Source organism: Schistocerca gregaria, chromosome 3 (assembly GCF_023897955.1).
Source record: "Schistocerca gregaria isolate iqSchGreg1 chromosome 3, iqSchGreg1.2, whole genome shotgun sequence".
NCBI classification, from domain to species: domain Eukaryota; kingdom Metazoa; phylum Arthropoda; class Insecta; order Orthoptera; family Acrididae; genus Schistocerca; species Schistocerca gregaria.
Genome location: NC_064922.1, coordinates 625,226,692 through 625,298,780, shown reverse-complemented (window position 1 = coordinate 625,298,780; position 72,089 = coordinate 625,226,692).

Genomic DNA, 72,089 nt, shown 5'->3' with positions numbered 1-72,089 from the left:
AAATATTAGAGAGTTCCAGAAGTGAGTAGTTTCAGCCATAGGAGGTGTTCTCGGACGAAATATCAAATAGAAGTTCCCTGTAAAGGAAACTGAAGGAGGAAGGGGAAGATGTCATCTGTGTTGTCGTGAAAGCCAGTCAAAATCTGTGAAGTAAATAAAGTGAATAACGCAACAACTGTAAGATATGCACATGCAGCAGACAGAGCAAGAAGTCTGTTATATGTTCCAAGTGTGAAGACAATCTGAAGAAAGTGATGAATAAGTAATCCCAGAAACAATGTAATGTAAACTGCTGTTTTTAAACTAAAATATCTGTAATATTTTTGAATTATAATGAACTCTGTAATAAACTTTGTAATGACTTTTAATACAAAAGAAAATAAATAGTGCTAATAAAATAATACTAAGTAAACTGAAATGACGAGAAAAGTGGCTGACCTCAGTGGCCGAGCGGTTCTTGTCGCTACAGTCAGGAACCGCGCGTTCGCTACGGTCGTAGGTTCGAATGCTGCCTAGGGCATGGATTTGCGTGATGTCCTTAGGTTAGTTAGGTTTAAGTAGTTCTGAGTTCTAGGGGATCTATGCCCACAGAAGTTAAGTCTCATAGTGCTCAGAGCCATTTGAACCATTTTGAGAAAAGTGCAAAATACGAAGTGCATTTTTTTAGAGAGCGCTAAAAGAAATTTATAGTTTCTAGACCTTTATTACACATCAGTAGCTCTTTATACAATATTTTTCTTAATAAAAGTAAGAAAATTAAAGAAATTGGAACTATAAAAATTTTGTGGTGGACTCAAAGTACTCATCTTCTCCTCTTTGGTATTGTGCGTTATGAAAAATACGTTGTTACTGTAAGGGTTAAGTAACCCAAAGTTCTCTTAAATTCTGTTTCTAATACTGGATCCTATCTCTTCCCTTTCGACTTCTGTTTCTCCTTCTGTCACATCATCAGACAAGCCCTCCGTCTCATACAGACATTCAGTGTATTCTTTCCACCTACCCGCTGTCTCCTCTGCATTTAACAGTGGAATTCTCGATGCACTCATAATGTTACAGTTATTACTATTACTAGTAATTTCATCAAAGATTGTTTAGATTTTTCTGTATGCTAAATCAGTCCTTCCGACAATCATTTCGATTTCTTCAAATTTTTCGTGCAGCCGTTTATGCTTAGCTCCCCTGCAGTTCGTATTTATTTCATTTCTAAGTAACTTGCATTTGTTTTCCTGAATTTCACTTAACAAATATGTACTTCCTCCTTTCGTCGATCAGCTGAAATATTTCTACTGTTATCCATTGTTACTTTGTAGTTACCATTCTTGCACATAAGTTTTTCTTTATAGCTTCTCTGAATGCCCTTTTAAGGGATGCCGATTCCTCTTCCACTGAACTTCCTACTGAGCTATTCATTATTGTCACATCTGTTGTTTGCGAGAACTTCAAGAGTATCTATTGCTCCGTTAGCACTTCCTGTCCCACTCCTTTGTGCATTGATTCTTCCCGTCTAGACTATTAAGCTTCAGGCTACTTTTCATCGTTGTTAAATTGTGATCGTAGTCTGTATCTGATCCTGGGTATGCCTTAAAATCTAATATCTGATTTCGGAATCTGTACCTGCCCCTGATGTCATCTTCCCGTACCTCCCGGCATTTACAAGTATATCTCTTTCTCTTGTGGTCCTTGGTCAGAGTTCTCTTTGTTTCTAGCGGCAGTTCATTGCAGAACTGAATTAGTCTTTCTCCTCTTTCATTCCTAATACCAAGTTAATTCTCCTGCAACCCTCTCTTCTATTCCTTCCCCTACAACCGCATTCCAATCCGCCGTAACTATTAGAATCTCACCTCCCTTTACATACTAAATTAAGCGCTCAATATCATCATATAATTTCCCTTTCTCTTCATCTTCTGCTTGCGAAGTTGGCACATGTACATGGACTGTTGGTTTCGGTGTTGGTTTGCTGTCGATTGTGGTGAGAATAACACTATCACTGAACTGTTAACAGTAACTCATTCTCAGCCCTACTTTCCTATTCATAAGGAATCTTACTCCAGCTATACCATTTTTGCTCCTGTTAATATCACCCTATACTCGTCTGAGCAGAGATTCTTGTCCTCTTTCCATTTCACTTTACTGACCACCAGTATACCTAAAGTGAAAGTTAGCACTTCCCTTTTCGAGATTTTCTAGCTTCCCTACCACGTTCGGTCTTCTAACATTTCATATACCTATAAGGAGAGTATTACCCCTTCCTTGATTACTCAATCCTCTTATGTCATCTTCCCTTTGGCAGTCCCCTCCCAGAGATGTGTATGGGGGACGAGTCCGGAGTCTTTAGCCAGTGGATGACATTTTATCAATTACAGGCCACACGTCTTGTGCATACTCGTTAGGTGTCTTTAATGTAGTGGTTTCCATTGGATTCTGCATTCTCATGCCGTTGACCGTTGCTGAGTGCTTTGCCTTTTAGGGGCTGTTTCCCACTCCAAGGACAAGAGAGTGCTCTGAAGCTCTGTCCGCTCCTCCACCCTCTTTTACAAGGCCGTTGGAAAATAAATAAATACACTCAATCTCTCAGTGAATAGCGAGAGTGTGGGAAGGTGCCGATCCCGTGTTTAGGGCTGAGCAGTTTGTCGCTATGACGCGACAGCCATTGTTTCAAGAGCAGAGGAATATATATACGTCATGGCTCCGAAGTGAAAGGATTCGTAGCGCATAATATGTGGAGCGGCGCCAACGCTCTCGAGCGGACACCTCTCGTAATCATCAGTCATAAGAGCCTCTGAGGCTACACAATGTACATCCTTAGTCCACATCTAGGTAGCACCTGCATCTATGCAGTATGCATACATTTTCGATCTGAGCATCACAAGCTCCAGCATCTGGGAACTTCTCAATTTCTCGTTCATCAGGCCAGCAACTTACTATTTTGTGGTGTTATGTCAAAAGGTCTGACATTTTCCCTTGTTTTTACGAATATCAAATTTTCATTAACGTGCAAAATCCTTTTCAAAGCCACGGGTCTCGAGAGCACCCTGTTCGATGTTAAATCAAAATGCTTACCGAGCGAGATGGCGCAGTGGTTAGCACAATGGACTCGCATTCGGGAGGACGACGGTTCAATTCCGTGTCCTGCCATACTGATTTAGGTTTTCCGTGATTTCCCTGAATCACTCCATGCAAATGCCGGGATGGTTGCTTTGAAAGGGCACGGCCGACTTCCTTCCCCATCCTTCCCTAATCCGATGAGACCGATGACATCGCTGTCTGATCTCTTTCCCCAAACAATCCAACCCAATCAAAGTGCTCCTTCAGACAGCAAAGCTGCTGGAAGAAGACGCTTCGGGTGATACCAAAAAGCTCCATCCCCAACCTAAGAGATTGATGGGGGTTTCTGTTGTGCAGAATATAACACTGACTATTCGAAAGCGTTGTCAACAGCTTCGAGATCGAATTACTTCACGGGACTAGGCTCGCCGCACACAGAGGGAAGTTACCGTGCGCATCATGTAAATGGGTGGGATATGCCAACTCTATCTCCATGACATATCCCTCACCAGCACCAGCAGCCATTTCATGGAGTTTTTCCTTCAGTCTAACAATTATCACTTTGAACATTCATCGGAGTACTCCAAAGGGTAGACTTCGTGGCATGGCGTACCCATAAAGGTTGTTTACATCCAAGTACAGGATGTAACTTAAAACTTCTGATGATCTGTACCCGTTCTCACTCATTTGTGTGTTACCCACCGTGGCGCACCTGTGAGCATACTGGCAAAGTCCGCCACGAATCCCATGTTCGAAGATGAGCAGCGTTTTAATATCGATCAACAGTTCGATGCTGAAAAGCGTTCTTCTTAACGTTGCATCCCACCAAACCCCTGGCACATACAAACAGAAGGAAGAATACGTATAGCGTGTATCCATGCATACACTCTGGAATTTCTCGATAACGACCACTAGCAAGGGAACATCATGAGTGTGTATGCATAATCTTACATATTCTCCGAAATCAGTCGAACTCCGGCCAGACATTCACCGCATGCTCATCCTCTGCATCTTTTATCGCTGTGCCTGTAATTTTAGTGTAGGATGTGGTTATGTCGGGCAATGTGATTTCGTGGAGTCTCTCCATCGAACCAGATTTTCTTCGTTACAAGCTGCATCATCTGGATATGCGGTTCCGGTGGTATACATCATGCCCTCCTGACGAACATTCACAGCAAGTGAATATATATATATATATATATATATATATATATATATATATATATATACTTTTGAACGGTATCGGGAATGACATTGGCCTTATCATTCTGCAAAAAGAAATCACCCAAGCACTGAACGAGATAGTGGACATCACACACAAACAAACTGTGAAAGAAGACAGATATATGCTGCAACAGTTAATACTTCAAGTTGCATGCGTTATGAGCTGCGCCACGGAACGTCTCTGAGGAGAAGAATGTTTCACCTCCTCTGTCCAGCAGCAGCCTAGAACTATGAGAGTCAGATGCCTGTTCGTTTATGGCATCATTCTCCTGCGAGTCAGACATGGGAACGTTGTTGCGGTAATTCGTATCAAGTTCTCAAGCAAGGTTTTCAAGCTCGGCGAGCAAACCAAATAGTAGGTTTATTCAAGACATACGATTCGAATTTGTAGCGATTGGAGTCTTAGGATAAAACAAGTTGATATACTGCAGCATATGGAACTGTCGTTATATGAAGTGGCTATGGCAGGCAGGGGGATCAACTTCACCGTATTCCACAGCAGCTAGGAGGCATCTGAAGTCAACGTATATGACGAAGAGACATCACTTCTGGTGGTATGAGCTCTTAAACTCTGAGAACTTTTTATCCTCGGTAGGCATTTCTACACGTACCAGGTCCTGATTCGAGCAGTCAGTGAGATGCCTTTCAAAAACTATCTTTTGATGAAACGGTTGAGACATCTACGACAGAAATGTTTTGCACTGTGTTGTTCCTTGCCCTCGAAGAACAGCGATAAATCTACGTGTCTGGGACTGTGACGAACAAATTTTAGAAATAAAGTGGTCCAACTGCTTTATCCCTAAATTCTGTGTTCTGCGCAGTGTTCTCATGGTTACCTTCTTCTGGCTTGCTGTCATCAACATCCACGGTGTACACGTGGATTGAGTAATCAGGGATCTCTCTCGACTTCTGGTGAGCCCTGGAGTGTTAAGAGCAATGAAATGGCTCGGGAAATCTAATGCTCGCGGACATTAGATGTTTCTTATTTACTTGTACACTCTCAATCCATGGGATAATTTGTATAGCTACACAGAAATGACCATGCAAAGCCATATACATCCTTCTCATCCAGTTCCTGGACATTAATGCATGTCCAAAGTGCCAAATGAGAAACACCATCAGCCGGCTATATTCCCAGTTTTATTTTATTTTGCTACCAGTTTCGGGGTTACACTACGCCACCTTCAGGCCCCCTGAACAGCGTACAGTCACTGGTATCCGTAGACTTTCTTCTAACAACGCGAGCCCTTCTATCATCACTTGGCCCCCAAGTGTCATCAGCCCGAACCACTTTGATGATGACAGGCCGGGAGGCGGTAGTATCTGCAGGCAGGTCAAATACATCGTCAACGAACCGAGCTGGGTGGTGGAGTGGTGGTGGAGTAGTGGCATTGCAAGCCCGCGTCTGCATACGACCTGCATCACATCGGAAACGAAGGAAAAGAAACTGCTAAGTATCATGCTCAATTTAGAAAAGAGAAACTGTCACATGCAGGCGTCACCAGTAATTATACTGACTTTCTAAATTCGTGGTGTCCGAGTAAGTACACAAGCAACATACGACATCGTCATTTGCAGCAATGTCCTGCAATATCATATCCCGACGACCCGTCGCAATACTATCATCGATTGCGACTAGAAACGATGGTCCATGGTGACTCTCAGATGGTCCAGGGCGTAGCTGTGTTGGTAAACGAGTTAGCGTCATCACTCCGTCCATCAGCCCATACCACGGTGACGGAGAAGGACCGGTCTGTGGTACTGTTTGCAGGCACAGTGAACACAGCGTCAACGAACCGGTCTGGGGTTGCAATCGCATCATCTTCTTGTCAGAATAAAGAGTAGTTGTTGCATACACATCTTCGAGTCTGCACACATCCATTACTTCTGCAACAGAACAAGAAGAAATTAATCTTCAGAATGCTGCTAGAATGAGCACTCACACAAACACGGGGAAAAATAAAAATCATTTAAAATACATGTCTATAGGATCACTGCAGTCAAATGGTGGTCACTTGTTACCCTCTGATGAATCGTCATTTCCAATATGGCTTTTCGGCCCTGTTTATGTCGGCGCTGATGGTATTGGTGCTAGCAAGTCTCAGACTGGAATGAGTTCTAGCACCGAAATAACTCTAATTTATAGCCGAGAACTACATTCCTATGCTGAAGTTAACCAGTAGGAAATGAATAATTTTATCTCTAGTTACCTGGTTTTAGGCACGGTGGCACATGCTAATGGCTTTGTGCAGGCACCGCTGTGTCACAACAACATCCGCTGGTATTCTTATATAAAGGGTTATACGCTGTGACAAAAGTCGTGGGATACGCCCTAATATCGTGTCGGACCTTCTTTAGCCTGACGTAGTACAGCATATCGACGTGACATGGACTCAACAAGTCGTTGGATGGCTCATGCAAAGGTACTGAGCTGTGCGCTTCTATAACCATTCATAAAAGCGAAAGTTTTGCCGGTGCATTATTTTCTGGACAAACTGATCTCTCGATTACGCCCCTTAAATGTTCAATGAGATTCATATAGGGCGATCTCTGTGGCCAAATCATTCATTCGAATTATCTAGAATCCTCTTGAAACCAATCGCAAACAGTCGTAGCCCGGTAACATGCCATCCATAATAATTCCATCGTTTTTTGGGGACATGGCTGCCAGTGGTCTCCAACTGGCACAACATAACCATTTCCAACCAATGGTAGATTCAGCTTGACTAGAGTACCTAGTCCATCCCCTGTAAACACACCCCGCACCATTATGGAGCCACCACCAGCTTACACAGTGTCTTCTTCACAGCTTGGGTCTGTGGCTTCGAGGGGGCTGTGCCACAGTTGAACCCTACCATCAGGTCTAGCAAATTGAAATCTGGACTCATCTGGAAAGGCCACGGATTTCAGTCATGTAGGGTCCAGCCGACATGGTCACGAACACAGAAGAGGTGCTGTAGACGATGCCGTGCTATTAGCAAAGTTAAATGCAATACTCCATTACCCCACATTAAGCCGCACTGTCCTATCGGATACGTCTCACATTGGTTTTTCCTGTTGTTTCACGCAGTGTTGCTTACGCGTTAGCACTGACAACTCTACGCAAGCGCCGCTGCTCTCCATCGTTAAGTGAAGGACACCGGCCACTGCATTCACCATAGTGAGAGGTAAAGCCTGAAATTTGGTAGTCGTGGGACAGTATTGACACTGTGGATCTCGGAATACTGAATTCCCCAACGATTGCCGAAATGGAATGTCCCATGCATCTAGCTTCAACTACCATTCCAAGTTCAAAATCTGTTCAATCCCGTCGAGCGGCCTTAATGACAAGTGACCATTTCAGATGTATCACCTGAATACAAACGACAGCTCTGGCAATGCTCTGCCCATTTGAACCTTGTGTACCTTACTACCACCATTTGCATGCGTCCATATCGCTATCCCATGGCTTCTGCCACATCAGCGTGTCTCAGTGCACGTGTGTACCCTGGTACATCACAGGATCACGGTATCTGTTGTTCAAAGAGAAGAATTTACCGACACTTTGAGACCCACTGCGCACTGCGACGAGTATCTGCTGCACACTACCCACGCATCAGCCGTAGCTGTCACAGAGTGCCATGTATATTTTAGTATCGCGGCTTTTCCAGGCGTTCTCTAGCAAGAAAGCCACTGATGTTAACATAGGTAGCCGCTCAGAGTCGGTAGCTATCACACTGTGCAGCGTTTTCGCAGTAATAACAAAACGAACGGAAGGTAGTAAGGATGATTTTTTACTCGTAAAGTTATGCCTCACAAGATCCCTGCAGAACGTACAGTATCATTGGGAAGCCGTGTTACAGAAACCGCCTACGACCTGGCAAAAGATATCTGGAGGTGGAGTTGCATGGCTGAATCAAGATATTATTAGTCTCTTATGCTTGTTTTAAAAAAGTATGGTAGAAAATTAATTTTTTGCCAATAACAGTCTGCTAGGAGTGTTTATAAATGGTTCTGTGGGATTTTATATGAGCACGTTTGCGTAATCGATATTCACGTTGAATAGTAATATTATAGACAGATGAATAAAATTTGTATTAGATCCCCGTTTTCAAACACAGTTTGCTCGAGTATCCATATCAGTAGCATAACCAATGAGTAAATAGACTAGATGGCAGCACTCCCGGCCACATTCTCTAAGTGTGGACGTAATTACACTGTTTTGTGTGTGTGTGTGCGCGCACGTGCTGTGACGTGGATACCCCTTGGGTACGGGGTAGGGTAAATGTGCTTTATTTGGTATGTATAGTGTTACGCATGCTAATGGAGGAAAACCATTTTTAACAACGTCCAGATCCAGTTCACGGCAAGAGTGTGATTGCTTATTTAAATAATAATAATGTGTGATGGCATAGTACTAAACATTAAGACCATTGGATGACGACAGGAGATCACTGGCTGATGGGTAACGATACAGGACGGCCTTGAGACAGACATCGAATGGTAGATGTAACCATCCTCATCATAGAGAAGTATCTGTACTGATCGCCTCTTCGTCCATCTCCATCCGACACTCCATCGCTCTCCTCCAAAACAATTGCACACGTACCAATGGCAGTAAATTTGTCACAACTGATACTGCCGTAGAGAACAATCGAAAAATGTTTCTCCGACATCACTCTGGTCGAAGCAGCAGCAATACTCCTGCGTCCTCCATCACGGAACACCAAGCAGGTCGTGAAGCCGCATTGGGTCTCTGTGGCTGGTGACGCTTTTGGGAACAGGGTCTCGCATGCCCATAGTAATAACACCTATGTGGCCTGCCCAGATCCTACAACTTTTCTCGATGCCTGTCAAGGTGTTATGGAAGGGCCCCTACCAGAAATCATCAACGACCAGCGTGATCCTGCCATTAAACGAAACACAGGTCTATAATGTGAGCTCACGCACCCTTCAAAAGAGGGCAGAGATGCTGGTGAGGGGAAGAACATCGTCTAATTGTGGAAAGAACTAATGTGACAACGCGGGGAAATTCGATCGCAGAGCGGTTTGGAAATTTGGTCAGCAGTATCATACTCGCCCATTTTTCGAAATGAAGGAAAGACACTGAGACGTGTAGTCCATCCTGACATACGCTCACATGTTTACAGTGCACTTAATGGGGATGGGGAACAGTTTCATCTCTCTTCTTAAAGATACTGCCGCTAAACAGGCATGCATTTATGTCCTAATCTTACTTTGCAAAGTCACTTCTGGCTAGCAAAAGAAATTACTTTAAACTAACACAGTTTTCGAGGGGCGTTCAGTACGTAATACGAGGGTCACTCCAAAAGAAATGCACACTATTTTTGTAAAAATACATTCTTCATTCTGGATGTGTGAAAGTTTTACAGTGTGTAGATACATCCTCCCCGCTCGTTTTCAAACTTAGTTCTATCTGTTCCCGTGAGTGGCGCCGGCACAGCATGTCTTGAAAATGGCTGCTGCACTTGACGTTCGTCAGAAGCAACGTGCTGTTATAGAATTACTGTGCTGTGTAAACGAGACAGTGGGAAACATCCATAACAGGTTGAAAAAGGTGTATGGAGATGCTGCTGTCGATCGCAGTACAGTTAGTCGGTGGACAAGCAGGCTACGTGATGAAAGCGGGCACAGCAATATTGAGGACTGTCCTCGCAGCGGCAGGCCTCGTACTGGACACACTCCAGACAATGTGCAGAGAGTTAACGAATTGGTGACTGCTGACAGACGCATTACAGTGAACGAATTGTCACGCTACGTTGGGATAGGAGAAGGAAGTGTTTGAAGAATACTGAAAGTGTTGGCCTTAAAAAAGATTGTGCCAGGTGGGTTCCCAGGATGTTGACAGTGGCTTATAAAGAAACAAGAAAAACGGTATGCAGCGAACTTTTGGAACAGTATGAGAATGGTGAATATGAATTTCATGGAAGAATTGTGACAGGTGATGAAACATGGCTCCATAATTTTTCACCAGAGACGAAGAGGCAATCAGTGGAGTGGCGTCATGCAAATTCACCCAAGAAAAATAAATTCAAAACCACACCTTCTACTGGAAGAGTTATGGCTACGGTGATTTTCGATTCCGAAGGACTCTTGCTTGTGGATATCATGCCAAGTGGAACCACCAGAAATTCTGATGCATGTGTGATGACACTGAAGAAACTTCAAGCTCGACTAAGTCGTGTTCGACCACATTGGCAAAAGCAGGATGTTTTTCTGCTGCACGGCAATGCACGGCCGCATGTCGGGCTAAATACCTTGAAAGCGATCACAAAACTCGCATGGACAACACTGAAACACCTACCTTACAGTCCTGACCTGGCTCCATGTGACTATCATCTCTCTGGGAAACTGAAAGACTCTGGGAAACTGAAAGACTCTCTTCGTCGAACAAGGTTTGAAGATGATGACTCCCTTGTGCACGCTGCCAAACAGTGGCTCCAACAGGTTGGTCCAGAATTTTACCGTGCGGGTATACAGACGCTGGTTCCAACATGGCGTATGGCAGTTGAGAGGGATGGAAATTATGTGGAGAAATGAAAGTATTGTTCCTAAAGGATGCATCTACACACTGTAAAACTTTCAAACATGTAGAATAAAAGATGGACTTAAAAAAAATAGTGTGCATTTCTTTTGGAGTGACCCTCGTACAACACAGCCATGTACTGCTTCCCGTGGAGTGCATCTTTCATAGGCCCAAACGGAAGGAAATCGTAAGGTGCGAGATCCGGACTGTAGAGTGGATGAGGGAAAACGGTCCAATGAAGTTTTTGAGCTTCTCTCGGGCGCGCAGACTTGTGTGAGGCCTTGCGTTGTCGTGGAGGAGAAGTTCGTTCGCCTTTTTTACTGATTTCGTATCTTAGACGTCCTGAGTGTACCACGACACATTTCAGAGTTGATCGTTGCACCACAGGGTACGAATGTGCCAGCGCTAGCAGCACAGATGTCCAGATGTGCAGTGAGCTCTTTGATTATGATCCGCCCATCAGCTATAGTGAGAGTGTCAGCACGTTCCAATACTGTTGGAGTCACAGCTGTGTTTGGCCGTCCGGCACGCTGCAAATCGGACGGGTTTACACGACTGTCTGCTTATGATGACAAACGCCTCTACCTATGACTCGTCGTGCTTTTGTTCACTCCCAGGTCCCGTAGACATTCTGCAAGCGCCTATGAATATATGAGATGCTATGATTTTCCGCCAAAAGGAGCTGAAGGACAGCCCTCTAATCGGAACTCACCTTCGTTTCAGAGCACTTTTGAAGGCTGTGTATATCGCCGCTACGTATCAAAACTTCATGATGCTATACGGAGTGAAGCGGGAATATCCCAAGATGTCTCACATCCGCATTTTTTGAACCGAAATGTGTTGCCATGCTTACTGAATGTTCTTCGTACAAGTAAAGACGAAACATATGATAACCGTGAGCACTACAATCTTCAAGGTATCTTATACCCCAGGATCTAACAAAATTCGAGAGGCACAACCCTGATTATTCAATTAACGTATACACCCTGGATGTCGATAACATCAGGCCAGAAGATGACTGTGAGCACACTGTGCAGAACAAAGAATTTTAGGATAGAGTGGTTGGGCCGCTCTACTTTTAAAAATTTGTTGGTCAGCGCTCTAAACGCGCAGATTTGTTGCTATTCTCCCAGGGTAAGATGCAGCACTATTACTCCCAGTAGAGTAGAAAACACTGTACAACACATTTGCCTTGACATGTCTCAACTGTTTAACCGTGAGAGAGTGTCTCGAAAGGCACCTCATTGCCTGCTTGAACCAGGAACCGGTACGTGTGTAAATGCCTACCGAGGATAACAGTCCTTAAAGCTTAAGAATGCTCAGCAAGTAGGAGTGACATCCCTTTATCGTGTACGACGACGTAGAGTACCTCGCAGCTCCTGTGATGCCTTGTGATGGCAACCCCAGAGCCTTGCATACTACATTCGCATAACGACATCAGCCATGTGTGGCAGCGTATCACCTTCCTTGTGTTTGCTCCTACGACTCCAGTTGCAACAAATTCGAATGATATGTCGGGAATCATACTGCGAGATGATTGCTCTCTGAACTCAAAAAAAAAAAACTTGCGTGGGAAGTTAATACATTTATCACGCCAATGTTCCCGTGGCCGATTCGCAGGAAGGGAAGTAACATGGTGCAGTTCAGAAAGCATAAAACTTGAAATACCAAATGCCACGCCCCAAACCCATCTTATTTCACAATTTGGGTGGGTATGATACCCACTTCCTCGTGCAGTACTTGGGTAATATTGGTTTAAGGACGACAAGATCGGTCTTATTCCTAATACCGTTGAGAAGTACATTTCTTTTCCCAATCGAATTCCGGCAAAAATATCGCTCTGATTCCTGGATTTGCTTCACTTCACGCAAACGTCTGTTCTCCAGATTAATGAGACAATGCGTCAGGTGGACGCGTATATCACCAGAGACGCATATCCCAATGATGCAGAGTTTCAGCTTGTAACGAAGAATGGTGTCTCTTCTTGTGAACACTCGGATTGATGGAGAGACTTTACAAAACCACATTGCCTGATACAATCGCATTCTACTATAAACTAACAGGAACTGAAGAGTGTGAGCATACTGCTAATGTCTGGCAGGAATTCATCATCCGTGATTCAGGAGAGCATACAAATGGTTCAAATGGCTCTGAGTACTATGGGACTTAACATCTAAGGTCATCAGTCAACTAGAACTTAGAACAACTTAAACCTAACTAACCTAAGGACATCACACACATCCATGCCCGAGGCAGGATTCGAACCTGCGACCCTGGCGGTCGCGCGGTTCCGGACTGAAGCGCCTATAACATACAAGATTATACATGAACACTGATATACATGTGGATACGGAATGCAACGATATCTACAGCTTCGAGGTTTCCAATGGGAGACCAAAACGAAAATCGCCAGACTGAAGGAAAATCTCCATTATGTGGTCATGTATGCCAGCGAGGGGTGCATTCTGGAGGGGAGAGCTGACATTTCCTACCCACCTGCATGGAACACCGAACAGAGGGCTCTTCAAACGTGTGACTTCGTAAATGCTTCTTATAAGTTAATGAATAATTCGATTTTCAGAAAAAAGGGATAATGTTAAAGAATATTGCGAAAGGGTGATTTCATCTAAAATCATACAGGTCATGTCGACTCATGGTCACTCATGGTCATGACTTTTTCTGGAAAAAAATATATGTTAGGCCTCTGTATCATAAATGTTAAGAAATAAAGTATTTTCGTTTTCTCTTAATTTATGTGAATGGTACAGCCTTTTTGAAAAATATACATTGTGCCAATAACTCTTAAAACAGAAGAGAACAGAAATAATAAAAAAATACATCCAATAAACCTAAAGTATTGGAGACCTGGCTGATGTGTTACGTTAAAGCTCCCTCTCAGGTGTTGTAATTTAGTTGACAGCCGCACACTTAGGAACTTCTTTTAACTTACAAATTTAAGACAAAATACGAAATGTAAGATAATTTTCCTCTTAAAAATTTTTTCTAGTGTGGAAGGTATTATGCAAATATTTATTCCAAAAAAATGTAAAATAAATTGCATTTTTACGAGTTTTTACGAATTACTTACTAGAAATCCCCCTCCTAAATCTTTTGAGAATTACACAAAACATTGTTTGTGCAAACACAGTGGGTGGCATTTTTCTGTGTAAAGTTTTAAACATTTTTCAATATTTAACATATTTCGGTTCACTGAATTTCTAGTGTAAAATATGCATGTTGACAACATTGTTTCCAGCGCTCTTCCATTTATAAGAAACGAGTAAGAGCTTACACATAAATCATTCTGCATCGAGTTTTGTGTTTGGTTTGAACTTTTTGTTAGAAGCAATGTCTGTGACGAAATACAGTAGTGAGATAGTAAACTGTGTGGACTTTGAAAAGAAAAAAACATCACAACAAGGTGGTGTTTAAGAAAAGTGAAGAACACTTCACAGGTGTTGGAAATCTATCAGACGTATTGCTGAATTATCTTGGTCCTCAAGTAACGGTATTACATCACATCAGTTGTGCAGGAATTGCTACACTCACTAAAAGAAGAAATTTAGTGATATCCCTCCTGAGCGATCACTATCACCCGAATGTGATGCTGAAGAAGACAGTGCAAATGTTTATATTGCTGGGTATGAAGTTGTTGAAGCGTTGAATATGAGAATTTCTGCTGTAGCCCCTACTATATCCCTCATTAAACGTTCAGGGAAGGTAAGAAGCACAAGAAGAAAACAGTATGCAAAAAGAAAAATGGAAGAAATTGAAACACATTTTACACTAGCAACATCTTCAAAACTTTTTGAAGTGTATAGTGGAAATATACTATGTGCAGAACCAGTAGACAGTGATATGTGCTCGAAATGTGACGTGGTTTCAAAACTTAAATATTGCTATCTCAGCAGCCACCTGTTCTCAGAAGGTACAGTTAATGACAATGATACCAGGTAGCTACTCTTAGCAGCAGGTACAGAAATACATACCCACTTCCTCACATTATTTGATTTCAAAAACACGTAGAATAATGAATGAGGAAGGTATTTGGGCATGCCCAGATTGTTACTGTGAGCATCCGTTGCAAGATGACATGCTTACTGTTGCTCTAGAATATTACCTAAGTGATGACAACGATTGCAGCAGGCAAAGTCCGAATCAGGCTGATGTTATCACTGTTAGTGATAATGGTGAATAAGTTAAAAAGGTAAAAAGATACATGAAAATATCAATAAGAGAAACATGTCTCATACTGAAAAAGGAGAACCAAAGTTTAAAAATTGGTCACACAAAATTCTACTCCTTGCGACCAGAATGGGTAAAACTGCCAGCCAGTGAAGGAAGTATGCATATGTATTTACTGCATTAATATGAATCTTGGTTGTTTCGCCATAAGCAGTGTCGCAGGAAAGAAGTACACTGAGATGGACGTCATGCTTTTCTGTGTATGTCATGAGCCACAATGTGTCCTGGTGCTGAACTGATGACTATGGAAGGATTACACTCTCAGGATACTGACAATGACGTAACTATGCATTGTGAGAGGGAGGAGAGTAGGCACAGACAGAAAAGTTTGATACAGAGGTTAGGCATTGGGTCATGAAAGGAATAGCTCAACATCATATCCGGAGAATTCGGAGACAGGGCATAGCAGAAGTAAAATCGGCCGCATTCCAGAATACTGACACATTAGTTCTTCATTTCGGCTTTGCCGAGAACTGATCTGTTGCTTTCTAGAACGAAATTCGAAGTTACCACTGGCACACATCACAGGTATCAATATGCATATGTACTGCTCACTTACTTGGAACATCACACTGTTTTTCTACTGTCAGCGATGATTTCCTAAACAAGTTTATGCAACTGATGGTGCAGCATCTAGTTGTAAAAACCACTTCCAGGTTTACGAGTTTGGTCAATGCTGTATTACAAGACTTAAGACAAAAAAATGATATTTTCAGCAACAGTTCATGTAAAAAAATACAGGTGAGGATGAGGTGTCTGTAAACATCTTGCAACAAGGTTTAATGTCCAGCATGGAGCTGTTGATGCTACAAGAGATGCTACTGCATTTGTACACACCACATCAACAATAGTAAGAAATATTAAACTCTTAATTCCAAATTGAAGTACATTAAGGGAATTCTGTTTAAAAACGAGAGACGTGTGGTCTTCTATAAAGCCTGTGGTAAGATTCAATGAAATTACTACTGGGTTGCATCCCAGAGTGGCACAGACATTGCAAAAATGGTTCCCCACTAAGTGCAGCCTGCTACTGTGTGCTAAATGCAGAGACCACAGTATACATTAGAAGACTTTGTAGTGAGCCGCTTTATTTCTTGTCTGTATGAGAATCAGTGGTGGATGGGACTGATAAAAAGTGTCTCTGACAGACTGCATCTTCTTTATGACACGTCATAGTTCTGCTAATGCTTTCAAATGGCAACCATCAAAACATCAGTGTTCAATTCCCGTTTCCCAAGTACTGCTCTTGTTGGATAGTCGTTGCCCATGTGCCAATGAGAAGCAGATGAAACAAACAGATGGGCACTTTTCAACACTATAGTGTTGATTGTTACATTATAGGCAATTTTAGTTCACAGAATGTTATGACAGAAGACAAAAATAAGTTTTAAATAATATCACAAAAAGAAAAACTGGTATAAATTTTTCATATAACTCATTTTTGTTATAATATGCTTTCAAACAAACTTATGAACTGTTTTCCCACTCACTTATAAAGTTGTCAAGTAATTGTTTTGATTGAGGAATAACAGTTTTCATGAAATTTACTTAAATTAGAGATCAGTTTAAATATTTGAGTGTCCATGGTGTTTTGACCTTGACAGTAGAGTTAGGTGTACCTAAAAAATTTCTCGCGGTTTGTACAGGCAAGTATTGCCCACTCTGATTGTACATTCCCTAAGTACAATGACTAAATAGCATACTATGTAATTTTTAGAACATTTAGGACGGGAGTTAATTAGAAAAAATTTCTAAATAACCGAAAAATTTCAGTCTTTCATCTTTATGTACAAATATTTTGACAGTTTAAGAAGTTCATGCATTTATGTCACATCTAAGAATTAGTAGTCCTTCCACTTTACCGTTTCTCAAGACAGTTAACGTCCGATGACTATTCATATTTTCAAAATATAGTTTTGAAATTTGAAAAAAAATTAGAAATTTCCATAGCTTATTTTTCCAATAAAAAGAAAAAAGCTCAGAAGTGTGTTTCATAGTTTTGAGAAAAAATCATTTATTGAAAATATGGATCTCCACCACTTTTGGTTTCTTTATTACAATTTTTCAATTTTATCTTTCACTACAACATTTTCACAAATACTCTCATTTAGAGAGGTCTGTGGCGTTATAACAAATCATCAGGAAATCAAAATACTGTGGATTTGGAAAGAAACTTAAACACATATTTTTTTCCGGAAAACTTTGAAATAGTGATGTGACACATTCACTCTTGACCTGTATGATTTGAGATGAAATCAACCGAAATTCGTTTAGTTTACAAGTGGGATTGGCGTTATGGTATAAGAGACTACATCGATAGGTCTCATTGTAAACGTGCCGCCATCTTTGATGAAGAATTAGTCGCTGTGAAGATGGGAACTATGTGTGGAAAAGATGGATGAACCTCTTGTCTTAGTCAGGTTTGTTTGTGTGTGTGCGTGATTATGCACGTCACAGCTGGCGCCATGTGTGCATATACTGTAACCTTTGTATAAATTCCTCTGTGTGTGTGTGTGTGTGTGTGTGTGTTTGTGGGCGCACGAAAGCTCCATGACATAGAAAATTTTTGTGTATGAGAAAAAAGGCTTTGTAAAAGAACCACTGTGTCAATAACAAATAGACTCGTAAATAAGAGAAATGTTAATAAACAATAGATGATTGTAAATAAAATACATTATATGTATAACAACCAGCATTGTAACAAGAAAAATAAATTGCTAATAATCAATAAAATACTGCAAATACTGTTTTGTTAAATCTAGCTTAGCGTCCACTGGTTCGCTCTGCTTGTCTGTATGGTCTGCAGTGATTTTTTTATGTAATAGTTTATGTTGTTCACAAATTGTAACACCTTATAGGCTTTTCACGTTAATTAACACCATATAAGCATGACCTTTTTCGAATTTACTTCTGACCATAAATGATTGTGGCAGCCGGAGTTGTGGAGATATTTCCTGTAACTTTTCGTCACCTACCATATATTTGTTTACACCTAACCGAGAAACGAGATACAATTTTCATAAATTTAGTTTAAAAATTTTTTAATGTAACCAAATATTTTCTTAAAAATTTTCATCCCCAATTGCACTCCCTTAGGGGTTGAATTCATAGAAACACTGAACACGTATTTTTTTTTTTAATTTCTACCTGGGAATTCTAATACCAGTTGTCATAGATGCAGCCTTAAATAGCATTTAGTAGTTTTTTATTTATTTTGAAAAAAACTTTCACTCACATTTTTGCTTCTTAAACGACGCCTACAACTGATATCCGTAGCTGTTTGGGCAGGGCAATGATGAGTCAGTATATCAGTCTGACCCTATTTCACCCTTTTAGAAACTGAATTTCCAAAAAGAGTGAGACATATATCTTCTTTTCCTTTCTAACCAAGAAGCAAAACACCAGTTTCCAAATATAACCTTATTTCATTTCCTTAGGGATTGAATTTCCAAAAAAAAAGTGCTTATGCATGTTTTATTTCTAAAGCCAAATTAAATTTTTTATAGATATAGCTGCAAAAATGCTTCCACAATGAAATATTTCCATAAAAACTTTAATCCCCATTTCACCTTCACAAGTGTTGAATTCCCAAAAAGATTGGAGCGCGTATTTTTTTATTCCTAACTGAGAAGCCAAATTTAGATTTTTATGTATTTAGTTACAAAAATGTTTTAGTAGTAATATATTTTCATAATAAATTTCATCAGTACCTCACCCTTTTAGGAGTTCAGTTTCGAAAAACAATGAAAGATGCATTTTTATTTGTAACACAGAAGTCAAATACCAGTATTCATAGATGCAGTTTTAAATATACTTTAGTAGTTCTTAATATACACTCCTGGAAATTGAAATAAGAACACCGTGAATTCATTGTCCCAGGAAGGGGAAACTTTATTGACACATTCCTGGGGTCAGATACATCACATGGTCACACTGACAGAACCACAGGCACATAGACACAGGCAACAGAGCATGCACAATGTCGGCACTAGTACAGTGTATATCCACCTTTCGCAGCAATGCAGGCTGCTATTCTCCCATGGAGACGATCGTAGAGATGCTGGATGTAGTCCTGTGGAACGGCTTGCCATGCCATTTCCACCTGGCGCCTCAGTTGGACCAGCGTTCGTGCTGGACGTGCAGACCGCGTGAGACGACGCTTCATCCAGTCCCAAACATGCTCAATGGGGGACAGATCCGGAGATCTTGCTGGCCAGGGTAGTTAACTTACACCTTCTAGAGCACGTTGGATGGCACGGGATACATGCGGACGTGCATTGTCCTGTTGGAACAGCAAGTTCCCTTGCCGGTCTAGGAATGGTAGAACGATGGGTTCGATGACGGTTTGGATGTACCGTGCACTATTCAGTGTCCCCTCGACGATCACCAGAGGTGTACGGCCAGTGTAGGAGATCGCTCCCCACACCATGATGCCGGGTGTTGGCCCTGTGTACCTCGGTCGTATGCAGTCCTGATTGTGGCGCTCACCTGCACGGCGCCAAACACGCATACGACCATCATTGGCACCAAGGCAGAAGCGACTCTCACCGCTGAAGACGACACGTCTCCATTCGCCCCTCCATTCACGCCTGTCGCGACACCACTGGAGGCGGGCTGCACGATGTTGGGGCGTGAGCGGAAGACGGCCTAACGGTGTGCGGGACCGTAGCCCAGCTTCATGGAGACGGTTGCGAATGGTCCTCGCCGATACCCCAGGAGCAACAGTGTCCCTATTTTGCTGGGAAGTGGCGGTGCGGTCTCCTACGGCACTGCGTAGGATCCTACGGTCTTGGCGTGCATCCGTGCGTCGCTGCGGTCCGGTCCCAGGTCGACGGGCACGTGCACCTTCCGCCGACCACTGGCGACAACATCGATGTACTGTGGAGACCTCACGCCCCACGTGTTGAGCAATTCGGCGGTACGTCCACCCGGCCTCCCGCATGCCCACTATACGCCTTCGCTCAAAGTCCGTCAACTGCACATACGGTTCACGTCCACGCTGTCGCGGCATGCTACCAGTGTTAAAGACTGCGATGGAGCTCCGTATGCCACGGCAAACTGGCTGACACTGACAGCGGCGGTGCACAAATGCTGCGCAGCTAGCGCCATTCGACGGCCAACACCGCGGTTCCTGGTGTGTCCGTTGTGCCGTGCGTATTATCGTTGCTTGTACAGACCTCTCGCAGTGTCCGGAGCAAGTATGGTGGGTCTGACACACCGGTGTCAATATGTTCTTTTTTCCATTTCCAGGAGTGTAGATATATTTTCAGAAAAAGATTTCACCCACTATTTCATCGCCAAAGAATTAAATTTCTAAAAATGGTGAAGGAGGTATTTCTTTATTTGTTACCGAAAAACGAAATACCAATTTTCATTGGTCTAGCTTCAAAATTACCATAATATCGACAGTTTTCAAAAACGTTCTTCATCCCCTATTTCACCCCTTATTGTTAGCACTAAAAAAAAAAAATCCCTACTTACACGATGCCTACCATAGAAGATCCACACATTCTTCAAATCTTAAATTTTTCAGTTAGCCAGGACACTGCCTTTTATATGAGGAGGTATTTTTTTTATAACAAAACTGACCTCTCCCCTGTGACGAACAGACCTCGAATGAACGGGCTTACACAGTTCATTTAGTCACAGAGGATGAAAAGAGGGAGGGGTAGCTCAAATATTGTTGGTCCACGAGGTTTCCCGCCATTTTAATGTGCTCTCATCGGGTCAGGGTTTTCCCACCAATATTGTATCACATGACCATATCGAGTTACGACATGACCTTGAATATAATTAACTCTCTTGCCTTAATTGCATGGGCAGAACAGGGGTTCCCCTGGATGACACTGAAATAATCTGCACAACCTCCTAAGATGCGTGGGATTAACCAGGATCACCTTCATCAATGACCGCTGATTATCCAGGAGGAGGAGACTGAGCCGTGCGTAAGTCTCTCAAGCGAGAAACCTGACACTGGAAGTCCTTACAGTGGCCTTAAGATAAGACTGTTATCTCACCTGGAACCCACCGTGATAATCTAACGATAATCAGTGACAGCGTTATCATATCACGCAACTTGCGGATTGCCTATCTTCCTATCCACTGGTCTCGTATGAATAATGCTATACTACTAATGTAGCTCAAGGAGCAGGCCCTTACATAGACTTGATAAGGACTGGGCGAGATAATGTGATCGCACTTACTTAGAGGTATTCGATTAGTTGTTTTCTTGAGGAATAGAGAGGTAGACATATGAGAGGATCCCACGCTCAGGTTCCCGGGTTCGGTTCCCGGCGGGGTCAGGGATTTTCTCTGCCTCGTGATGGCTGGGTGTCGTGTGATGTCCTTAGGTTAGTTAGGTTTAAGTAGTTCTAAGTTCGAGGGGACTGATGACCATAGATGTTAAATCCCATAGTGCTCAGAGCCATTTGAACCATTTTGAAATGGGAGGACAGCTGGCTTTCACGAGTGTGTCATGGTATTCCAGTATTTTGAATGAGCCATAGCATTGTAGTTAGACAGATTTTATTTAGAATGGTGTCTTTCTTGAAGGTAATCTGTTTGTTGGACTGTAAGTAGTAGAAAATTTTGCTACCTCCTTTTGAATCAGGTGGATGGGACTTCGAGCATGGGTTATATGCAATGTCTAATACTCATATGACACTTCTTTACGCGTCAGTGAAGAATTCGCTAGACAGTTGCATTTTTTATCCATATACTAATTCAGCCACTGTACTGTTGGTATATTCTTTGGAAGCCACGTTCGGAGATCTAGTAATACAATAGAGTCCAATGCTCTGGTGCATGGTTGGTGAGCGAGGTCTTTTGCCTATGGAATCATTCCATTTGACGATTATCGCTGGGCGAAAGGCATCGGTTCGAATTTAGTTCATGGCATGCAGGGCTGAAAGCGCTATAACGAGGTAGGACTCAGACTACGTTTATGATCGGTAATGACATGGAGAAGAACGCCTCAGCACGCAATCCCCTCACGGCATTGTTGGAATACTTCTGGCGGCAGACGCACAACGACGTCAAAAAATACATGTTCAGATCGTTGTCTGAGTGAGAGCTAAACGTGCTTGACGAAACTGTTAACATGCCACGTTATTTTGTTATGCTGCAAACATGGCACTAGCGATCCGATACCTCGCAATCCTTCTAGATGTTTGGCCAAAGAACGTCTATTTCACTAGATGTCATAGGTAAAATAGGCTGTGGAGAAAGCAAGTAGTTGGCTGATAGGAATTTTTCGTAACGAGCTGTCGGGCTTGTGACGTTGATACGCTGCCGTACAGTGCTGCATTCGAACGTAGCACTTGAATACTTCGGAGTTCGAAGCCTAACAATGCTTGCAGGAGATACTTCAGCTTATCTTCTACCTTATCGTTGGAAATTCCAGTGACTTTACCAAGAGGTAATACAGCTGCTGGTCCATTTTGCAAATGAGTAGCATGTCCAATATTCATAATAAAAAAGGCTATGAAGTCTAAATGGCGTATCTGACGTCTTTATATCTTGTCTGGTATCACATTGAAGGCGAGCACAAATGGCCTGTGGTGTGTGATAAGGATGAAATGTCAACCTTCAAGCATGTGCCTACAGCTTTTCATTGAGATATTGGCTGCGTAGAGCTCACAGTCATACCTTGACCAGCTTGTCTGCGATTAAGATACATCTTAACCCAGAAAGGTAATGGCTGGCAGTACACGATTTTCTAGCCCACATCCATTGCAAGTGGATGATTCGTCCACCATAAATAAGAGAAGTACATCCTGAAGAGGATGAATTCATAATGTAGGGTTTGCAATAGTAGCTTTATGAGTTCTAGTAGCAGACGTGAAGCTTTTATCATTGACTTACAACGTTTTAGCAAATTCTGTTTTGATCGGATGTCCTAACAATTACTGGTATTTCAATGACTGCGCCGTATTTTCGAGGAAAGGCATTAATGTGAGATGACGACGTTATAAAACTATTCGTCTCCTTTTTTTAATTACAACATGACACAGTAAGATAAAACGAGGGACTTCTTTTCCCACTCCTTGTCAACGGAAAAGTTCAAGTGTCATCGTAGCGAGAATTCTTCGGGGATTAAATCGTAGGTGAGATGTGATGGACGCATGTGGGAGTACGATGACAAGGACGGCGGACCAAGGTCGCTGGAGGCACCAGGCAGCAGCAAGTAGCCGCGGGGAAGCCCGGCGCGAGATGATGGCGGGACAGACAGCTGCCGGCAGGGACGTGCTGCGACTGCCGAGGCCGCGCGATGCCTCCAGCGTGGGCTACAGCTTACGGCCTTCTGACGGAGCACTCCGTATGAGAGTTTTTGAAACTCTGTTCCAGGAAAAACAGCGATCTATTGATAACTTGTTTAATAAACACAGTCGTGATCGCACTGAAGTTACTACTTTTAATTTTTGAATGGCCAGCTCCTACCTTCTAAGAGATCATCATCAGATCTAGACTCCTTTACGACAGTAGGAATCACTGGCGTAGAGCAGGTACGTCTGTGCAGGTCTGCAGAACACTGCTCAGCAGAAAAACAGCTGTGAGTACAGAGCACAATAGTTACAAGTAAAATACATAAGACGTGTATAAAATGTTATCATGTTGTGTCCTTGTTGACATCTGATAGGAAGCTGTTGTGAGGTAATCAACGGAATGCATCGTGTTTTGAGGCGCCACTAGATGGCAGCAGTCTCTTACAACATATGATTACGTCTTTGACATACACAAATTAAAAAAATGTTTTGCGTCACCTCGGTTCCGAGAGTTCCGGAACCTGTACAGAAAATTGGAATAAAGATCAACATAAACATCATTTCCGTCCTTTTTATTGTTCATGAAAGCCACACATTGCATGTTGTGAGGTTGTGGTCCCGATTGCTGTACACACCGGTGAATCTACATCTGCATCTACATCCATATTCCGCAAGCCACCTGACGGTGTGTGGCGGAGGGTACCTTGAGTATCACTATCGGTTCTCCCTTCTATTCCAGTCTCGTATTGTTCCTGGGAAGAAAGAGTGTCGGTATGCCTCTGTGTGGGCTCTAATCCCTCTGATTTTATCCTCATGGTCTCCTCGCGAGATATACGTAGGAGGGAGCAATATACTGCTTGACTCCTCGGTGAAGGTATGTCCTCCAAACAACACTTTGTTAATACTGTTCTTAATGTTTGGTCTGTTTTAGAGTATCGTGTTTCTGAGGAACCTTTTGCTCAAGGCAATGCTACCCATTTGCACTGTTATTTAAAGTTGAAAAGTAAGATATTTTTAGAAGAAGTTCGTTCAGGATTGGAATTTATGTTTGGCAGCATTAATGGTGTTTTTGATGTTCAAAGTTGTAGAAGCAGGAAGTCTGCTTTAATGTACACTACTAGACATGATTCTGAGCCTTTGTCTAATTGCAATACCTAATAGCACGTCCTCTTGCATTGATGCATCTCGGCATTCGTCGTGGCATACTCTCCACAAGTTCATCAAGGCACTATTGGTCCATATTGTCCCACTCCACAACGGCGATTCGGCGTAGATCCTTCAGAGTGACTGGTCGGTCACGTCATCCATAAACAGCCCTTTTCAATCTATTCCAGGCATGTTCCATAGGGTGCATGTCTGGAGAACATGCTGGCCACTCTAGTCGAGCGCCGCGGTGGTCTCGCGGTTCTAGGCGCGCAGTCCGGAACCGTGCGACTGCTACGGTCGCAGGTTCGAATCCTGCCTCGGGCATGGATGTGTGTGATGTCCTTAGGTTAGTTAGGTTTAAGTAGTTCTAAGTTCTAGGGGACTGATGACCACAGCAGTTGAGTCCCATAGTTCTCAGAGCCATTTGAACCATTTTTCTAGTCGAGCGATGTCGGTATACTGTAGGAAGTCATTCACAAGATGTGCACGATGGGAGCGTGAATTGTCGTGCATGAAGACGAATGCCTCGCTAATATGCTGCCGATATGGTTGCACTATCAGTCGGACGATGGAACGCAGTATCGTACAGCCGTTACGGCGCCTTCCATGATCACCGTCGGCCCCACAGGATGCCACCCCAAAACAGCAGGGAATCTCCACCTTGCTGCACTCGCTTGACAGTGTGTCTAAGGCGTTCAGCCTGGCCGGGTTTCCTCCAAACGCGTCTCCGACGATTGTCTGGTTGAAGGTATATGCGACACTCATCGGTGAACAGAATGTGATGCCAATCCTGAGCAGTCCATTCGACACGTTGTTGGGCGCATCTGCTCCGCGCTGCCCGGTGTCGTGGTACAAAGATGGACGCCGCAAGTGATCTTGCGCATCATGCAGCCTACTGCGCACAGTTTCAGTCGTAACACGACGTCCTGTGGCTGCATTATTCGACGTGGTGGCGTTGCTGTCAGGAATCCTCCGAGCCACAATCCCTACGCAGCGGTGATCCACTATAGTAGTAGCCCTTGGGCGGCGTGAGTGAGGCATGTCATCGACAGTTCCTGGCTCTCTGTATCTTCTCCGTGGCCGAACATGTCTTTGGTTCACTCCGAGACGTCTGGACACTTCCCTTGTTGAGAGCCCTTCTGGCAAAAAGCAAGAATGCGGACGCGATCGAACCACGGTATTGATTGTCTAGGCATGGTTGAACTACAGACAACCCGAGCCGTGTACCTCCTTCTTTGCGGAATGACTGAAACTGATTGACTGTCGGCCCCCCTCGGTGTAATAGGCGCTGCTCATGCATGGTTGTTTACATCTTTGGTCGGGTTTAGTGACATCTCTGAACAGTCAAAGGGACTGTGTCTGATACAACATCCCCAGTCAACGGTTATCTTCAGGAGTTCTGGGAACCGAGGCGATGACAAAAAAATTTTCATGTGTGTACAATGCAAGGAATTGTATAATTTTATTATTTGTAACTACGGTGCATGCTTCTTACAGCTATTCTCGTATTGTATGACGAGAGACGATACTATGGAATGTCGGCAGAATAAGGTATGTTTCTTCGAATCTGTTTGCATTTTATGTTGGTTTGACATTAGAATTTTCCATAATTGTACTTTTCTGTACATTAAAATTGTATCCAGTTCATGTAAATTGGCGAAGAAAGGGATTGGCCACGTAAAAATGTTTTCTATACAAATATTCTGAACATGGCGATTTAATCACTCTGAAACTAGTAATCATTGAGTGTTTTAAGCGATCTGGGTGAATAAACTTCTGTAATAAGAAGAACAAGCGTGATTAGATTATGAGATCGCCTTCAATATAGCCTGCAGTGTCAGATAATCATTAAAATATGAATACGATTCCATGTATAGAGCAGAATGATACAAAAGTTTGATGTATCCACCGACGAAAATAGGCACTGGAAAAAACCTTATACAGTTCCTACAAAAGCCAAGAACCGCACATTTTGTTCTTCGCGTATCTGGTAATTTCAGAAAAAAATCAGTGTCTTAGTGTGTTATTTCTATTTTCTCTCCTTAATGTATTACGGCAAAACTGTGAGGTAACTCATCCATATGAAAGGAAGTATTGATTGCACAAAAGATAGATGTTAATGTTAAGTTACTCGCATTACACTGTACTGTACTTAAGCATTGTAGCAGGGTGTAACGAATGCCGACGACGTTTGTGGGAGGGTTTGTAAAGGCTGTAATCAGGAAGAAAACGATGGTAGGAACCCATGTCCAAAAAGTGTTTTGTATGGACCAACATCTATCCCTAAAGACAGCAAAATATTTGAGTATACGCTGGCACACCGCAAGCGGTGCCTCTCGCAATCAGCTTGTTTATTATTAATTGATTGCAACTGACAGACGAACTTCACTGGAAATGATGAAGATAAGTGCTCCGCAAGTAGACGTGGTCCCATGGAAATTCGACTTATAGACATTCGCTGGATGTCGGCTACATAATGGATTCCTATCGTCAGTCCAAAAGGTTTCTAGAGTGGACTAATAAAAACATAGAAAAATTAATATAATAGTTTTGGTGTTTCAGGTATTCTACGTAGTCTCCACCAACAGAACGTTCGTATAACCATTTGAAAGCGTCAGAAGAATCCTTCTTCGAAATGTTTTGCAATTCGCGTGCATCATTGGCCAGAATTTCAGTTATGTTGTCACAGCATTGACACTTCATGTGAATTTCTGCATTTTCTCGCTTTGCAGTAGGTTCGTACTGATAACACCAAGCCTCGTCAACCTGGCGACTTTTCCCAGAAAGAACTGCCTGCCATCTTAATTTTAATGCTGCCACGGCAGGTGTCCAAGCGTCGTAGTTTTATGTAGTTTGGGAGTCAACGTGTTGGGGACAAACTTTGAGCACGCTTTTCTCTTCTCCAAAACATTCTGGAGAATGTCTTGGACACTTGGTATAGAGATGGCGGTCCATAGCGTTCTGTGACACAACAACGTTGACACTAGGAACCCAAAATAGACCGGTTAGAACCTTTAACGATATTTTAATTCTGAATAACCTGTATTTTTTTTAATGCGTTTGGTCTTGTTTATAACAGGTTCTTCGTTTTTATACAGAATACCGAGCAAAACACCGGCATATTTATTAGCAATAGCGCAATGTAAAAGTTTTGGTTTTTAAATAACACTTCTTTAAAGGCGAGTAATGTTTGTTCCTAGAATTTACATTCTTTAGAAATATTGGGTTGTTACAGTAATTGAGAAGTGTTATCAGGACTATTTTAAAAACAACAGATACTGTTATAAATTACCCTGAATCGTAAAGAAACTTGTATAGGTATTCGTATTCAGATGCAGAGATATGTAAACAGGCAGAATACGGTGCTGCGGTCGGCAACGCCTATACAAGATAACAAATATCTGCTGCAGTTGTTAGATCGGTTACTGCTACTACAAAGACAGATTATCACGATTTAAGTGAGATTGAACGTGGTGTTATAGTCAGAGCACGATGGTGGTGGTGGTTAGTGTTTAACGTCCCGTCGACAACGAGGTCATTAGAGACGGAGCACAAGCTCGGGTTAGGGAAGGATGGGGAAGGAAATCGGCCATGCCCTTTCAAAAGAACCATCCTGGCATTAGCCTGAAACGATTTAGGGAAATCACGGAAAACCTAAATCAGGATGGTCGGAGACGGGATTGAACCGTCGTCTTCCCGAATGCGAGTCCAGTGTGCTAACCACTGCACCACCTCGCTCGGTCAGCGCACGCGCGATGGGACACGGCATCTATGAGGTAGCGATAAAGTGGAGATTTTCCCGTACCACCAGTTCACGAGTGTACCTTGAATATCAGGAACCCGGTGAAACATCATGTCTCCAACATCGCTGCGGCCGAAAAAAGATCCTGCAAGAACGGAACCAACGACGACTGAAGAGAATTGTTCAACGTGACAGAAGAGCAACCCTTCCTCAAACTGCTGCAGACTTCAATGCTGGGCCATAAACAAGTGTCAGCGTGCGAACCATTCAACGAAAAATCCATCGATATGGGCTTTCAGAGCCAAAGGCCCACTCGTGTACGTTTGGTGACTGCATGACACAAAGCCTTATGCCTCGCCTGGACCTATCAGAACCGACATCGGCCTTTTGATGACTGGAAACATATTGCCTGGTCGGACGAGTCTCGTTTCAAATTGTATTGAGTCGATGGTCGTGTACGGGTATGGGGACAACCTCGTGATCCATGGACACTGCATGTCAGCACGGGATAGCTCAAGCTGGAGGATCTGTAATGGTGTGGGGCGTGTTCAGTTGGAATGATATGGGACCGCTTGTACGTCTACATACGACTCTGACAGGTGACAGGTACGTAAGCATCCTGTCTGATCACTTGCACCCATTCAGGTCCATTGCGTATTCCGAAGGACTTGGGCACTTCCAGCAGGACAATGCAACCCTCTACACCTCCAGAATTGCTATAGAGTGGCTCAAGGAGCACTCTTCTCATTGTGAACACTTCCGCTGTCCACCAAACTTCCCATGTATGAATAATATTGAGCATATCTGGGATGCTTTGCAACGTGCTGTTCAGAAGAGATCTCTACCTCCTAGTACACTGATAGATTTATAGACAGCCCTGCAACATTCCTGGTGTCACTTCCCTCCAGCAGTACTTCAGACATTATTTGAGTCCATTTTACTTCTCTTTGTGGCACTTCTGCTTTATTCAGCCCGTACACGATATTAGGCTGGTGTACCAATTTCTTTGGCTCTTCAGTATAGCAACTAACGTATGGCGTAAGAAATGGTGCAGTATTGCAGTGACCATAACTTGGAGGGGACTTGCACAGCTTTAGACACTGCCCAGTATCGAACAAAGCGTGTTTCTCAAAAACTGTCACAAATGGCAGGGAGACGCACTCTTGTGCGAGAACGTCTTTGTCACTGAAAGTCACAATACGGTTCTCAACAGTTTTGCGCCAGTGCAGTCTGAGCAGTGAGTGGGAGATGTGTTTGTGGTCTAGTGGTGGCTTCTCGTTGTAAGGTTTCACCCTATGTTAAACAAGTCTACTTCAGTAGAATGTGTTCACTTATTTTTTGAGCAACATCACTTTCATTATTAATAGACCGAGTTAACTGAATACTAGTTTAAAACATTAGAACATTATGATAAATTTATATGCTGCCCTCACCTCATTCGCTCCTTACGCCTCATTGGCCCGTTGCCGGACAGACATCACTTGCTCATTACTGGAAACCATAGTATTAGTACGACTTTGAAGAGCACTAACACAGTTTCTTCGTTTTCAGATCATTCCGCGCCATGGGTAATGAGAAAAAATGTAGACTATTGCGAGAGGATAACATCAAGATTGCTACTGAGCAAGTGCTACACGAGAAAATAGGAACAAGACAGGCTAAGATTCATTTTTGTGTCCCAAAAAAGCACTTTGTCAAATAGAGCAAAACTTTTAAAACGTGGTGGGGATGTTGAAACAAAGCCTCAGAGTGTTCGTTTCAAGCAAACCTTTTGAGAAGAATTAGAATCAAACTTAATTGAGCATTTGTTAGACCTATATAATAGAATGATCCCAATGAGTGAAAAAGAATTTTTAAGATTTTGTTTTGATTTGGCAAAAATGTTTGTGGCCCAAGTGAGCCCACCAAAAGAAAATCCTACTCTTATAATTTTATATGGTCACATTTCACACAAGGAACTTGAAGTGATTTCGTATGCAAAAAACAACAATGTGCGTATGGCAAGCATTTCTGCTCATACTAATTCAGCTACTATCTGTAACTCAAAGGACGTTTCTACTTTGGTTGGAACTGCTTTGAACACTGTTTGCAGGATGGACCTTGCAACTTCTGGTTTTTCCTGCTCTGGGTTCCATCCACGAAAGAAAGACATCTTTACAGATTCAGTCTTCCAAACTGCAACTCACTCCTCTGAGGAAAGCCTGACAGTAGTCTCAAGACGGACCGTTTTTGGTGGCGTAGTCCGAAATGCTTCTTCAAAAGAACCAGGGGTATCATTGCAACTTCTTCTGTGTCAACGATTGAACCAGTGGCTCAGATGACATCTTGCTGTGTGTTTTGTCAACAAGTCTTTCCACAGTACATTCTCCTCCTTCTTCTCCTCCGAGCACTTCTGGGTACTTCGGTGGACGTGGAAGCTGCATTACTTCCTTACTCCAAACGGTCATAGACAAAATCTCTCCAGTATCAGAGAAAGCACGACAGAAATTTGTCAGTTGGAAGACAAGAACTGAAAAACTGAAAAATTGACTAACAGACCCTAGAAAGATAAGCTAGACAAGAAATTAAAAGGATCTGAACAGAAGCTTTAAGATCAGCCTTAAGAAAAGACAAGAAGATGCAAAAACAGATTCAGATGAATAAACAGAAAAAGAAACAAAAAAAGTGAAAATAAACCGAAAACTTCGCTTCTGCACAAATATTACACGAACGGAAGTTCTAAAGTTGACACTTAAGAAGACAGCGCTACAGAGTGTATTATTTGCAGGGAATCAACAAATGAAGATTGGGTTCGCTGCACATCATGCAAAGGGTGGGCTCGTGTGGCTTGCACGGACCAAGAAGATCTCCTTTACTATAAGTGTGACAGCTGCCGTGCATAAACATGCATATTTTAACATTTTGTTTGTTTAGACTGACTCATAAAGTAATGAGAAATATAATTGGTTGGGCAAAAAATGAATAAATATGTTTTTAATTTATGACTTTGTAAACTGTTTGATACTGGGCAATGATTTTTCACCCTAGCCATTTTTGAACACTTTTTATTTGTTGATTGGATGTGATAAAGCATAGAAGTTTGAAAAATTGCTACTTTTTGCTATAAATAAATGTTTAAATATTACAACTGTTTTACTTCCATTTCCTACATGTATTTAAAGAAGTTTTTGCGTAAAAGGAACCTAAAATGTCTGGTACCTTGCAAGTCTCCCATATAGGTTGCCATGTGGTGTGGCCTGCCAGACAGTTCAAGTGAATGTGCGAAGTTAAAGACTTGCCCCGCCTGACTGAACAAGTTGGTGCAGTGGTTATCACCCTACACTCGCATTTGAGAAGGCGACGGTTGGTATCTAAGTCCAGCCATCCAAATTCAGGTTTCCCGTGATTCTTTACCACGAATCCCAGAAACTGCACCACATGTATGTCCGGGTGGTTCCTTTGAAAGGACACTACCGATTCACTTTCAGCATCCTTAAACACCCGGTCCTTCGCAGTGTCTCTAAGGACCTCCATGTCGACAGGACTTTAAACCTTAATCTTCTTCCTGCCTTTTGTCCCCACCTGATCTGTACGGTACCTTCTTGCTACCGCCATCAGACTTTAGCTTGATTGAAGAACAGACCATCCCTAGTTTGAAAGTATTTTACGCAGTGCAGTTCGTAAAATACTCCATTTGCTTTAACAGAGTAAAGACTGGAGGAGGCACAGTGAACTTTCGACATCACACAATCAAGTGACAAGAGTCGTAGGATACCTACTAATGTCGTGTTGGACCTCCATTTCCCTGGCATACTACAGCAGCTCGACGTGGCGTGGACTCAAGTCCTTGGAAGTCCCCTCAGAAATGTTGATCCATACTGCCCCTACAGCCGTCCATAATTGTGAAAGTGTTGTCGGTGTAGGATTTTGTGTACAAACTGACCTCTGGATTATGTCCCATAAATGTTCGATGGGACTCGTGTCGGGTGATCTGGGTGGCCAGATTAGACGATCGAACTGTCAATAATGTTAGTCAAACCAGTTCTGAACAATTTTTCCCGAGCGACATGGCGCACTATAATCCAGAAAAAGTCCATCATCGTTTGAGAACATGAAATCCATGAACGGCTGCAAATGATTTCCTAGGACCCAAAAATAAGCATTTCCAGTGAATGATTGTTTCATTTGGACCAGAGGATCCAGTCCATTCCACGTAATGGAGCCACCACCAGCTTGCACAAATCCCTGTTGGCCTTTGTCAAGTCTGTGTCATATTCATAGCTCTTACCAACTAAAAATAGGACACATCTGGCCAGAGCACGGTTTTTCAGTCGTCTAGGGTCGAACCGATATCTTCACAGAGCCCAGCAGTGGCGCTGCATGTGGTGTTGTGCTTCAAAAGCACTCGCGTCAGTCGTCTGTTGCCACAGCCCATTAACGCCAAATTCCGTCACACTGTCCTAACAGAGACGTTCGTCATATGACCCACACTGATTTCTGTTGTTATTTCACGCAGTGTTGTTTGTCTCTTAGCACTGACAATTCTAAGCAAAATCAGCTGGTATCGGTCGTTGAGTGAAGGTCGTCGACCATCGCTTGGTCCGTGGTAAGAGGTTATGCCTGAAACATGCTATTCTCGGCACACTCTTGACTCTGGATCTCGGAATATTGGATTTTCTAACAATTTCCGAAATGGACTGTCCAATGCATCAAGCTCCAACTGCCAGTCTGTGTTCAAAGCTCGTTAATTCCCGTCGTGCGGCCATAAAAATCATCTTTGTACAAACGACAGCTCCGCCAATGGAATGCCGTTCTACACATTGTGTACATGATATTACTACTATATGTATGTGTGCCTATCGGTAACCCATGACTTTTGTCTCCTCAGAGTTAAAGGAGAAAACATGCACAGTGTACAACTTCATGGCAGATTAAAACTGTGTACCGGACCGAGACTCGAACTTTGCCAGCAAGATTCATATCGGCGCACACTGCGCTGCACAGTGAAACTCTCATTGTGGAAACATACCCCAGGTTGTCGCTAAGTCATGTCTACGCAATATCCTTTCTTTCAGGAGTGCTAGTTCTGCAAGGTTCGCAGGAGAGCTTCTGTGAAGTTTGAAAGGTAGGAGACGAGATATTGGCAGAAGTAAAGCTATGCGGACGGAGCATGAGTCTTGCTTGGGTAGCTCAGTTTGTAGAGCACTTGCCCGCGGAATGCAAAGATCCCGAGTTCAAGTCTCGGTCCGGCACACAGTTTTAATCTGCCAGGAAGTTTCATAACAGCGCACACTCCGCTGCAGAGTGAAAATCTCATTCTATGCACAATGTTCCTTGGAAGAGGCGGTAAATTTGATTGATATAGAACATCATGCTAAAAATTAATGTCTCCGAATCTTTTACGGGAAAACTCGGGGATTTTTGAATATAACAAAACGTTACGAAAATTCTACTTCTTTGGTTTTCGTGTTAACATATTTATTTCTCAACATAGTCACCGTGGCTACGAACGCATTTCTGCCCATGAAAGGCCAGTTTTTTGATACCGTCACTGTAGAAAGTTTTACTTTGCTGACGGAGCCACACCCTCACTCTGCTTGCACCCCTTCATGACTATCAAAGTAAAGTCCTCGAAGACGATCTTTAAGTTTTGGAATGAGATGAAAATCGTATGGAGGCAGTGAACTCAAGGCGTCGGTTTGTTGCAGATGCCGCAGCGCTCGTGTGTGACTTAGCATTTTCGTGCTGAAAGAGAGGGTGCGCCATGTGTGGAAGATCACTTCAAAATCAAAGCTCCATAGAGCACGTTGTTTCTCATGTACTGACATAGCTACGTTACACACCGCCATGTTACATGCTACAATTCGGAGCCCTCTACCAGCAGACGGCTGCAAACATCTAGACACGAAGAATTAAGATGTAAATTGTTAATAACATTCGTTTATTTTAAAAAAATTAAGAGTTCTCAGCACGCCCTCGTAGCTGTAATTTTATTATTACGCTATAAACTCAAGATAATAACTGAACCTTTAACCTTGTGGGTGAGAAATTGATACCATACAAAAGTAACGATCCCGGGAAGTCATTAACTTGTAACTCATTAACTTATAACCTTCGCTCTCGCCGTCGCCTCGCCCGCTCCTTCATCTTCGCAGTCTTTCCTGGTGACAATAAGATCAATTTCCGCCGCTGCCTCACCAACATATCGGCAGTGATATACTACTAGAACGTCACTATTCCTCCCTTCCTCGTTGCAACTGTCATAGACTCTGTCTCTCGTCATCACTGGCTCTCACCCAATTCCACTTTCTCCTTCACTTTACTTCTCTTCCAATGGCACTGTCTTCTTCACTCTCGTCCCAGCGCTGGTGTGTCACTGTCAACTACGTTGCACTGCCACTGCGTCCCCCTCTTTTACTCGCACTGCCATTGCGTCCTTCACTGTTTCTGTAACGCTACCACTGTCTGCTGCCTTCCAGTATTTATAACTTTTCCATCTCCTTCCCTCAGTCTCCTTCTCTCCCATCATAAAGAAGTGCGAATATGTTCGCCTGCCAATATTTTTGGGTAAATTATTAAATGAGCTGAGGAAGGCAGAACGAGGCAGCTGTTAAGCCACTTTTCAGTCATAGTCTTTTAATAAAGAGGAGAAAATTAGCTTTTGAGCTCCCATAGTACTATTTTTTCATGGTTCCCTTCTTTTCCCCGCTACATCATGGCATGTCACGAATATGGAAATAAATTGATGCCTCAGCAAAATTTTGATAGTTTACTTATGTGAAAATGAAATAACGCAAAGCTAATGTTACACATCAGATGGGATTTTACATGCTCAAAAATTATGCATGTGCTTCAGTACTAAAACGTGGAGTTCCAAGAACCTTTCTAATGGTAACGGAGACACTTCACATGATGTCTCTTCGTGCAACGTCACTTTATAGACTACATTTTCACCTCACACCAGATTCTACATCCGCATTTTAAGTGCACAAGTAGGGTAAATTTAAACCTTTGTGTCTGGGAAGGAGATGAAGACATCAAGAAATATTCAAGGTTGTTCGAGATCGGAATCTTCAAAATATATCGTAAAAATTTCGGCTATTTCATGTGTGTAGTGATCTTGGAATCTTTGATGGCCGGTGTGGCCGAGCGGTTCTAGGCGCTTCTGTCTGGAACCGCGCGACCGCTACGCTTGCAGGTTCGAATCCTGCCTCGGGCATGGATGTGTGTGATGTCCTTAGGTTAGTTAGGTTTAAGTAGTTCTAAGTTCTAGGGGACTGGTAACATCAGATGTTACGTCTCATAGTGCTTAGAGCCATTTGAACCATTGGGAATCTTTGGGTGAATTTTGCCCAGTGGTAACGGGGAAAATATACTAAACTAACATTTTCCGATAAACTGCCCTTGAACTAATGGTGCCTCCATAATTCCCATAAGGCCCATCATAGACCATACCAAATGTAAAAATGAAGCAACTGATTTGCTCCATTTGCCTAAGCAGAAGGAAGTGTTCAATATTCACACTTTGACCCTATGCTCCAGGACAATGAAACTAAGATGATCCTTATGTTGGATATACCAATTGCCCCTAGCTCAAGGGCTATTCAAGACGCTTGACAATACCTTTCTGTGGCCAATGCAACCGAGGTATGAGTATTGCAAAATCCCGTTTTCATGCGCTTCATTTTGGAACAATTTGGTAAGAATGCTGTTGCATCCATAAGGATATTGCAAATCAGTTCACTTTTCTGACTTATTTTAATGTTTGACGGTAGGATGCTTGGGAGTTTCAGCTGGTACTGTGGCTGGATCTGAACGGAAGCAGTAAGTGACCAATCTCGAAGACAGATAGTGAAACAATACCATCAATAGGTACAAATAATTACCCGACGTTTATTTATTCAGTGAAGTGAGGAGAGGAAACTTACAGGAGAACTATACGTCATTACTGCCACGTGGACAAACAGTTTCCGCAGGCACTAATGAGTCTACAGATACCGACCGAGCGCCGTGTCATCTTTTCCCAAAGGTATCATTGAATGCCGTATGGAGGGCCATGGGGTTAGCACACCGATCTCCTGATCGTTGTCAGTTTTCATGAACCGGAGCAGCTACTACACGCTCAGGTTACTCCTCATCTTGCACCACGAGGCTGAGTGTACTGCGTTCTAGTCCTCACACCAAGGCAAAATTCCTGGTTGTACAGGGAATCGAACCGAGATCCTCCACATGGCAGTAAGCCGGGCTGACCACTTTCAGCTACGGAGGCGGATACTTGCATATACAAGGTATTCGGAAATTCTCGTTACAAGCTTATAGCATTTGTGCAGGGGAGAGAGTACATAATATTTTGATTAGGAACCCATGCCCGGAAACGTACCGTTTCCACTCTACGACAGTTTCAGGTCGGAGGTGTAACGCGTTCATGTTTGCTAAGGGAAAGAGGAGGAGGAGGAGTAGATTAGAGTGTAACGTCCCGTCGACAACGAGGTCATTAGAGACGGAGCGCAAGCTCGGGTAAGGGAAGGATGGAGAAGGAAATCAGCCGTGCCCTTTCAAAGGAACCATCCCGGCATTTGCCTGGAGCGATTTAGGGAAATCACAGAAAACCTAAATCAGGATGGCTAAGGGAAAGGGAAAAGTCTCAGAGTTGCTTGTCCTGGTATGCAAAACGGCAGACAGGATGACTTGTACTAAGTCAGACGGTCACCTCGTGTCACTTAACGTGTCCACTAAAGAGACAGCTTACACTACACTCGTTCGTCCTCTGTTAGAATATTGCTGCGCGGTGTGGGATCCTTACCAGGTGGGATTGACGGAGGACATCGAAAGGGTGCAAAAAAGGGCAGCTCGTTTTGTATTATCACATTACAGGGGAGAGAGTGTGGCAGATATGATACACGAGTTGGGATGGAAGTCGTTACAGCATAGACGTTTTTCGTCGCGGCGAGACCTTTTTACGAAATTTCGGTCACCAACTTTCTCTTACGAATGCGAAAATATTTTGTTGAGCCCAACCTACAAAGGTAGGAATGATCATCAAAATAAAATAAGAGAAATCAGAGCTCGAACAGAAAGGTTTAGGTGTTCGTTTTTCCCGCTCGCTGTTCGGGAGTGGAATAGTGGAGAGATAGTATGATTGTGGTTCGATGAACCCTCTGCCAAGCACTTAAATGTGAATGGCTGTGTGTCTACGATAAAGACGGTTCGGTACACGTCTCTGGGATGAAAAGACATGCTTCTTGTGCATGGCGAAGCTCGAGGTAGGATAAGAGCTGTTAGTCGGCTGTATCGCGAACGTTTTCTGCAACGTAGCACACCATCGCAAAAGTTTTTTTTTTTTTTTTTTTTTTTTTTTTTTTTTTTTTTTTTTTGCCAAAGCTACGCATCGGCTGCGAGAAACAGGTACCTTCACCGTGACAAGTCAGGACTGCGGCGCTCCACGGCAACGCCGCATGCCCGAATTTGAAAAAGACGTACCGGATCGATTTGACGATAACATGTCAACGAATGATGGAAAACTTGAGCGTGCAATTGGTGTTGGTCACAGTACCGTCTTGGACATTCTGCTTGGGCAAGAATTACATCCGTATCACATACAAAGGGTCCAAGCTGTGGGTCCAAGTAATTTTCCACAACACGTTGCCTACTGTATGAGGTCTATGCATCGCTGCATCGTCTCATACCCATGTTTCCACGTCGCGGTCTGTTCAAAGACGAATGTAAGTTCACTACGGACAGTGCTCTGAATTTGCGAAAAGACGAAAACCCTCGTGCCATTCATGTTCGGTGATTTCAGCAACGGTTTGACATTAACGTGTGGGCGGGAATTCTGGATGGCTATGTGATTGGGCCATACTTACTTCCACTCAAGCTAACTGGTCCTGCCTACTCAATCATCCTACAAAACGTACTGGACCCTTCTTGGAAGGTGTACCACTGAACGTCCGTCAGGAAATGTGGTTTCACCACTTTCAAGTGTGGTTCGGAGACATCTCAACAGACGATACGTTGAAAGGTGGATAGGCCGGTGAAAGATGGATACACCGAAGAGGTCCAACCGTGTGCCCGTGCGGACGCCGGATTGAACTCCTAATGACTACTTCTTGAGGGGTCGTATGCAAAGTATTATTTATGAGGCTCCCGTAGAGACACAGGAAGACCTGCTGGCTGAAGAGACACCAGATTGGATGGAAGGTGTGTGCAGAACATGTTTCATAGGTACAATATCTGTGACAACGTTGGTGGTGGCTACATCGAGCCACTGTTGTTGTGCATCGGTACTGTTCTGTGCGTACAAAATGGCTCTGCGCACTATGGGACTTAACTTCTGAGGTCATCAGTCCTGTAGAACGTGGAACTACTTAAAACTAACTAACCTAAGGACATCACACACATCCATGCCCGAGGCAGGATTCGAACCTGCGACCGTAGCGGTCGCGAGGTTCCAGACTGTAGCGCCTAGAACCGCTCAATCACTCCGGCCGGCGTCTATGCGTACAGTATCCTGGGTTGTTATTGTTTTAGGATAATGTTAACACGTAATGTTTAAGTGTTAATAGAAACAAATATTCTTAGGTGATAAACGAATGTTTCGCTGGGTTTCCTTTCGAACTTTTACCTAATAGTCTGGAACCGCGCGACCGCTATGGTCGCAGGTTCAAATCCTGCCTCGGGCATGGATGTGTGTGATGTCCTTAGGTTAGTTAGGTTTAAGTAGTTCTAAGTTCTAAGGGATTGATGACCTCAGATGCTGAGTCCCATAGAGGTCTGCACGGATGCGGATATCAGCGGATATATCTGCGGATATCCGCGGTATTTGTTAATTGGTGGATAAAATCGTGACCGGCGTGGATATCCGCGGGTCATCTGCGGGTAATGAGCAAGGCATCTGCCCAGTACGTATGTTGCAATGTTAGTTGAAAACTTCAAGTCTGTTGACATTCTTGGAATCTTGCAGGTCCCGGGTAGAGCGTATGTCTGTTGTCCTCAGCCCCTGGCTACGACCGACGTAGCTATACCCAAGAGACCTGCGCCTAATCCGTTTCCGCGACCGTGTCTTTTGTGTGGCCTGTGAAGTGCTCTCTGGGTGGCAAACCTGCCCACTGTCTACCAGACAGGTGCCCGTTGCAATTTTCCGCTGCCTTCAATTAGCTCTTTGTAGTGACCGCGTGACAATGTGCATCGTAGCAAATATCAGTGAGAGTTCTTTCTTCAAATGAACACCATATCGATGGATACAATTTCGTGTAAGGTGAAAAAAGGTGAATTTACATAAGTGAAGAAAAACAAATTGAAATCGCCAATTTGGAAAAAAATCCGGATACGTATTTGATGGAAATGAAAAGATAAAAGATATAGTGGCTTGTTTCCATGTAAAAACGTATATTCCTACACTGGACACAAAAGTGGAACTACAAATTTAGTAAAACATTCGTGTGCGGCTGGACAAAGTAGCATAATTATTTATTTAAAAACCAAGAGAGACGTGAAAGTTCCTGAAGTTCCGCCAAAGTTGAAGACAGTCGCGACAAAAAAACTCATCAGTTTTGTCAGCAAAGACATTTTACCATTCGAAGTTGCTTGTGGATATGGGTTTCTCGAGACGGCACAGTTTCTTATTGATGTGGGGGCCAAGTACCGTGCAGTGAGTGCTAAGGAAATGCTACCTTATCCAACCACCATATCCAGAAATTTGAAGGAAATGGCCGATCGTCTGCGTGAAACTATCTCTGCAGAAGTGAAGAATATATTCAGAGATATAGGTGGAGCACTAACTGTCGATTTATGGACTGATTCGTACCGTAAAATAAACTATATGGGAGTGACTGCACACTATGTTAATTATGAAGAAGTGAAACTTGAGGATCGAGTGGTGTGCACCAGAAATTTTGAGAGTGAGATTAAAAAAAAGGAGAAAACATTAAACTTGAATTAATTAAGATACTACGGTCGTTCGATTTATTCAGTGCTGTGAATAATATCGTGTTCGTTACGGATAGAGGTACAAATATTGCGGCAGCACTTCGCCAATACAAGAGGCTCTCGTGCTCAGCAGACGTTCTTAATACTGTGCTGGAGCACACGACTCGAGGAGAAGCGAATGATGAAAAGAGTGACGTGCAGCGACTAATAAATTCCTGTCGAGCTATCACAACTTTCTTTAAAAGATCTGGTCTTCAGAATCGCCTTCAGAAGTCATTGAAAGGAGATATAGACACACTATGGAACAGTAAATTGGATATGTTTGAGTCTATTAATTCACAATGGTTGAAGTTCTGTCAATCTTGTCAGAGAAAAATCAACATAATTTGATTGATTCTATAGACAAGAGAGTGTTGGAAAATATAATAACCTTTCTGACACCATTTAAAATAGCTTCTTGTGATCTCGAGGCCTCCAAAATCCCTACGCTTTATTTATGTGTGTTGCAGAAGTTAAAACTTTTCTTCTTCCTTGAAAAAAATAAGGCGACAGCCCATTTCTGATATATTTAAAGAGTACAGCCAAATCAGCAAAAGGGGCATAACAGTAACCCATAAACTGGCAACGTTTTTGAATCCAAAATATAAAAACCTAAAATTTCTTAGCAGTGCCGAAAAAGATGAAGATGTAAAGGAAGCGAAAAATTATGTTGCGAGAAATTGTCCACAGTTAAAAGATAATGAGGAAACAACATCTGGAATTCCTGCAAAAAACAGAAGTCTGACGTACTTTTTAATGAATTTGAAGATTCCTCAGAAGATTAATCGACGAGAGATCTTGACTTTGTCTCTGATGAAATTCTCAGATATAAGAATGATAAAGTCCAATTTTCGGAAGGCATCGACCTGATAGCTTGGTGGCATGGACGTGAAAACGTCTATCCGCGTGTTTCCAAACTCGCATACTTCGTGCACTGCATTCCAGCTTCCAGCGCGCCATCTGAGAGAAGCTTCTCTACTGCGGGACAAATAATGCAGGACCGACGCACGTCTTTGAAGCCACAGACGATTGATGACATCATGTTCCTGCATAGTAATCTTCCAAAGTAAAAAGGTACTTGTACAGCTTATCTTACTTCAGAGTATTTCTTGGGCTTATCTGAATTAGTTACAATTTATTTCCATCTGATTCTTTCTTTTACAGAATTTGAATCAGAAGCAATTAGAAGATGAAAATATTTAATCTGAACCTGTGAGTTTTTATTGTAATATTTATAGCAAGGAATTTCCTCGACATATTGTTAAGGATTTTTACTATTCCCAATAAGAACATTTAAGTAGCATTAGGTAAAAGAAGGAAATATTTAACAAGCATTTTTTTGTTGTAATTTTCACATTAAAGAGCTCAATTTTAAGTTTTTACTCTTCGCAACAAGAACTTTCAACAGCTAACACGTCAATATTATTAAATTAGGTAATGATGATCTCATAAGTGCCTACCTAAATTTTAGCGTGCACTACAGTATCATTTGCAGCCGCCGAGCATTGTCGCTCTTTGTGAACAGTGAAACAGCTCGGCCAGAGCGGTGGCACGGCGGGCCTTGTAATTAATTACAAGTGGGACTTCAAACTACAGCTCACGGCCACCAACAAGCTGTGACTGTGACAGCCCGTAAAAGATTATTCTGATCACATTGAGACCTCGCAAAATATTCAAATCATCCAAAATAATAATGTGTCTTTTAATTTACCAGCCAATTAGTAAAGATAAAGGCTGAAATTCGTAACAAAATTGAACAGTTTAACCGTAACTCGGTATTGCTTAACAGGGAACAGTGCCTAACATTTGAAGTTATGGAACAGTGGTTTTTATGTAGACATCTTGAAATCGTTTGCAGTTCCATTAAACTCTCTATCGTTAGGTCTTAATTCGATAAATCAGCCAAAAGGTGAAGTTCGAGTTTTCAATCGTATTTTTAGCTAAAGCTAAATGGGCTTCTAATTCCTATTACCACTGATTGTGTTGTAACTCTTCGGAAGACGAGTTATTTCTTCCAGACAACGTCAATTATTGCTGGTAGTTTAACTTTTTCACAGGTGCGCCAGTGTTTTGCAGTGTAGGCCAAATACTGTAAATATTTTCACCTGGAAATGACGAGGACTGAACGCGTAAGCTATAATATAATCATGAGCTGACATGAATGGCTTCAAAAGTTGACACGTCCAAGCAGTGAGTACAAGTAAACTGTCGGTAAATGATGCAATGTGCTAGTAACAGTTTAAAACCATCGTCATTTTCAGCTGCGTTGGCACAAGAGCAGAGAAATATAATTGTTTCTATATACTTATTTTCATCATTTAATACTGTTACATTGAATTTTATTTTTTTAAATAGCGTTTCCAAACTCACGAGATCCGAGCCGCTACTGTGTATGCTCCGGAGCGCCAATGCTTTCCTGTTTGGAAAGGTCTGCTTTAGAGCAGGTATAGAGCATTTCCTGTGATGTAGGAAGTCAAAAGTAGTTACGTTGTCGCAGAAATGGCACCCTAACAATAACTATGTAATTACATACGATAATTCCAAGTACTACTGTCTATTACTATTAATTACTCATTCAAAAACTTAAATATATGTGGATAAGGAACTTGCGGATGGGGATTAATTACTGAGGATGCGGTTGCGGATGCAGATTGCACTTTTCTTATCCGCGCAGCCCTCTCATAGTACTCAGAGCCATTTGTTACCTAATAATTGCCAAGCTAATTGAATTCCTGAAGCAGGGGTGGATGATTTATACATCTGAAATGCAACTGTCGAGAACGGAAACAGTACGTTTCCGGATGTGTGCTCCTATTAATAATATTTACTCACTCCCCTGTACGTCCTAGAAGTCTGTTACGGGAATTTCCGATCACCCTGCACACTGAACTCATGCACGCGATAGATAAAAACCTCTCTCTCTCTCTGACTGCAAAATAAGTCGGTAGAAGTACTGCATCTGCATCGAATCTGTCAACAATGGGAACCTTGACGCAGTAGGTTTCCCCGGTGACACACGCAGAGGGCTGTGACCGTTTCTAGACTAGACACACTCTGAGCACAAACAGGTGCAGACGCCAAGTGAGGGACGTGGTTTCCAGGAGACGGCGGCGACAGCCCGCGATCGTATCGGCGCGATCTTGTCGCGGCGCTGCTGACTCACTGATGACGGCCGGGCGGGCGTCGGCGATTGCCGCCGTGGGAGCGGGCGGCGCAGCGCCCCGGCCGCCTGCCTGCACAGGTGCACAGCTGCGCGCCGCGCCGCGCCGTTGCAGCAACCCGGCCTTGCGCTAATCAGTCGCGGCTGGCGGCCGTTTATCCTCCGTCACACGCCCTACGTCACTCCACTGTTCCGCGACCTGTTTAGTCCAGGGCACAATTTATGTAAGCAGTCGCGTGACGTTCTGCGAAAGCTCGTCACGCTGCCCGACCATTCACACTACATCTACATCTACATTTATACTCCACGAGCCACCCAACGGTGTGTGACGGAGTGCACTTTACGTGTCCCTGTCATTACCTCCCTTTCCTGTTCCAGTCGCTTATGGTTCGCGGGAAGAATGACTGCCGGAAAGCCTCCGTGCGCGCTCGAATCTCTCTAATTTTACATCCGTGATCTCCTCGGGAGGTATAAGTAGCGGGAAGCAATATATTCGGCACCTCGTCCAGAAAAGCACCCTCTCGAAACCTGGACAGCAACCTACACCGCGACGCTGAGTGCCTCTCTTGCAGAGTCTGCCACTTGAGTTAGCTAAACATCTCCGTAACGCTATCACGCTTACCAAATAACCCTGTCAGGAAACGCGCCGCTCGCCTTTGGATCTTCTCTATCGCCTCTGTCATCCCGACCATGTACGGATCCCACACTGATCAGCAATACTCAAGTATAGGTCGAACGAGTGTTTTGTAAGCCACCTCCTTTGTTGAAAGACTACATTTTCTAAGGACTCTCCCAATGAATCTCAACCTGGTAATCGCCTTACCAACAATTAATTTTATATCATAATTCCACTTCAAATCGTTCCGCACGCATACTCCCAGATATTTTACATATAATCACACAATAAAGCATCCTTCTTTTTATGTATTCGCAATACATTACATTTGTCTATGTTAAGGGTCAGTTTCCACTCCCTGCACCAAGTGCCTATCCACTGCAGATCTTCCTGCATTTCACTCCAATTTTCTAATGCTGCAACTTCTCTGTATACTACAGCATCATCCGCGAAAAGCCGCATGGAACTTCCGAGACTATCTACTAGGTCATTTATATATATTGTGAAAAGCAATGGTCGCAAAAGACTCCCCTGTGGCACGCCAGAGGTTACTTTAAAGTCTGTAGACATCTCTCCATTGATAACAACGTGCTGTGCTCTGTTTGCTAAAGACTCTTCAATCCAGCCACACAGCTGGTCTGATATTCCGTAGGCTCTTACTTGGTTTATCAGGCGACAGTGCGGAACTGTATCGAACGCCTACCGGAAGTCAAAGAAAATGGCATCTACCTGCGGGCCCGTATCTAGTATTACCTGGGTCTCATGAACAAATAAAGTGACTTGGGTCTCACACGATCGCTGTTTCCGGAATCTATGTTGATTCCTACAGAGTAGATTCTGGGTTTCCAGGAGCGACATGATACGCGAGCAAAAGACATGTTCTATAATTCTACAACAGATTGACGTCTCAGTTACAGGTCTATTCACAGGTGGCAAGACCGATTAAGAGTGAATTTGCACCTCGAAGTTCACATCCATCGTGTGTTGAGAGCGGGCTGTTGGTAAACAAAACAAGTCCAAAGTGCACTTACAGTGTCGATGGCTCTTTCGTTGTGTGCAGATGTTGGCAAGTCGTTGGTGTTGGTCGTACCTAGTCGGGTGACAGTATACGGGGTAACACAGAGATTTTCCGGACACTTTACAGCACATCTCGAAGTTTCCATATTGGTTTAGCCCAGTCCCTACAAAGAGAGAGGTCAAATAAAATGTTGTTGTTGTTGTGGTCTTCAGTCCAGAGACTGGTTTGATGCAGCTCTCCACGCTACTGTATCCTGTGCAAGCTTCTTCATCTCCCAGTACCTATTCCAAACTACATGTTTCTGAATCTGCTCCGTGTATTCATCTCTTGATCTCCCTCTACTATTTTTACCCTCCACGCTGCCCTACAATACTAAATTGGTGATCTCTTGATGCCTCAGGACATGTCCTGCCAACCGAGCCTTTCGTCTAGTCAAGTTGTGCCACAAATTTCTCTTCTCCCCAATTCTATTCAATAACTCGTCATTAGTTCTGTGTTCTACCCATTTAACCTTCAGCATTCTTCTGTAGCACCACATTTCGAAAGCTTCTATTCTCTTCTTGTCTCAACTATTTATCATCCATGTTTCACACCCACACATGGCTACACACCACACAAATACTTTCAGGATCGACTTCCTGACACTTAAAACTATACTCGATATTAACAAATTTCTCTTCTTCAGAAAAGCTTTCCTCGCCATTGCCAGTCTACATTTTATATCCTCTCTACTTCGACCATCATCAGTTATTTTGCTCCCCAAATAGCAAAACTCATTTACTAGTTTAAGTGTCTCATTTCCTAATCTAATTCCCTCATCATCACCCGATTTAGTTTGACTACATTCCATTTATCCTCGTTCTGCTTTTCTTGATGTTCATCTTATATCCTCCTTTCAAGATACTGTCCATTTCGTTCAACTACTCTTCCAGGTCCTTTGCTGTCTCTGACAGAATTACAATGTCATCGGCTAACCTCAAAGTTTTTATTTCTTCTCCATGGATTTTAATTCCTACTCCAAATAAAATAAAAATAGCTATTGATTACAAAAATCCATACCAAGGCGACGGGGCGCGGAGGGACCCTGCCTCTCAGACAGCCAGACGCCTGGAACCACCCCAGTAACACCAACATGTGCGTGGGAAGGCGGAACTGCCCCGCGGCCCGCGTCTAAAGTCTAAGCGGCAGTCGGCAATTCCGACCGCCCCCCCCCCCCCCCCCCCCCCACAGACACACTTGTTGGCAGCAGGGAGTTTTTGCTCTCGGGGGGAGTATACAGAGAACGAGGACCCTGGTTTACAGGAAAAAAAATGGATCTGAGCACTATGGGACTTCGCTTCTGAGGTCATCAGTCTCCTAGAGCTTAGAACTACTTAAACCTAAGCAACCTAAGCACATCACACACATCCATACCCCAGGCAGGATTAGAACCTGCGACCGTAGCGGTCGAGCGGTTCCAGACTGTAGCGCCTAGAACCGCTCGGCCACTCACGACCGGCTTTACAGTAAGACTGACAGTCACCCTCTCGGCCTCTGTTCGTAGGCTCAGTTCCTGGCAGTACACCGTAAGCGTTATTTCGTAAACTCGATAGTACCCCCCATTTTGCTCTTCATGTATTCTTTCCGAGCGCCATGAAAGCAAGCAGCAGTTTTTATCCATTCATCGCGGTAGAACTGTGATAGCAAAGCCGACCGTGTTTAAGTTGCAAATATCCGGTTTATTTCGTGAGAGATCAGCCTGACGGTTTTATCAATGTTAATTCGGTAGCCTGTGTCGTTCTGTCCCTGTCCATGCACTCCCAAAGTGTTTCCACTTATGGCTCTTTACCTCAATTTGTGATTCGAATCGTGGAGTTCACGTTTGTTAAGCTGCATCAGAACTCTCTCTATGGACTGGAATAGTTATCGTGGTCTTTGTTCGCATGTTATTTTTTTCCTTATACGAGGACTATTCGGAAAGTAAGGAACGATAGGCGAAGAAATGGAAACCACAGTGAAAATCAAAACTGCCTTATTTGCAACATTTAGCTACAACTTCCAGCTACCTATCTCCATAGTCGCCGATCCGACTTAGACGTTTGTCGTAGCATTCTAACAGCTTTCCAGTTCCATCGTTATAGAAGGCAGCCGCCAGTGCTTTCCGCCAATTCTCTTCTAAACTGGCCTTCAACTCGTCTGTGCCAAAATGTGGTCTTCATAGCCAGCAGTTCATGTGAGCAGAGATGAAAATCAGAGGGAGACAATTACGGGCTGAATTGTGGGTAATCAAACATTTCCAACTGAAAACGATGCATGAGCATCTTCATTGACGGTGCAGAATGCGGCTGAGAATTGTCTTGAAGAAGAAAACGCACGACAGTTATGTAATGTTGGCTGCATAGCTTCAGGAGAAATTTCTCACCAGGTCCTCGTACTTGGCGGAAGACACTATTGTTGTAGGTAGCTTTATGTGCTCACTGTGTGCTCGGAACTAAAAAGAACGACGTAGTGCGAGCGACGGGCATACTAGAGACACTGCCCAACACACCTGTGCAAGACTTCATCGGATTTTCACTGTGGTTTTCATTTCGCGACAGATGGTTCCTTACTTTCCGAATAACCCTCTTATAAGCACACGGCAGGCCTGATGATCGCCTGTTTACTCCGAAATTGTGGACTGGCTGATTATCATCTTTTTGTATCGAGACTGTCTCTCATTTCGATGTTTTTGTGAGAATCTATCTGCCTTTCTTTTAGACTGGTGCTACTGGTCCCAGCGGTCTAAGGCGCTGCAGTCATGGACTGTGCAGTTGGTCCCGGCGGAAGTTCGAGTCCTCCTTCGGGCATGGGTGTGTGTGTTTGTCCTTAGGATAATTTAGGTTAAGTAGTGTGAAGCTTAGGGACTGATGACCTTAGCAGTTAAGTTCCATAGGATTTCACACACATTTGAACATTTTTGTTACTGGTCTGTAGTCTTTCCCTGTTCTCTTCATTGCCTTATTAATTTCAATCAGCAATCGAAATCCCTGCAGTACGCGAAGAAGACTCCGACGCCATCACGGGTCGGAGAGCAACATTTCATAACGTGAGTTTCTTCTTATCTGCTGGTAGTGAAGGCAGTGACAGGTAGAACTCATACGAAACCAAGAGAAATAAGCAAGCTAGTTACCGTAATCAGTGAGAATAGGTGAATGAAATCATTTTTTTTTCAGAAGGAGATACGAATTCGCGACATTCATTTCTCATGTGGAGAGCGAGAGAAGAACTTCTATCGGTCATGTTATTGTTAATTTTAAGGAGGTTTACTGATTTTTGAATTTTTGGTGACTGGAAAAACCCAGACGTGCTTATAGACTGACCTATGGCGTAGCCGGAGCCCTTGAGTTGGCTGGAAGGTGACAGTTTGGTAATAAGTTAGCGAAACTGGCTAGTTGTGGTGACAAACAATCTTTAGCGTAGCCCAACGATCATTACGAAAAGTTATAGCAATAATAAAATTAATTTATCTAACATTCGGCAATGATATAACATAATTGTGGGGGGACACGTAATCAGTGTAAAGACATTGCGAGGGCTCGTTATCAAGCAAGGCATTGCACTCTGATAGGAAAGACGTGCAACCTAAGTTATCTGGAAAAAAAATTATCAGCCGCCATTTCCCTAGAGCCTGGCCGTTCCGATAAACTGATCTTCATCTTTGTGGCTTTTGGCTGTGGGGCTATCTGAAAGATATTAGAACAAATAAGCCCTCGGTCACAAATATTATGTCAAAATTGGCCAGGTTTCGACTCTACTATGAGCGTCGTCTTCAGAATTAAACTAACTATTCTAAAACATATTAGGTATATAATACATTAATAAAATTAAACATCTAACCTAGTTTTTTGAGGAATTGGAGATTTTCAAACATGTCTCTCGTCATGATGGCCTCATTCTCAACAAACAGCTGCAGCAGCGAAGTAAAAACTTTTTCGACTGTATAAAGCCATTGCTTGATCTTTGATTCAGATTTCCTCATGCAGTTTACCGAAGTGTTGTTCTCCTGTTACATCTTTGCCGATTTCTTGTATGTCATAACTGACGGTTTTTTTACGTTCCAAAATGTATCTCTGTTTAAAGCAGATAAATATGCTACTTTATCCTATTACTATTAGTGCTTACGTTATGCCTGAATCAGCTGCATCACAATTTCATGTGTCTAATTTTGAATGTACAGTAGCCTAGTTTTTTGTGCGGCTACTAGATGGCGCTCGTAGCAACACCATGTTTACTTGCCCACACTTTCTAACGTGTGCACCTCAGACTTGTTGCAACCCCTGTTCACTCAAGTACGAGCAGCCCTTAGCGGCTCGTCATCTTATTCACAACTATTCATGACGTCGCCTTTCCTGCTTAGATTTTTAAAATGTGACTTGTAAGTACTGCATCTCTTTCCAGTCAGTACAAACATTAATATTATTAATGTATTATATACCTAATATGTTTTAGAACAGTTAGTTTAATTCTGAAGACGACGCTCATAGTAGAGTCGAAACCTGGTAAATTTTGACATAATATTTCTGACCGAGTGCTTATTTGTTCTAATATAATTATGACACGGTCACTGAACCTTGGCAGCTATGTTCAAAGTTTTATCTGAAAGATGTTGTGTTCAGTGTTCCGATTGGAAACTTAGCTGGACTGAAGGCATGCATTGCGCAACACATTCTGAACGTGACCCCGGAAACACTTCGATAAGTTGTGTAAGAACATGCTCTTTCTAGATTTCAACTTGTTGTAGAAAACGGTGGACAGTATATTGAACATGTTTTGCGCCAGTCACACGGAAATTAATAATCCGGTTTTATTTTGACTGATGCTTTGTACGCGGTTTTTGAATTCACGACAACTAAAAACCGATGTGATTGATGCTTTTTATGGGGTTTTTTGCCTCAGTACACTTAAAAACCGACTTTTCCCATCCCATCTGATATGACCTTGCCGTGGTGGATGGGCTTACGTAACTAACAGTATCACACTTGTGCAGCAATGCACAATGAGTGGTACAGTTTCTTTAACCGCAGATGTACACCCTAGGTATTGTTGTGTGATTCATTTGTCATTTTCAGATGACTACTATTAAATTAATATGCTTATAGCGCCATCTATTGCTACACTTTTAACTATTTACTTTTTTTCTGCCATCCGTTTTCCTCCTTCTACAATAATATTCCGTTACAGTTTGACGTCATGCTCAACAGTGGTGTTATTTCTATAGCGGTTTGAAAGTTTATAATTATAATCACCATGTACTTTCCTTACCGAGCCACATGCCCGTAATGTCAATCCGATCTTGATGTGGTAGTGGTCACAATTTTTTGGATTATCATCGTATATTGTAGGGCTAATGCCCGTAGTTGTGGATATTAATATGGAAACGATGCGTCACTACACTAACATGACAAGAGTCATGGGATACCTTGTAATATCGTGTCAGAGTTCCTTTTGGCTGCAACTTGATTTGATATGGAGTCAGCGTGTCACCGAAGGCCCCTGCAGAAATAATGAGCCATGCTGCCGCTGTGTCCGTCTGCATTTGCGGAAGTACTGACGGTGCATTATTTTGTGAAAGAACTGACCCTACCATCAACTCATACCAACTGAAATCGGGACTGATCTGATCAGGCCACGGTTTTTCAGTCGTCTAGGGTCGAACCGGTTTGGTCACGAGCCAAGGAGAGGTGCTGCTGGCGATATACTGTTAGCAAAGGCACTCGCGTCGGTCATCTGTTGCCATAACTAACCCATTAACGCAAATTTTCGCCGCACAGTCCTGACGTGTTCGTTCGTAGTACGTCCCACATTGATTTCTGCGGTTATTTCACGCAGTATTGCTTGTCTGTCAGCACCGACAGCGCTAAGCATATGCCGCTGCTCTCGGTCGTTAAGTGAAGGGCGTCTGCCACTGCGTTGTCTGTGTTCGTGATGAGAGGTAATGCCTGAAATTTGGTATTCTCGTCACGCACTGCGAACCTCGTAGTATTGAATATTCTAATGACTTCCGAACCTGAATGTCCCATGTGTCTAGCTGCAACTAACATTTCGCGCTCAAAGCCCGTTGATTTCCATCGTTCCACCTTGATCACGTCGGAAACGTTACCGCATGAATCACCTGAGTAGCTCCTCCAAAGAAGTGCTCTTTAATACCTTACGTACGTTGTACTGTTGCCATTTGCATAGGTCTATCGCTATACCATCATTTTTGTCACTTCATTTTATATTCCGCCGTAAATATTAAAAATGAACTGCACCGATAAGCAAGAAGGTCTCACACTTTCAAATCTGCTTAAAATGCAAACTTCCGAGACTGAGACTCCTAAAAGTTCTACCGCACTTGTTTCATCTAGCTCTGACAGCATTGCTATAAGCGACCAAGGACGGAATCGACTGGAGTGCAATGTAAATGCAGGTGAACTTCACTAACAAGGAAGCATCACCAACGCGACCTCGTATTTTGTAGAGACCAAAAGGACACTTGCAAGTTATCTTCCCTGGTAATCATTGTCGCTCGGAAATTACGGCCATAATTCTTCTGATAGAATGCAGTTATGACCTTCTGAGAATGCAGCATTTACACTTTCGCACACCATTTGTTTGTCACTCACTCCGCCCCATTGCGTACGATTAATGCTTGAGCGCGAAGTACTGCACAGTGGAGTGAGAAACAGGTTCGTGAAATACTGTTTTAACAGTCATAACATGCTTTGTCAATTATGTCGAAGTGCGCCATTTCCATCCCGTAGCTGGTGCCACAGATCTCTTTGTTCTGAACATCTTTATGTTACTATTCACGAATGCTATACAAATTAATAAAACGAATAAGTGTGTCATTGAATAAACGGTGTAGCGCTATTTTATTATTAACCTCACTGTTGTACGCTATTTTCTTTGGATTTTTAAGCTGGCACAGTTAACGTAAAGGAAATTTCTAGGAGGTGCGCTGTTCTCCAACTCAAATGATATGATTAAATTGTAAATGAAGAATCATTTACTTAATTCATAATAATCTTTATTTGCTTAGGCTCACTCATACTGCTTTTGCGGCATCTGTATAGCTGCAGAATATCAGTACGAAAATATTTAAAAACGTATGTGAAGTTAATATATTACCTACTGATATTACTTACTATATTTGACGAAGAATGATACGTTTTCTCTAACAGCATTTCGAAACACGCTGGCCAGATGTCGCCACCTACAGACTCCTCTTCCCTCGCCTTCGAAATCCCGCAAACAGGAGGGCCCTGGTTGTCATTCCCCTGTACATTATTTTGCGCTGGGGCATTGGTCAGCTGCAGTGGGCCGGAGAGAGTTACAGACAACAGACGTCCGAGGAAGTTTAAAAGCTGTACCTTCAGAGGGTAATAACTACATGCATTCGCAAGCACGAGGTGTGTGAGAGAAGTAATCAGTCTGCCAACACTGCAAGCAATCTAACAACGCTGTTTGTTCTACTTGTGCAGACCGGTGTGTTCATCCCTTCCAGATGCTCAGTCCGATTTTCAGCTCCGTATAGCCATCACATGAGTTTTGAGAGCGCCATCAGTGGAGTTGTACTTTCGTTGTGTGTTACGAAAATGGAATTGCGAAACTTAGATCACGTTTTGTGTTAAACTTCGGGAACCTGCGAGTGTGACCTTTGAAAAGTTGAAATAGGTCTGTGGGGAACATTCCTCATCAAAAGCACAATTTTTCCCTTGACACAAATAAGTTTTGAAAGGCTGAGGATACGTTGAAGATGAACCGCGTTCAGGGAGTCTTCAAAACCCGACGAAAACGTCGAACGAGTAGGTGCTCTTGTGAGATTGTTCCTCCAGCGCAAACTGTAAACCAAGTGTTTTACAAAAATGTCCTTGAAAGGCTCAGGAAAAGGATGAATCGAGTTTGACCGGAGATTGCAAACAAGTGGATGCTGCATCATGAAACGCGACACGTCACATGGTCACTTCCCTCACGGAGTGTTTGACCTCAAAGACATCATACCTTTTGTTCCACAGCCCCCAACCCCACCGCCCCGTTCCATCCCATTCATTTGATCTGAATCCTTGGGACATTTTTCTTTTCCAGAAATTGGAAACTTTTTTAGGACGACGTCACTTTGGGAGTTGTAGCCGACATGTTAAAGGCCATACCAGTTGAAGGCTTTCAGATTTGCGACCAAGACTGGGAACAACGACTCCGCCAGCGTGTAGCTGCCTAGGGGAACTACTTTGGATCGGAAAACACTATTGTTAAATATAAATAAAAGCATTTCTAGAAAAAAAACAGTCGTTGCCTTACTCACGCGCGTCGTATGACCGAAATTTTCGCGAGGGATCAATTTCCCTAGGTGATACCGTGCAAGTGCGCTTTTTTCTGCGTAATATTAGTCACGTTGGTGATGTTTCGTAGCATGAGGATCGAAAGTGTCAGCTGCTAAACGATACAAGTGCCTGCTGGAAGAACTATTATAGTAGTTTTCACGGTTTAGAACATGTCGCGCTACATGGTATCTGCAGAAACTGCAGAGCATAAAAAGACCAACGTCTCGTTTCTTGTGCTGAGAACCTTTTTCCAAAGAGTAGGACTCATTTACGCAGTCGGTAGATGATGTGGATTACATTCTGTTCCAGACTAATTAGCGGGACTGAAGGCACATGTTCGGGAAAACTGTCGAGGAATAATAACAGCGGATATGGAGAGAAACTCTCGGAGTTTTACCTGAATAGGTAACTGGACTCTTAAGTAACATACTATCGAGATGTCGACGGCCGGGTCGGGAACACACCACTGAGGCCCGCCTGCAGCAAGGCGCTGTTCTGATGTGTCGCCTGACCTCCATAACTCACGTCCACCTAGATAAGTACCGTCGCTTGCACTAGTACAGATATCTACAAAGTGGACAACACAGAAGTGAGTGTGTTTAAGTACAGCTGCTAATATATTTCTCCAGTGTAATTTCTTCCTTGGTATTGGCCTCGAGAAAGTCTCTGCGCAAATAAGGAATATTTGTATAAAATATTATAATGTTCAGCACTTTTTGTTTCTGAACTGGCATGCGACGCCTCATAGTAATATACGAGGGTTGGAAATTAAATACTGGCAACTATTTATTTGCAGCCGATACAAAAGAGTTACATGTTTTCAACTGTTACAGTCCTTCATAGTACTCACCAGCGTTGTGTAGAACCCATTGCCAGCGATGTGGAAGGCGTTGTATACCGTTATCAGAGCATGTTCTATTGATGAGGCGAATGGAGCAGTCTAAGGTTATGGTGATTCTCGTGTACGACTGTGATGGTGTTATCCTAACGCCTTACGTTCCTCCACGGCAGACCGTCAGTGCAGAGTATTACTGCTACCAGCTTTGCGAAAGAAGCGGCGACACTATCTGCGCAACCCACCCATCATTTTGCACGACAATGCGCAAGCTGTGGCTGCTCTGTTCGCTCGATGGCACTGGGAAGTACTGTACCATCCACCATACTCCCCAGAGTCATTGTGACTTTGATTTGACTCCGAAGATGAAAGAACCACTTCGTGGCATTCGCTTCACAACTGTTCCAGAGATTCCACAGGCAGTAGACCGCTCCATTCGCACCATCAACAGAACAGGCTCTGATAACGGCATACTACGCCTTTCACATAGCTGGCAATGGGTTCTACACAACGCTGGTGACTACTTTGAAGGGAAGTAACAGGTGAAAACATGTAACTCTTTTGTATCGCCTGTGAAGAAATAGCTGCCACTATTTAAGTTCCAACCCTCTTACACTACTGGCCATTAAAATTGCTACATCACGAAGATGACGTGCTACAGACGCGAAATTTAACAGAGAGAAAGAAGATGCTGTGATATGCAAATGATAAGCTTTTCAGAGCAGGATGTTATCACATGTCAGTTCTAATATAATATATTTGACCAATGAATACCCGTTTATCATCTGCATTTCTTCTTGGTGCAGGAATTTTAATGGCCAGTAGTGTATTTTGCAAATACGCCCAACAGCAATTGCACAAGCGATTCTACGTTTTTCTTGCGTTGCTCACTTTCTTAAGCATACTTAATCTGTAGATGACTAATCGAAACGCGTTGTAAGTATAGTTTTTAGCGTTCAAGACGTTTTCGTGGAATTACTACATGCCAAGTCTGGATGGTCGCATACCTTGCAAATGGAAGACATCATCAGTCATCCGCAGCTCGTGGTCGTGCGGTACCGTTCTCGCTTCCCACGCCCGGGTTCGATTCCCGGTGGGGTCAGGAATTTTCTCTGCCTCGTGATGACTGGGTGTTGTGTGATGTCCTTAGGTTAGTTAGTTTTAAGTAATTCTAAGTTCTAGGGGACTGATGACCATAGATGTTAAGTGCTCAGAACCATTTTGAACCATCATCAGTCAAATGGAATAAACAATAAATATTGTCGCTTTATTAAGTTTGGAGGCGTCTACCTCCGTGGCCTTACTGAGTAATACCTACTTTGAAAACGAGCTTCGAGGAGTGAGGGTTAAGTAGTTCTGAGTGTAGGGGATTGATGACCACAGATGTTAAGTCCGATAGTGCTTAGAGTCATTTGAATTTTTGAACTTCAGATGTAAATGCTGCTCCGAGATAGTTTTCACTAGATGAGAAACATATATCTTGAGGTTCCAGCCGCGTCAGTTGGTTAAACATCAACGAGCTTTTGGACGATTTCTCCTCGGCCGGTGTCGAGTTGTGACTGTAATTTGGTTGTTGCTAACGTCGTCATACAACCGTGCTATGGCCTGTCACGTAACAACACGCAGTATGAGGATGCAAGCAACAACCACACAGGCCTCCACCTGAGAGTGACTGAAGGGCACTCGTGCGAAACCTTGTAAGCATTTAATTGCTTGGGTTAAAACAACAGTCGAAATCGCAATAAACTGTTAAAACCATCCTCAGGTATTTTGGGCCCCCTATGGCTGGTGCCGGCGGCCGCTCGGCGCTTCACTTATACCACGATCGTACAGTGCGATCGTGATATCACGTGAAAAAACGAGTAGCCACCAGCACCAGCTTTAACATAAGCCGAAACAGGTCATAAAAAAACAAATGTTATTGCGATCTCGACTGTTGTTTTAATCAATGTTTTGCGCTCCACGGACATTGTTGTATAAATTTATGTGAATTTAATCACTTGAAAACGTGTAGAAGCTACAGAAATTTTTGTCACCGGCGTCCGTGCATTCGAACACAATAAAAAAATGGTTCAAATGGCTTTAAGCACAATGGGACTTAACATCTGAGGTCATCAGCCCCTTAGACTCAGAACTACTTAAACCTAAGGACACCACACACATCCATGCCCGAGGCAGGATTCGAACTTGCGACCGCAGCAGCAGCTCGGTTCCGGACTGAAGCGTCTAGAACCGCTCGGTCACATCGGCCGGCGGTTCCAACCAAAGAAGTTCCTTCATTCTAAGTTGAAACGAGAATTGTTTACTTATAAACCTAAATGTCGTTTCTTATAGGTGATGCAGAACTGATTTGCCCAGAGCTCTGTCGTTATGCTGCACTTAGCGTTCGGCTGCAAGGCGCGTGCCTTATGCCCAGACAAAGAGGCGAACTGCGCAGACACCGGTTCGGACACCGCGCGCCCTCGTTCTTGGCAGTGATTCAGTGTCCGCGCAAAGAAACTGCGGTCAGTGCGTTTCAACGGTCGATTTTACGCCCCCGTTTTTGTCCAGCTGAGCTGAAGGTAAGGCTTCAGCAAAGAAACCTGTGAACAAAAGGCACTTGCTAAAGAATGCATGATAGCCGAGTCCTTTAAATGAGGCACGCGGCCTCGCCTAGGTCCTTGCGTTTCATAACGTCTTATTCATCGCTTATGAAATCGGACCTTTTTTCCTATTTCCCGTCTATCACAATGCATTCATCAAGCGTGAATTATTGCAGCCCAAATCGCGTCAACCGTGCAAGGACAAGCCTTAGAGGAACACAGTCTCTCTTGAGGCATGCAAATTGTGATTATGACATAAACACAGTGAAGTACACGACATCGTTAAACTAAAATCTCAGAGCAGATTAAGCAACCGGCGAACGGTCTGTCCGACGGGAGGCCCTAGCCATACGATCAAATAAATAAATTGCCGGTCGGGGTGACCGAGCGGTTCTAGGCGCTTCAGTGCGGAACCCCGCGACCGCTACGGTCGCAGGTTCGAATCCTGCCTCGGGCATGGATGTGTGTGCTGTCCTTAGGTTAGTTAGGTTTACGTAGTATTGAGTTCTAAGGGACTGATGACCTCAGATGTTAAGCCCCATAGTGCTCAGAGCCATTTGAAATAAATAAATGTGTTTTATATTTTGTTCCTTGAAACAATTCCAAGAACTACAATCAGTTTACGAACAAGCAACATCTGTACAAGGGAAAGACGACAATGAAAATTTGCTCTCCAAGAGGACTGGAACCCGGATTTCCCGCTTTACGGGAGCGGTCGCTATAACCACTCTCACTATCCATGCGTGACTCATGTCCAAACCCAGACTTCCATGTGTCGTCGTTCCTGCGTCACAGCTTGTACTCGTACGCACATCACGTAATTCCTCTACAGGGGAGGACATTTTTTAATTGAAGGTCTCTGGCGGGTGTAAATATATGATACTGCGGTGACTGTGTTCCTTCGGACAAGCTTGCATGAAGGTGACTCCTGTCCACCATTCCCTTCACTTATTCAAGTTGTCCAATAAATTTCTTTTTCCTCTCTTTGCGTTTCAATAGCATTTTATTTGTTATTCAGTAGTCCCAATTAAACTCCACCGTTCTTATGTAGCACATATTTCAAAAACTTTTATTCTCTTCTCGTTCGTTGATTCGTGTAGGGGTACAGTCCAGACAAATACTTCAAGAAAAGGCTTCGTAACATTTTACTTAATGTCAGATATTGAATATTTCTCTTTTTTAGAAAAGCTTTTCTTGCCACTGCAGCTCTGAATGTTGTATCCTTTTTACTTCAGCCTTCGTCAGGTACTTCAGCTACCTAAATAGCGAAACTGGTCTACTACATTCAGCGTCTCATTTTCTATCCTTAACCCCACAGTATAATTTAATTCCGTTGCCACTGTTTTACTTTCGTTGATGTCCAACTTACAATCTCTTTTAAGACACTACCCATTCCTCCTAAGTGAACTTCCAAACCTCTTTTTTGTCTTTGACAGAATTATTGCATTTTGGTGAACTTTACAATCTTCATTTATTCTCCCCGGACTTCCGTAATAGCTCATAATCAGATGCTTACAGTGGATAAATAATTACTGTTAATACAAATTAACTGCAGGTCATTGTTAACAAATCCTACGTGTTCCATTGCATTCCAATCATATACATCAGTTCTGATGAGCAATAGAACCACAGCGGAATCGAAGGAATATAAGTGCCTTATTTGGCCACAAAGTCTTTCATGACAAAGTTCTGAAATCTTCGAATTTGACTCGGTAAGTTAACCAAAAAACATTTTACTCAATTATTATCTGTTTAACAACAAATATGTTAGTTTCCTTACACTGTACATGGATCTTGCAACACTTTCCACAACACTAGTCGCGTATAGTGTTACTCATGCGGTTGAATATCATGGAGGAGACGGACTGAGAAAAGAAAGAGCAGGAGATGGACAGAAAAAGTGAAGAGGACGAGATGGAGAACGAGAGAGGAGAGAAGGAAATGGGCAGAGAAAGGAAATAAGAGGACATGAATGGAGACAAGATCGTGGAGGAGATGAACAGGAAAGGAAATGGGAGGAGATGAACAAAGAGAGGGGAGAGGAGGAGGTGGACAGAGAACGAGAAGAGGAGGAGATGGTCAAAGTGAGGGGAGAGGAAGAGACAGACAGACAAAGTGGACGACGAAGAAGAGGGAAGAAAGAGAGAAAGAGATGAAGGAGGCGGAATTGGATTGGAGGAAGGAGGAGTTGGACAGAAGAGGAAGAAGTAGATGGATGGAGAGTGGAAGGAAGAGCAGATATATAGAGGGGTAAGGGGAATAGAAGAAAGGGTAACGGGAGAATACGGACTTGATGTTACGAATGAGATAGGATAAAGATTAGTTCTGTAACAAATTTCAGCTAGTAATAGCGGTTAGTATGTTCAACAATCACAAGAAAAGGAAATATACTTGGAAAAGGCCGGGAGGTACGGGAGTATTTCAATTATACACTCCTGGAAATGGAAAAAAGAACACATTGACACCGGTGTGTCAGACCCACCATACTTGCTCCGGACACTGCGAGAGGGCTGTACAAGCAATGATCACATGCACGGCACAGCGGACACACCAGGAACCGCGGTGTTGGCCGTCGAATGGCGCTAGCTGCGCAGCATTTGTGCACCGCCGCCGTCAGTGTCAGCCAGTTTGCCGTGGCATACGGAGCTCCATCGCAGTCTTTAACACTGGTAGCATGCCGCGACAGCGTGGACGTGAACCGTATGTGCAGTTGACGGACTTCGAGCGAGGGCGTATAGTGGGCATGCGGGAGGCCGGGTGGACGTACCGCCGAATTGCTCAACACGTGGGGCGTGAGGTCTCCACAGTACATCGATGTTGTCGCCAGTGGTCGGCGGAAGGTGCACGTGCCCGTCGACCTGGGACCGGACCGCAGCAACGCACGGATGCACGCCAAGACTGTAGGATCCTACGCAGTGCCGTAGGGGACCGCACCACCACTTCCCAGCAAATTAGGGACACTGTTGCTCCTGGGGTATCGGCGAGGACCATTCGCAACCGTCTCCATGAAGCTGGGCTACGGTCCCGCACACCGTTAAGCAGTCTTCCGCTCATGCCCCAACATCGTGCAGCCCACCTCCAGTGGTGTCGCGACAGGCGTGAATGGAGGGACGAATGGAGACGTGTCGTCTTCAGCAATGAGAGTCGCTTCTGCCTTGGTGCCAATGATGGTCGTATGCGTGTTTGGCGCCGTGCAGGTGAGCGCCACAATCAGGACTGCATACGACCGAGGCACACAGGGCCAACACCCGGCATCATGGTGTGGGGAGCGATCTCCTACACTGGCCGTACACCACTGGTGATCGTCGAGGGGACACTGAATAGTGCACGGTACATCCAAACCGTCATCGAACCCATCGTTCTACCATTCCTAGACCGGCAAGGGAACTTGCTGTTCCAACAGGACAATGCACGTCCGCATGTATCCTGTGCCACCCAACGTGCTCTAGAAGGTGTAAGTCAACTACCCTGGCCAGCAAGATCTCCTGATCTGTCCCCCATTGAGCATGTTTGGGATTGGATGAAGCGTCGTCTCACGCGGTCTGCACGTCCCGCACGAACGCTGGTCCAACTGAGGCGCCAGGTGGAAATGGCATGGCAAGCCGTTCCACAGGACTACATCCAGCATCTCTACGATCGTCTCCATGGGAGAATAGCAGCCTGCATTGCTGCGAAAGGTGGATATACACTGTGCTATTGCCGACATTGTGCATGCTCTTTTGCCTGTGTCTATGTGCCTGTGGTTCTGTCAGTGTGATCATGTGATGTATCTGACCCCAGGAATGTGTCAATAAAGTTTCCCCTTCCTGGGACGATGAATTCACGGTGTTCTTATTTCAATTTCCAGGAGTGTTTAACATATTAAAATGGAGGGAGAAAGAATCTAAATTTACTGAGAACGGTAAATACGTAGACCATAGCTTAAATTTTGAATAAAGAAAAAGAAAAAATACAGCATTGTCGCCCGAAGTCTTCCAGCATAAGAAGTCATTCTCGTTCCGCCTTTTCAAAGAGGGTGAGAAAACGGACAGGGATTAGGGACACCCATTTCCCCTGGGATTTGAAACTGCCATTACAAGGCGGATGAATCAGCAATGATCACCGGCATGAGAGGAAAGAAGGCAATGGAAATCACTACATCAAAGGCATACAATCTGTTCCCAAAACACATGTGGCCTGTAATTAGAAAATATAGTCATTATCTCTCCATTGCCAAAGATTTCGGATTAGGTCTTAACTCGCAGGAAGTGGCCAGGAGAAAGTGATTCATTAACGAACGAAAGGGTACATTGTAAGACTGGGAGCGTGGAATATCAGAAGTCTAGATCTATTAGGGAAGCTAGGAAATCCGAAATGGCGATTGCAAAACTCAGTCTAGATACAGTGGGGGTTACAGAATTGAAAGAGAATGAATATAAGGATGCATAGTCAGACGAATGTAAAATAATACCAGCAGCTGCAGAACATGGTTTAACGAGTGTATAATTCGCTATAAATAGGAAGATAAGATAGAGCGAGTTATTGTGAACAGCTAAGTGATAGGATTATGCTCATCAGAATCTGCAGAAAACCAACGACAACAACAATACTTTAGGAAAGTATGCCTACTTAGAAGGAGAAGACGAATAAGTTGAAAAAGCACATGTGGATATTGAAGATATATTCACACAAGAAAATCTAATAATTACGGGTGTTTGAAACGCATAATTACGGGAAGAGAAGAGAGTAACGGCAGATTATGTGTTCGGTAGTAGAAATGTGAGATGAGAATTACACAGTTCTAAAATAAATTTCAAATGGTAAAAGCGAGTACACTGTTCAAAAATCACAAGAGGAGGAGCTATGCTTGGGAAAGGCGTGAAGACACCTGAGGATACCAACTGTATTATGTCACGGTCAGACAGAGGTTCCGAAATCACTTATTAGACTCTGACACGTATCCAGGAACACATATACACTCATGTCACCATTTAGTAATGAGGAAGAGTAGACTGATGTTTAACAAAATCGTCCAGAAGAGTCGCTGTTGAAAGAAGTGACATGCTAAAGTAGGGAGGAATGATGAGGTGCGTCCAAAATTCTCTAGATCACAGGCAGCGCGGTAGTAAATATCGCAACAGGCAAAGTTTTGAATATGGCTGCTTGCTTCAGTGACCGTTTATAAATTAAAATTGAAACAAATGAGCCCTCGGTCAAAATTTTTTAGTCTTATTAACCACGTTTCAACACTTCTAAGAGTGCCTTCATCAGAATTTAGACGTTTGAAGTGGTCTATAACATAATTATGAATTTATGGGAAGAAAAAATTTTGCAACCTGTGGCTGTACAGCTATGAGCAGCTCTTAGAGGGTCGCCTTCACACATTCCTTTTAAATATTTTGTGACTAAAGCCCTTCTGGCCTGCTATGTTCAAATGTGTGTGAATTTCTAAGGGGCAAAACTGCGGAGGTCATCGGTCCCTAGACTTATGCACTATTTAAACTAACTTATGCTAAGAACAACATACACACCCATGCCCGAGGGAGGACTCAAACCTCCGACGGGAGTCTGTGATTTATTCTGTACATGAGATGTAAGTACTGTCTCTGTCTTGTATCGTTAGTCAGTACTTACAGTTTTTTATATAAAAATCGTTTTTCTTCCCACAAATTTGTAATTATGTTATAGACCACTTTAAATGTCTAAATTGTGATGAGGGTACTCTTAGAAGTGTTGAAACCTGGTTATTAAGACTAAAAAATTGTGACCGACGGCTCATTTGTTTCAATTTTAATCGCAATAGGCTTTTCAATTGAAGAGGAATGGGCATCTCTATAAGGAGGTAGTCACAGTAGCTGGGCCGCGTGGTCTAGGCGACTTGTCACGGTTCGCGCGGCTCCCGTCGTCGGAGGTTAGAGTCCTCCCTCGGGCATGTGCGTGTGCATGTGTTGTCCTTAGCGTAGATTAGTTTAAGTTAGATTAAGTAGTATGTAAGCCTAGGGACCGATTACCTCAGCAGTTTGGTCCCATTGGAACTTACCACCACAAACAGAAGATGGACTGGCAAACATAGGCAACAAGGAAGGTAACTGCGAAGAAACCTTGGATAACAGAAAAAATATTTCAGTTGATCAATTGACCGATAAAGGATGGCAGTATAAAACTGCTCAGGAAGAGAATTGATATAAAATATAAGTCAGTCAGAAATGAAATAAGCAGGAGATGCACAGAGGACAAGGCAAACTGGCTGCATGAAGAATGCGAAGAAATAAAAAAAAAGAAATGTTCGTCGGAAGGGATATTCTGCTAAGAGAAAAGTCAAAACCGTCTTCGTTGAAGTTAAAAGTAAAGCCGTAGATATAAACAATGCTAAATTCAGGGAAGTCAGCGGTTAGCAACTAAGAGTACAATGAAGCCTTCTACAAGAGGGAGTAACTGTTTGACGACGTGATAGAAGAAGAAACGTGACTCGGTGTGAAATACACAGGGGATCGAATATTAGATCAGAGTTAAATAGAGCTTTCGAGAACTTACCATTAAATACGAGTTATTTCTAAAATCATCGTGGAAAGTGTCTAACAAACGACTATTCGAAACGGTTTGTAATGAGTCTAGAGACATACCGTCTGACATTTCGAAAAACTTCATCCATACAATCCAGAAGATACCAACGGGAGGTAAGTAGAACAATCAGCTTAACGACTCATGCATCCAAGTTGCTGACAAGAATGATACGTAGAAGAAAGGAAAAGCTAAGTGGTGATTCGTTAGATGACGATTATTTGGGATTTTAAAAGAGAGGTTGTGAAGTTGCGCGCAATAGCGGAAGCAAGCTATAAGGAAAACTGGGACCGCTCATGGGATTTGTCGATCTAGAAAAAGCGTTGAAGAATTCAAAGTAGTGCATGACTTTCGAAATTCCCAGAAAGATTGTGTAAGCTATAGAGAAACACGGGCAATGTACATGATGTACAAGAGCCAACAAGGAACAATAAGAATGCAAGATCAAATCTGAAACGGTAGGGTTAAACAGGATGTAAGACAGCGATATTGTCTTTCTGCCGAACTGGTCGATGTGTATATCTCGATATAAAAGAAAGGTCCAAGAGCGGCATTAAAATTCAGCTTGAATTGATGTGAATGTTATGATTCACTGATACCATCATTAGTAAAAGCGAGAAATAATTACATGACATATTCAGAGGGGTGAAAAGTCTACAGAGCATAGAATGCGGATTGAGAGTAAGCGAAACAAAGACGAAAGAACCATGAAAACCTGGGACCATTAAGTATACGAAGTGAACAAATTCCGCTACCTTGTATACAAAAAACACAATACTGACAAAACAAAAGGGACAAAAAGAGCATCCCGCGCCCAAAGAAGCTTACTAGTACCAAATATCGTCCCCGGTTTGAGGAAGGCATTTCTGAGGATGTGTGTTGGGTGTACAGTGAATCATGGAGAGTGGGAAGACTGGAAAAGAAGAAAATCGAAACTTTGGAGATGTGTTGCTATAGAAGGGCGCTAAAAATTAGGTGGAGTTATAAGAAGTGAAGGTGAATCTCTGCAGAATCGGCGAGGAGAACAACCTTTGGAAAACACTGACAATAAGAAAGAAAAGATCGCTAGATGTCTCGTGCGGTAAAAACGTCAGGGAATAACTTTCATGCTATGAGAGGGAGCGCTAGAGAGTAAAAAGTATTGTAGAAGACAGAGATAATTGAGAGCGTTGGGTGCAATGGCTAACTGAGATCTGGAGGATGGCACAGGAGACCAATGTAAAGAAGAGAAGGAAATAAGAAGAAAAATATCTGCAGACCACAATATCTTTGTATCAAAGGCGATAGTTTTCACTCTATTGCGTAGTTGTTGCAGTAACCATCCTGTAGCAAGCGATTACGCACATAATACGTAGGGTGGACGGTGTGTCACAGACTGTCGTAAGCGGAGCGAGGTGCTTTCCCACGGTGCAGGTTTTCTGTGACAGTGAGCGACGCACATTGCGTGAGCATACGCATTTCTAAGCACAGCACCTCCGGGAAGTATGTGTAATACGCCACTTGTAGTAGAACTGACCATAAGTACGAGTATCACATGCAACAGCGAAAGGCACCGCCATGTCAAGGTGCTGCAATGCAATGTTACAGGTGACTCTGGCGCCCCACTTACTCCTGATCCCAATTACCTAGTCGAAGACAGTCTATTATTGTATTTTCGTGTCCAGTTCTGTCCATTTTAATGCCATGTAGTTATTACTAAAACTTGCCAGGCAGATTGAAATGGGTGGATGCAAGATCAGAACTATCAGACGGCTTATTTGACACCTCTATTTATGAGAGGTGTCCAAAAGAAAAGGTACGAAACAGCACTGTGGGTGTAGTTGAACCCTTTTATTCGAAAGTAATCGCCACAGGCATGAGCACTACTATCCCACTGTTTCACGAGCCGAAGCATTTACTGATACCAGTATCCCTGTGGCTGTCACAGGCGCCAGTCCTCCACTACGTGCTTGAGTTCGTTGTCCGAGGTGAAGGGCTCCCTTTGAGACGCATCATTTAGTGAAGCAAACACGTGCCAGTCGCAGAGAGATATGTCAGGGCTGGAGGGCGGGTGCTCAAGCTGCTCACACTTAAACTTGGCCATCACACTTTGTTTGACTTTGGACACGTGTGGACTGCTGTTATCATGGAGCAGAGTCACTCCCTCCGTGAGCAGCACAGGCCGTTCGCTCTTGATGCACTTACTTCTCACAGTACACCTCACCGTTAACGATTTTTCCATAGAGTAGGAATTCGATGGGTGTCGGATCACGGAAATCGAGAAAGACGATGAACGCTACCTTGGCTGTTTGATTTTTTAGGGGGAGGTCCTACTATGTTATACCGAAGCGGCATACGCAAAGTTCAACCGGTCTGATTGCAAAGACCTTTCGTACCGTCGTATTTGACACTCCTTGTACTTCTATATCCACACTCCGCAACCCCTGTACAGTGGATGGCGGAAGATACACCATGACAATATTACCAGTTTTCCGTCCTATTGCATTATCGTATCGGGTGAATGAAAAATGCCTCTCTTATTCTTCTTATCCCTACGGAAGTATTGAGGCGGAGGCTGCGAAATGGCTGTCCATTCATATTCGCATATAGGTTATCTAAATCTAGCCAAAAGGGTTTCGCGAGAACTACATCTCTTTGGCAAGGACGCCCGCTTATGTGCTCGACCATTTTTTGTTACACCGTTACATTGGCTGTAGCGACCTGTTACGATCTTCGCAGCGTGTCTTTCCGTTCTTCAGACGCGTATTGTCATGGTTACTTGATAAGAATTGCAAATGTTGTACCAACAGAACTGGTCGCACCGTATATTGTCCACAGAGAAACTTGAAACGTACCACCGACCAGCGCGTTCCGTACAAGTAGGGGAGACCTGGGCACATTTGCGTTCGGGGCACGTTTACGCAGAACATTTTTCTCTGCAACTATTCGTGATACAGCGCTACCGACAGTTTTCACGGTGCCACTTGAGGGGAGAACTTAGCGCGAAAGACATGTATGTGTTTTTGTGCAGGGTGAGTAAATTTTGTTACTCATCTCTCGTAACTCCTTGGAAGCTATCTTTTAAAACTGGGAATAGATAAATGTATGTTCGTTTACAGGAGATTATTCTGCATTACGAGTTACATTTGTGCAATGTGAAAGCCTGAAAGTTACTACCGTTGCTTCGAAATTAATTCAAGAACCAAGATGGGGCAACATTACGCAGATCTATTGGGGCACGTTTACGTAGAAAAATTCGGACAGGCATACGTTTGATGTCGTCATTAGTGTTCTGCTCAAAGGTAGGTTTGTACACGGAAACTTGCCTTGTTGTCCTGTCTTCTGGTATCCTTTTCAGATCGGCGTGATTTCCACTTCCCTTAACATCGTCTAACGTCTTGTATCTACCCGTTTCTCTCAATCCCCTCTCAGAAACTGTGAATATATCGTCCATTCCAACAGACTGTTAGCAAGTACTCCCGTCCCAAACGATATCCCGTGCAGTTCTTCTTCTTTTGTCTTATAACCTGCAGCTCTCTGATGAAGAGGATGGAAACTGCTTTTGTATTTACTGCTTGAAACGATGATACAAGTGAAAAAGTAATCAATAATGAGCCCGGTCTCTCAGACGTAAAAGGTGGGCTCACGACGGATGTGCCACAGGAAACATTTTATATGTGCATAAACTGCAACTTGGACAATGAAGATGAATCGACCTCTAATTAACATTCAAACTTCTTTGTAGCCGTGTGATGCTAATGGTGTAAGTTCAACAAAATATTTGTTTACTGCTAAGACTTTGTTGTGTTTTGCATGTTTATTGGCGTAAGATCATAATTTTGGTCACTGCCAACAACACATACTATGAAAAGTAGTGTGTTTTATATGCACTTTATTGTGACCTATGATATGCATAAAGGTGCCCCACAGGTGCCTAAACCTGCTCCATCCAGGGTCACATTCACGCATTCAGTTTGAGCCTACATAAAATTATTTTGCAGTCTTAGAAGTAATGCTGAGGTGCAGTTATATACATGAAGTTATATTTACTATTGGTTTTAAATTTTGAGCTTACTGCAGTTTAATTAAAGATAATTTTAAACAAGAAGCGTTTCGCTTTTGTCCATAAGGCATCTTCCGTTGTTATTCTGCAAATTAGATACAAATGTCTGTACATTTTTGAATATTTTCATTTAAACAGCGTTTTCTTTATGAAGTTGGAGTACGAGTTATTTACGGTGTTTCTTTACACATTCTCGAGACCTCTGATTCTTCCCTCTTTACAAGCACCTGTTGATGTCGGAAGGCTTTGTTTCAGATGTATACTTGGCATTTTTCGCCATTCTGCAGTATTTCTTGCGCTGCATTTGGGTTATTTACACTTCATCTTTGTAAATCGAACTAAAGTTTACTCATTCTGCACAGTATTACAGTGTTAATGTCCATTCGATTGTTTTCGTGGACGTTGTGAGTATTGCCAACTTGTGAAACTACATTTTTCAAATCTTGTGTATGTGTGTGTGTTTGTGTGTGTAAGATGGAGAGGGGGAGAGGATGGGGGAGGGAGGGACAGACAGACAGAGAGAGAGAGAGAGAGAGAGAGAGAGAGAGAGCAGATGGTGTGTATGAATGAGTGTATGTGTGTGTATGTGTGTGTTAGTGTAAATTCGTAAACATGTCTTGTGTGTTTGGCAGAGATGTGAAAGGAGATACGGGGGGAGGCTTTAGGGAGTGGGGGTAATAGTTTGTTGTGGTTCATTTTTATTATTTCTTTTACAATTTTTTCGGGGTGGGTTGGATGGTGATATAGGGCGGCGCCTGGGAGGGGATGATAGTGGTAAATGGAGCCCGTTGTTATATGTGTATATTTAATGTAATATTAAGTGGTCAGTCTGTTTAAGGAGTGTGTTGTTTGCCAGGTTTTTATGATCACTTATGAGCTGTTTCTTTTCTGTTATGGCTATTTGAGTGTGGTAGTTTTCTTGTAAGGAGAAGAGGTGCTTTTTGTTGCTTTTTATCCTTATGATTTCCATGACCGCGTCTCTGGTGGTAATTTTATGTTAGTGTTCGCGTAAGTATTCTGCAAATGTTGAGTGATTTGTCCTATACTTCCAAGCTCTTACATGTTCTTTGGATCGGGTGCTAAATGTCCCCCTGGTTTGACCCACATACGTTCCACCACTTCTGTTGCATTTCGATTGTTATATTCTTGGTTTATGATGTAGATCAGTTATTCCTGTTGTTTTTGGGAGGTAGTTTTGAATCGAATTGTTGGTTTGGTGGATTTTTTTTATGCCTTGTATTTTGAAAATATTGGATATTCTCTGTGTGGATTTGTGGTTGTATGTCATTGTGTAAAATATTTTGTTTTCTCTTTTATTTCTCACTTTGTGTTGTTTTGTTTCTTGTATTTTGTTTGTTTGTTTGTGTGGGATTCTGTCCGTGTGTTAGTGGCTGCTGAGTGTTTGTTATTTGCTCTTTCTTGATTTCATTGTTCAGCTTTGTTACTTAAATTCCTTTGTATCCATTGTTTGTGTCTACGTGTATTATGGTATGTATTTTTTGGTAATTGTTTGTATCTAATGATGCAGTGTTTATTTAATCTGTGGAGCAAATATCTATATGCTGGCTGCCTTTGGGAACTACGGTGTTGTGATGCCTCATGTATAACAGCTTCTGTTGCTCTCGGTTTTCAGTATATGTCAAATGTGTGCTGGTTGTTTTGAATCTTTATGGTGATGTCGAAGAAATTAAACTCTGCTGCTCTTTCTCTGTTCCAAAATTTATCTTATCGTAAACACAATTAATGTCTGCGTGTGACTGTTCAGTTTTATTGGTTGGTTCATCTATCGGAAAAAAGTAGTCTCACAAGTTTGCAACTCTCACAACCTGCACGAAAACAAACGACCAGTAATAAATATTCTAATATCCCCCTCCAACTCCCCCTCTTACACACACACACACACACACACACACACACACACACACACATAAACATACACATGATTTTTTTAAAAAATGTTGTTTCACAACCTTGGCAATGCTCACAACGTGCAAGAAAACAAACGAACGGACATGAACACTGCAATGCTGTGCAGAATGAGAAAACACACATAACTTTAATTCGATTTACAAAGATGAAGTGTAAATAACCCGAATGCAGGGCAAGAAATACTGCAGAAGGGGAAAAATTGCCATATATATACGTGAAACGAAGTCTTTGAACATCAGCCTCTGCTAACAACGAGGGAAGAAACAGTGGTTTGGAGATCATTTAAATAAGCTCCGTAAGTAACTTGCGATCAAACCTTATAAACGAAACACTGTTTTAAATCTCAAACAACCAAAAATGTACAAATATTTGGATCCCATTTGCAGAATAACAACGGAAGAGGCTTCATAAATAGAAGCGAAAACTGTCTTTAATTAAATTCCAGTAATATCAAGACGGTGAAACAAATAATAATTGATTTTAACAGCTGCTGCGAAAGATGGCCATGCAAAGGTACTAATTTTGAACATGCTGAATCTAAACATTAAAATTTAAAGAATACCGAAATGAAACGTGCGTAATGCACTCCGGTCTTCCCTATTTGATGTTAATGAGTGCTGAGTTCCATAACCTTAGAGCTGTTTGTCCTATGAATCCCACATCATCTTCACAAATCCACATTGACGAAGGAGAGAAGCCAACTCTTCATCACGGTTATTTCTACTAACCACTGAAATTGCCAGCTGATTCATGGCACCAGATCCCTGCACTAGACGTCACTAGCACTAAATTTTGATCAATGGTTTGTTCTCAGCACGTGAAAACTATTATCACCGATTTATCCTCTATATATCTGGCGTGAGGAAGATTAAGAAACTTCGCTTCCAGAGGATACCACAATAATGTGTCACGGGGTAATCGTTTGAGCGTCTGGCCATTATAATACATTGTTCAGTCACGTTAATGTGACCGCCTGTCCAAAGCCCGAATAACCATCTGTTGCAGCAAGGACTGTTGCCAGACGTGCGCGAAGACAGACAATGAGGTTCTGGAAGGTGACGATAGGGTTGTGAAGTCATGCTTACTCCAGTGCCGTGCCCAGCTGGGCTATGTTTCTCGATTGAGGATCCACGGCGCTACCAGATCCTATAGTTCAATTCTTTTATCTTGGCGGTTCGCACATGCCCGCCCAGACGCGGGAGACTGCTGCGTTGCCAGTCGTACGCGCTAAGAGAAGCAGCGCCATAGTATAGTTCGCAAAATTTACGTTTACGGGGGAGCGCGCATTTCATGAAGTAAAGCCACCACGGCCGCATTAAGCCTTTCGCTGCTACAGAGACGTGCTCCCCGCATTCCGCGATGTGCGCGATTTTGTCATCATTGCACTACTCACCTGTGTAGACACACAGTGTTTCGACTGCTTTGACACACTTTATCATTCTATTTCACAAAAACTATCTGGCCCAAAAATTTGATTTTTACATATCTTCTTGACTGACACCTTCCCCCCATAAATGACTTAATTTTGTTGCGATGTTCAGCGCAGTTATTGTGCAGCATTAGATGTAGTAAATCATTCCACGAAATTTTGAAAAGTTTGCAGAGGTAAAAGTCCATAGCGTATACTTTCTGTATGGTCAATTTTAGTTGTCACTAGAAATTTCAAAAAATTACATTCAAAGGAATAAAATTCATGAAGTAAGACACTTCTATATTGTTTTTAAATAAAGAAAATATTAAGCATCGAATAAGGGTTGAGCTTTGGACCTTTTGCTTAGCAATCAAACACTTTAACTCTTACACTAACACAGCTCATCGTTCAATACATATCCTGGAGGACTTCAAAATACCGACAAACACTGTTAGTATGATTATGAATTACTTACGTTTCGTCGAAATACTATAGGAAATAAACAATTATCGCTGCTCTTTATTGCGAGAAAGCGGTTAGTGAGAATGATACAAACACCTTTCCTTGCTATCGCCTGAATTAGGAGGCTTATTGCTTGTTTGGTTTAATTAACTAATAGAATATGATGCAGCTGGTATAAAGAATGCTTTTTCCGAACTTTCTATAAAAGAAAGTCTGCTATCAAGACATTGCTTTTGTTCAATTACTTTATTTATGACTGAACGTTTCTAAAATTGAAGACACTCGTCCGTGCTTTGCACTGCAGTCGGGCTGTGGCAACGTCGTTCTCTGTTCATTAGCTGACTGTGTTTTGTGAAGTCAGTGCGCAGAACGAACCTAAACTCGGCCTTCGTCATAAGTGACGCGCACTTTAGGTTGAGTTTAAATGAATGGAGTTTGGTGGCTGGGCCAGTACGGTAAATTCATCCTGGTGTTCTTCGAACCACGCACGTATGCTGAAGGCTGTGTGACACGTTGCATTGTCCTTCTGGTGGATTCCATCGCCCTTAGGAAAAACAAACTCCATGTGAAGAAGGAAATGGTCACCAAGAATGGATGTGTGCTTGTGTTGCTCCAGTGTGCCTTCGAGAATGGCGATGTCACCCAGGGCTGCTACGAAAACATTCCTCAGGCCGTAGTTGCTGTTAAGTGTTTGTCTTTTAGACGGTCCACGCCACACACGCCCACGGCCATTTGTCGCATGGAGCATAAAATGTGATGTGCCTGAAAAGATCACCTATCGTCATCCAGTGGACGTCCAGTTGCGATACCGGCGTACAATTTCTAGCCTTGATCGCCAAATGGGTTGCGGTCAGCATGGGTACATGAACCAGGTGCCTGCTGCAGAGGCTATACAGAGCAACGTTCCCTAAACGGTCGTTGAGAAGACACTTGTTGGTAGCCCCTTGATTCATCTAGGTTGTCAGTCGCTCATCCGTTGCACTTATAGCCTCCCGTACACATTTCCGCAGCCGTCGTTTACACCTGTCGTCTATGCCC